This window comes from Suricata suricatta, chromosome 5 (assembly GCF_006229205.1).
Source record: "Suricata suricatta isolate VVHF042 chromosome 5, meerkat_22Aug2017_6uvM2_HiC, whole genome shotgun sequence".
NCBI classification, from domain to species: domain Eukaryota; kingdom Metazoa; phylum Chordata; class Mammalia; order Carnivora; family Herpestidae; genus Suricata; species Suricata suricatta.
Window position 1 is genome coordinate 120,890,477 of NC_043704.1, and position 72,089 is coordinate 120,962,565.

The 72,089-nt window shown below is 41.1% G+C and overlaps 1 long non-coding RNA gene across 1 annotated transcript; it reads left to right on the plus strand.

Annotated features, from left to right (window-relative positions):
- The first annotated feature begins 31,923 nt into the window (after positions 1–31,923).
- On the plus strand, positions 31,924–46,281 carry LOC115292818. Its single transcript, XR_003909155.1, has 3 exons — positions 31,924–32,107; positions 42,381–42,587; positions 46,108–46,281. It is a non-coding gene; the product is annotated as an uncharacterized LOC115292818 (long non-coding RNA).
- The last annotated feature ends 25,808 nt before the right edge of the window (positions 46,282–72,089 follow it).

Here is a 72,089-nt window from a genome sequence, read left to right on the forward strand (position 1 = left end):
TGTTCCCTGCCACAAAGACTGGGGAAAGAAAAAGTATGCTGAGGTAAGTCATGTGTGATTAGTTCCACTTTGTAGCTCACCTGTGAGGACTTGTAGAGGTGAAGAAGAGGACCCAATAAAGCTTAGTAGGAAGAGAATGACTTCCAGAATCAAATAAACCTAGAAACCAAACCCAGCTTTATTTTCTAACCATGTATGACTCCAGAAAGCTACTTACTCTGTTTAGACCTTAGTTCCCTCATCTACGAACTGTGACTAACATAATAAGATTGTGGGGTTTTTTTTAATGTTTTTTTAAAATTTATTTATCTATTTATGTATGTATGTATGTATGTATGTATGTATGTGTGTGTGTATTTATTTATTTATTTATTTTGAGAGACAGAGAAAAAGAGAGCATGAGCAGGGGAGGGTCAGAGAGAGAGGGAGAAACAGAATCTGAAGCAGGCTCCAGGCTATGAGCTAGCTTTCAGCACAGAGCCGGATGCAGGGATCACATCCAAGAACCATGAGATCATGACCTGAACCAAAGTCAGATGCTTAACTGACTAAGCCACCCAGGCACCCAATAAGGTCGTTTTTAAGATTAAATGAGTTGTAGAGAGCTGAATCTTTTCCCTGCCAGATGGTAGAGATACAGTAAATAGACCCATCAATAGTGACAGTGGGAACTCCTCCAGGGCCACAAGGATTGTTGGTGGCCTTTTTCCTGGTCCTTAGTCCAGGGTTTGGTGTTTCCTGTGCAGGCAAAATGTGGTTCCACACATGGTATCACACCGGCTCAAGCCCTACCAGCACCTTTGCCAACACTCCAAGGAAAACATCAGTTGACATGCACCGCCGGAGCAGTTCAGTACATGTATTTGTTCTGTCATTTCTGGGCTTTGTTCCACTAAAGGGGACAAGAAGGAACCTACCATTTATTGAGCATCTACTATGAGCCAGACAATATACATATTACCTCTGTCAGCCTACAGTTCTGGAAGGTGATTTATCACTCCCATCAGACACCCACGGAAACTAAGGCTCAAAGACATTAAGTTAGACTGTGTATTAGTCAGGGCTCACCAGAGAAATGGAACCAATGCGAGAGAAGGAGAGAGAGAGAGAGAGACAGATCTATACATCTGTATCTGATAGACAGATGATAGATAGATAAATAGATAATAAATATGGAGATAGAGAAGAGATTGACTTATATATAAGGAATTGGCTTATGCAATTGTGGAGGCTGATAAGTCCCAAGACACCCAGGAGAGTCAATGGTATAGTTCTAGTCCAAGTCTGAAGGCCTGAGGACCAAAAGAAACAAAGGTATAGTTTCAGTCCAAAGTCTGACAGCCTTGAGACTCAAGCAGAGCCAATATTTTAGTTCAAGTTCAAAAGCAGGAAAAAAAACCAATGACCCAGCTGAAAGGCAATCAGGCAAGAGGAATCCTCTCATTCTGGGAGGGTCAGCCTTTTGTTTTATTCCACTTTAAACTAACTGGACCAGGGCCACCCACATTAGGGAAGGCTATCAGCCTTACTCAGTTTAGGGATTCAAATGTTAATCACATCTAGAAACACCCTCACAGGACCACGCAGAATACCAAAGGGCCCAGTCAAGTTGATACATAAAATTAACCACCGCGTACTTCCACAAATGAAGGAGCTGGGATTTGAACTGAGGTCTGTCTGTCTCTGAAGTTGTATTTTTTCCAGCCAAATAAGATAATGTATCCACCTTCCATTATGACTTTAGGTGCTGGGTTTGGATAGAGGCCAGGTAGGCTGTCCTGAGTCATCCTGACCATAACACTGTGCAAGTTTTACACAGCCGACTTTGAGTAAGCTTTCACAGTTTCCCAGGATAAAGTCCTATCTCCCTGCTGTCTAAATCACCACTGGCAGGTCTTCCCTGGAATGTTCCTTCTTTCTTTCCTTTCTGTTTCTAAGGGTCTGACTTGAGTCCCACACCCCAAGCTTTCCCCAGTCCCCACCTGTCTACTACCCAGGGTTCAGACAACCAGCTTCACTATGGATACCTAGCCCTCCCGCACTGCTCAGGTATCCCCCAAGGTTCCGCCTGACCTGTAGCAGAAGGTCAAAGTCCCTTACCTCCATTCAAGACTCTTAACAGCCTGGCTTTCACTTCTATTGATAACCTGACTTCCACTATGTGTTAACTATATACACTTCGGGATGCTGTCTAAACTGTCAAAAAGCTCTATGCCAATCCCGCCTCTACACATTAGCTCACACTATATCCTCTACTGCTGTGGGTTGAATTGAACCCCACCCCTCAAATTCACATGTGGAAATTCTAACTCCCAGCACCTCAGAATGTGACTGTATTTGTAGAGAGGGTCTGTAAAGAAGTAATTAAGGTAAAATGAGGTCAGTAGGATGGGCCTTAGTCCAATATGACCAGTGCCCTTATAAGAAAAGGGAATCTGGACACACATACTTAACACAGTAAAAACCACGTAAAGACACAGGGAAAAGACCACCATCTACAAGCCAAGAAGAGAGGCCTCAAAGAAGCCGATCTTGATCTCAGATTCTAGCCTCTAGAATTCTAAGAAATAGGTTGTTGAAGCCATCCATCCAGTCAGTGACACTCTGTTGTGGCAGTCCCAGGAGAGGAATACACCTACAGCAGCCTCTCCCTCTTCCTCCTCACCTAGCCCACTCAGTCCCACCCCAATTGATGTCTCTCCTAACTCTCCAACACGTATTTATCTTAAAGTCCTTTAGAGCCTCTCCATCATATTTGAAGTAAAAAAAAACAAAAACAAAAACAAAAAAACATTTTAGGCTTACAAAGCCCTACTTGATATGCTCCTGCTTGCCTCTCAGATCCCTCTCTCCTTTTCCACTGGCCTTTGGTCCTTTGAACATGACAAGCTCTTCTCTGCCTTAAGGTTGAACGTCTTCCTGGGATTGTACGTCCCTCTACCCATCACATGGCATTCAGATCTCATCTTAACTATCACCTTTCCATGTATTTTCTTATGAATTTTCTGGTTCATGTTTTCTTGTCTCTTCCTAATATAATATAGATTTTAGGACACTCACATGCCTGGCACATGAGTGCTAGATAGTTATTGAATGAACAAATGGTTTACCTTCCCTGAACAGAGTATTTTTTTCTGCATCACTCTTTTCTGACTATTTCATCAAACACTATTACAAAACCACTTAAATGTATACTCTTTTTATAGAAAACATAGAGCTGATATTTTCATGAGGCATGAGCATTTTGCTGGAACCTTCAAAATACCCTTAATGGTGGGTGGTGGTAGAGAGTAAGAGAATACCTTGAGGGCTTTGTACTGTTTTCATTTTATATACAAAGAAATGGAAGTGAAGACCAGTTACGCCATTGGCTTAGGGTCACACAGCCTGGACTAGGTTTTAATTGTGTGGAATTCGGTCTGGAGCTCTTTCTCTACCCCATGTCCACTTACATAATGACGGTTAATATGTATACCATTGCCAGTGCTTAAAATGCCTGGAGCAGACTGAAAAGGAAGTCAGGAAATGCCTTCCACACAAAACATCTCAATGGAGAGGTCCCTGTGAAAGTGACAGGGTAGCATTTTGTTGCTCTCACAATTCAGAGAAAGAGGCTACCCATGAGGCTCCCCTTTCAGAGCCTTCTAGTCTGGGGGTAACCTCGGACTTCCTAGGCTGCTCCAAAGAAATCAGTCCACCTCAGTATTTTTAAAGTTTTATGCCTTTCAATTTCTCAATATTTAAGAAATTTTTTCCAAGTTGGCATGGTTATGTGTAGTGAATCATGTGTCCAAAGGGGACTGGATATATTATATCACCTTCACACGATGTTCTACAACACCAGTGTTGAGTGGATGACGCATGATAAACGGTATGTATTGGCCAGCGGAGGACTTGAAGGACATTAAAAACCCGAGCCCTGCCGGAATGGCAAATTGTGGCTCCGCTCCTGCTTTAGTCCATGAGTGACTGAATACTGGAAACTGACTTTATTGTAAAAAATATTAAGCTATTTTTTGGATTTAAAGTTTGAGGATGAATACTCTTAAATCAGACCACTAAAATCCAAACTAAATACATTTCCCTAAAATTGGTCTAAAGATTGATTTAATACTGCATCTACTTAAAAGAGAGGGAGAGGGGAACAAAGGGTTTTCAGAGAGCAGCTTCGCAAACAATGATGAAGGCTTCTGAGGATTTATATAACACGATTCATATACGTGAATATGAAATTTTGTACTTTACAAACAGAGATTGGGGCTTCTTTTAAACTCTTCATAGAAACTTATTAGATGCCTGTATCTCCAAAGTGCTTAAGACATGTCCATAATTAATAAATTCTTTAAATACCTGAGCTGTTATTCAGGGATGGGTATGAAATGAGGACATTTTCAGACATCCAGAGTTAGTTTAATAACAGACCCTCATGGAAGGAAACTCTAAGACAAAAGAAAGAGTAGAGAACAATAAAGAACATGTGAGTGATCTAAACAATATTCAAAGGAAATAAAAAACAGTTAAGATAATGAATAATTTGGCACTCCTGGGAGGCTCAGGCAGTAGAACTGTCAGCTCTCGGTTTCAGTTCGAGTTGTGATCTCACTGTTCATGAGTTTTGAGTCCCGCATTGGGATCTGTGCTGACAGCATGCAGCCTGCCCAGGATTCTCTCTCCTTCTCTCTCTGCCCCTCCCCCCGACTCTCTCTCAAAATAAATAAATAAACTTAAAAAATGAGTAATTTGAGGGGCATATAAATAAAATTGCAAGGAAATCCTGGGCAAAAGTAACATGGAAACTAGAGTGGAAAGATCAGAATTAATATTTCTCAGGCTACATATACTGTCCCAAAGTAGAATAGAGATAGGGATTATATTTAGACTGCTCACCAAAACAAATGTTTTTGTTCAAATTTTAAAGATTAGCTATAGAACAACTTACAAATTATTAGAGAAAAGGAGGATGGTAGAAAATCTGATCAATTCAGTAAATGACAGTAATGGAATAAAACATATGCATAGAAAATACATATTTATTAGAACAAAATAAATTGATATAATAAGCCCAAATATATCATTAATAAATCTGAAAGCTATAACCTACTAATAATAGAGATTCAAAATGAGATATTTTTTAAATGCTGCCATAAATTGTTTACAAATGAAACACCTAAAATATAAATACACAGAAAAGTTGAAAATTACACTGTGTTTTTACATTTATATGTAAGTATAAAAAGTATTACTAAAAACAATAAGGGTCACTACATTAAGATAAAATGTAAAATCTGCCAGGAAGATATAACAGTTTTAATCTTTTACGTACTTAATAACATAATCCCAAAATATATAGAACAAAAATTTACAGAATTACAGGAAGATTCATGAATTTACAATCATAATAAAACATGCTTAATTTTAATACAAATCAAAACCATGATGAGACACCACCTCACACCTGTCAGAATGGCTAAAATTAATGATACAAGAAACAACAAGTGTTGGTGAGGATGTGGACAAAGGGGAAATCTTCTGCACTGTTGGTGGGAATGCAAAATGGTACAGCCACTCTGGAAAACAGTATAAAGATTCCTCAAATAGTTAAAAATAGGGGTGTCTGAGTAGTTCAGTTGGTTGGGGGACCAACTTTGGCTCAGGTCATGGTCTCATGGTCTGTGAGTTTGAGCCCCACATCAGGCTCTGTGCTGACAGCTCAGAGCCTGGAGCCTGCCTTGGATTCTATCTCCCTCTCTCTGCCCCTCTCCTGCTTGTACTCTCTCTCTATTTCTCAAAAATAAACATTTAAAACATTTGTTTAAAAAGTTAAAAACAGAACAACCCTACTACCGAGCAATTGCACTACTGGGTATTTACCCAAAGGATATAAATAGATTCAAAAGGGTATGTGCACCCCAGTGTTCATAGCAACATTATCAACAATAGGCAAACTATGAAGAGTCCAAATGTCCACTGACTGATGAATGGATAAAAATGTGGTGTATATATATATATATATATACAATATATATAAATTGGATATTACTCAACCATCAAAAAGAATGAAGTCTTGCCATTTGCAATGATGTGAGTGGAACTAGAGTCTGTTAGGCTAAGCAAAACAAGTCCCAGAAAGAAAAATACCATATGATTTCACTAAGTGGAATTTAAGAAACAAAACAGATAAACATATGGTAGGGGGAAAAAGAGAGAGGGAAACAAACCATAGGAGACTCTTAGAGAACAAACTGAGGGGTGATGGAGGGTGGGAGTGGGGGATGGGCTAGATGGGGGATGGGCACTAAGAAGGGCACTTGTTAAGATGAGGACTGGGTGCTGTATGTAAGTGACGAATCACTGAATTCTCCCGAAACCAATACTGCACTATATGTTAACTAACTAGAACTTAAATAAAAATTTGAAAAAATAGAGGATTCATCTTGTAATTTGTAGATCAAACCTGTAAAATTCAGTAAGAATAAAGAACTTTGAACAATAAGCAATTCTGCTCTAATGGACCAACTTAAACCTAGCAATGAATAATTAAAGTATATAATTTAATTTTCAAACACAACTGTATATTCACAAAGCAAGTGGCAACAAATATTAAGGTATCTACATCACGTAGACATTTTTTATCATCATTATGCTAACATACAATTAATAACAAAAAATGTTTTAAAATGCTCATGCATTTGGAAATTGAGCAGAAAACTTCTAAATGGTTAATAGCTCAGAGAGAAAATAAAAACTTAAATTAAGAAGTATTTAGAACTAAACAATAGTGAAAATACTGTATAACAGTACTTATGGAATGTAGCTAACATGGCATTTTAAAATAATAGTATTTAATAGTGATCTTGGAAGAAAAATAATACTGAAGAGGCTAACGTGGAGCATGAGACACAAAAAGTTAGAAAATGACAATGATAATGATTAAGAATGTGGGATATTGCTGAAGCAACAGATAAAGAAATAGGACAGAATAGGAGCACGGAAGTAGATCGATACATGTATAAAAGCTGAATATGTGCTTAGAAGTCAATGAAGGAAAGGACAGATTACTCCGTCAATGGTAATAAAGGAGTTCCAGAAAGAACTAGGGCTCCATCTGAAAAAATGCAAGATTACAAATTTTGGAAGAAATTTTAGAATAATTTTACAACTTAAAAGAGAAAAATCTCTTATGTGCAAAACAAAAAGCACCGATCATAAAGTATTGATATATTTAGTACATTAAAATTAAGAATTTTTGTTCATTAAAAGATACCATAAATAAAGTGAAATGTGAAACCATGATGAGAAAATTGATATTCTCAATTCTATAACTGACAAAGAAATGGTACCAGAATATATGGAGAATTCCTACAAATCAATAAGAATAAACTAAGCAATTTAGAAACTAGGGAAAATCTGTAAACTGGGAATTCATAGAAAACTAAATCTGAAAGGCAAATAAACACACAAAAAGATGCTCAATATCACAGGTCATCAGGGAAACAAATTTAAAATCATAAGAAAATACTGCTCTGGTCTAAATGTTTGTGTCTCTTCAATGTTTGTATGTTGAAACATAACCTTTGAGGTGATGGCATTTGGAGGCAGGGACTTTGGGAGGAGACTGAATCCTAAAGGCTGGGATTAGCACCCTTATTTTTTTTTTAATAGTTTATTACCAAGTTGGTTTCCATATAACACCCAGTGCTCTTCCCCACCAGTGCCTCTCTCCATGAGCATCACCCCCCTTTCCCTTCCCCCCTCCCTCTTCAGCTGTCAGTTTGTTCTCAGTATTCAAAAGTCTCTCATGATTTGCATCCCTCCCTCTCCCCAACTCTTTTCCCCCCTTTCCTATTCCCATGGTCTCCTAATAGGTTTCTCCTGTTAGACCTATGAGTGCAAACATATGGCATCTGTCCTTCTCCGCCTGACTTATTTCACTTAGCATGACACCCCCGAGGTCCATCCACTTTGCTACAAATGGCCAGATTTCATTCTTTCTCATTGCCATGTAGTACTCCATTGTGTGTGTATATTATATATATATATATACACACACACACCACATCTTCTGATCCATTCATCAGTTGATGGACATTTAGGTTCTTTCCATGATTTGGCTATTGTAGAAAGTATCGCTATGAACATTGGGGTACATGTGCCCCTATAGCACCCTTATTAGAGAGCTCCCAAGCCCCTTCCACCAGGTGAAGATACAAGGAGGAGACAGCAGCCCAGAAGATGGTCATCTGAGGGCACTGGCACTCTGGTCTCAGACTGCCAGGCTTCAGAACTGTGGGAAATAAACTTCCCTTGTTTGTAAGCTGCCCTGTTTGTGATATTTTGTTATAGCGGCCTGAACAGATCAAAAAAAGGCACCATTTCACACGTATCAAAATTTAAAAAGTTTAAAAAGTCCAACAATACCATACACTCACGAGAATGGGGAACAATGGGAGTATTATTACTGAAAGTGGGAATATAATTGGTACAACTATTTTGGAAGCATTAGGTAGAAGCTATGAAACTAAATACATGCATATTTTCTACAGTCTATTGTAGTTTCCTGGGGCTGCCACAACAAAGTGCCACAAACTGAAATCTACCCTCTCACAATTCTGGAAGCTAGATGTCAGAAATCGAGGGGTTAGCATGGCCATGCTCTCTCTCTCTCTGAAGCCTCTAGGAGAAGATCCCCTTGCCCCTCCCATTTTCCCACAGTCCTAAGTGCTCCGTGGCTTGTGGCAGCAGTCTCTAATGTTGCTACTGTCTTCATATGGACTTCTCCCTGTGTTTCTGCATCTTCACATGGCCGTCTTCATGGCTCTTGGATTATGAGCCCGCTCGACTCCAGAATGACCTCTCATAACTGGGCTAATCATACCTGCAAGAGGTTACATTCTAAGTATGGAGAGTTAGGGGGACTTCTTGGGAAGGTATCTGTTAGTTATATATTTTAAAATATACACATGAAAAGATGCATTTAAGTGTTCACTGCAGCATCTTTCATAATTATGAAAATAGAAAAATGCAAACATCTTCAACAGAAAATGAGTTCATCAGTTATGATATATTCATGCATTTAACATAGCAGTTACATAAAATTTAGTAAAACTTACAGGAGCACCTGGGTGGCTCAGTTGGTTAAGCGTCTGACTCTTGGTGTCCACTCAGGTCATGATCTCACAGTTTGTGGGATTGAGTCCTGCGTTGGGTTCCGTGCTGACAGCATGGAGTCTGCTTGGGATTCTCTCTCCCTTTCTCTCTGTGCCTACTCTGCTCATCCTCTCTCTCTTTCTTTCTCTCTCTCAAAATAAATAAAAGAATGAAAAAGTAAATAAGATTCATATCAAGTGGGAAAACCAAAATACATGATGATAATCATAAAATAAAAATGAAAGTCTCCATCCTCAACAGTATAATAGATTAGATATTACAGTTACAGACAAAACAGAAGAGTTTCCAATACACAGTAGGACTCATGCAAAATAAGGATTCTATAAAATTCAAAATGAAGTGAAACCAGAACCCCTGGAAAATGTGTGAGCAACAGAGCTGGCTTGGCCCTAAGTGATTTAATTAATGTCTGTCTAGCATATGATGCTCAGAACCTAACATCTATGTTCCAGTCTAGGAACTCACACCTTTACTATGAGAGAGAATGGGGACTAAAACTGATCGCATGAAAAGGGACAGCAAGGACCCTTGTTATCTAAATCTAGCCCTGCATAGATGAGATATGTTAACAGTGCGTTCAACAACAACAACAACAACAACAACAACAAGCAAAAACTTGAAACGGAAGTCCTATGGTGGGAGCATCTGCAGGTGGCAGAAACAAACTTATACACTGAGGTGTTACACTTCACATAGGCCTCAAAGAATCACCACAGGGAAGTTCTGTTTTGTGCTTCTAGGTTTATTTATTTAATTTGAGAGAGACAGAAAGAGCATGAGTGGGGGAGGGCCAGAGAGAGATGGAGACAGAGAATCCCGATCAGGCTCTGCACAGTCAATACACAGAGTAGGGACATGGGCTTGAACACATGAAACCGTGAAATCACCACCTTAGCTGAAATCAAGAGTTGGTCGCTCAACCAACTGAGCCAACCAGGTGCCCCCACAGGTAAAGTCTGGAGTGAGACAAACACCACAAACTCAACTTTGTGCATATCTATGATTACAAACTGACAGAAACAAATGACAGACGGCAGATGGCAGATGACAGATAACAGACACATGCAAACATCAGACATCAGAATTCAGAAACAAAAAAAATCTAAATAAGTATGTATAATATACCTGAAGAAATAGAAGCTTGGTAATATCAACAGAATGGAAAATATAGAAATATATAAAATATATATATTTTTAAATATAAAAGACAGGAAAGTGGATGGACCTTGAGGGTGTCATGCTAAGCGAAGTAAGTCAGGCGGAGAAGAAGAGATACCATATGTTTGCACTCATAGGTCTAACAGGAGAACAGGAGAAACCTAATGGAGGACCAGGGGGAGGGAAAGAGAGTTGGGGAGAGAGAGGGATGCAAAACTTGAGAGACTATTGAATACTGAAAACGAACTGAGGGTTGAAGGGAGAGTGGGGAAAAGAGGTGGTGGTGATGGAGGAGGGCACTTGTGGAGAAGAGCACTGGGTGTTGTATGGAAACTGATTTGACAATAAACTACTTTAAAAAAATAATAATAAAATAAATAAGTAAATAAATAAATAAATAAATATAAAAGACAAAAGTGGACATATTAATGGACAAATTAATCAACAAATATAGGGGCGCCTGGGTGGCTCAGTCAGTTAAGCCTCCGACCTCAGCTGAGGTCAGACCTCATGTTTGTGGGTTTGAGCCCCGCATCAGGCTCTGTGCTTACAGCTAGCTCAGAGCCTGGAGCCTGCTTCCAGTTCTGTGTCTCCTTCTCTCTCTGCCCCTCCCCCTCTCATGCTCTGTCTCTCTCTGTATCAAAAATAAATAAAAACATTAAAAAATTTTTTAAATCAAAAAATATATGTAGCTGAAGAGAGATTTCAAACTGCAAATTGAATCCAACTGATTACTAAAACTTCAGGCCAGAGAAATGATGAGATTAAAAAATATAAAAGAAAAGTCAAAGTAAAGAAACATAGAGGGGAAAATCCAATATAATTAGAATTCCAGAAGACAAAAGAGGGGAAAAAGGAAGAAATAAGGTAAACATAGATAATTTCTGAAAATACTCCAGAGTTGTTGAGAGTTGCCAAGTCTCCAGCATAGAAATTCTAATAAATTCAAAAATAGGTAAATATATTTAGAAATCCACATCAAAATACATCAAAGTGAAATGTGAGAACACTGTAGAAAAGGAGGACTCCAAAGCAAGCAGACAAGGAACAGTTTGATGACTTTCTATAGCAACAGTGGGAACCAAATGCTGAAAGAAAAGAAATGCCAAGCTATAGTTTTATGCCCAGCAAAGTTGTCTTTCAAGAATGAGAATGAAACAAAACCATTTTCAGACCCCAAAAAGAAGAAAAAAGAAAAATATTATCACCAAAAATACTCTCATTAACAGAAATTATAAAGGAATAGGGAAATAATCTCAGATGGAAACTCATTGCAAGAAGAGATGGTGTGGTGGGCAGAATGATGTGCCTAAACATGTCCACATCCTGATCTTGGGTTCTGTGAATGTATTACCTAACATGGAAAAGGAGAATTAGGGTAGAGGATGGAATTCAGGTTGCTGTTCAGTTGACCTTAAAATAAGAAGAATATCCCAGAGTATTGAAGTGGACCCAGTGTCATCACAGTGATCCTTAAATGTGGAATAGGAGGTTGGAGAAATGGAAGCATTAGAAAGATGCTGACTGCGAAGACGGAGGAAGAGAGTCAGGACCTAAGGAATGTGGACACCTTTTAGAAGCTATAAATGGCAAAGAAATGGATTCTCCCTAGAGCTTCCAGAAAAAATGCAACTATGCTGACACCTTGATCTGGGGCCCAGTGAGACACATACAACCATTGAACAAAGTTATAACTTGGTGTTGTTTAAGCCACTAAGTTTGCAGCAAATTATTAGAGCAGCAATAGGAAATTAATACAAATAAGAAGCAAAGGTATTGATAAATATCTGTAGAAACAAATGTTCACAATGTAAAATAATAAGAGCATTGCCAATTTTGAAGGAAATGGGATAGAATTTTTTTTAATGTTTTTTATTTATTTTTGAGAGAGAGAAAGAGACGGCATGAGCAGGGGAGGGTCAGAGAGAGAGAGAGACACAGAATTGAAGCAGGCTCTGAGCTAGCTGTCAGCATAGAGCTCGACTCAGAACTCAAACCCACGAACCGTGAGATCATGACCTGAGCCGAAGCCAGACGCTCAACTACCGAGCCACCCATGCAACCCAAGGGATAGAATTTAAATATTGGACAATAATAGCATATATATTGTAGAGAATGTATTAGAGTCCTGACTGGAGATTAGAAACATCACAGTGATTTGAACACAGAAAATTTAACATAAAGAATTATTAATGGTGACTGGAGTAATATGGAATTAGCTCGTGAGAGTGAAGATTTATAAATAATACAGGAATGGTAGATATAAGAAACAACCACTGACTCTTGGGTGGGTTAGATTGCCAAGGAAGAGTCCTCCATGCTTCCCCCAGAACTGAGATCCAGACACCCCTGGAAAAGGCAAAGCTTGGCGCACTGGACAGGAGAGAACTCACTGAGGGGCGTTGCTGGTAGGACCTGCTAGCATCTGTCCTCAGGGGTGCCACTAGAGTGGGCATCAGCCTCATAATTTAGGAGGTGCTAGCGGAAGCTGCTGGCTGTTACTGAAAACAGGAACTGGAAAGGCCACAGTCAGTGGGAACCTAGACCCTTGTGTAGGCAGCTTCGCTCAGGGTTCCAGGCCACCTGTGTGGGACAAAGAGCAGGTAGAGGAGTCGCTAGCAACTGTTAGAATGTGTTAAGCATACATGCTGAAATAGCAGCGTAACCACCGAAAAAGTAAGCATAGAAGACATAACTGCCAAATAGGTTTACTGATAAAAGTAAAATCAGAAGAACAAACAATACTAGCAACAGCAATTCAGCCAATCCAAAGAAGACAAGAAAAGAGTAAGAAAGACTAGAAACAGAAAGAGTGGAACAAACAGAAAGTATATAATTAGCACTTAGATGTAAACACAAGTTTTTAAAAACATGAACTCTTCAGTTTCTAATTCTTCAGTTAAAAGAAAAGGATTGCCTGATTAGAAAATAAATCCTACTATATGGTGATTTCGAGAGATGTAATTAAATATATTGTCTAGAATGTAAGGACTTGGTGAGATGAAATACAAAAGATGTGTCAAGATACCTGAAGCAAATGTTAACCAAAAGAACATGAGTAGCTCTATTAACACCTGCCAAAGTAGGCTTTCAGACGAAAAGGTTCACTACATCAATATCAAACATTCAATTCACAAAGAAGAGAAAACATTCTACACTCTAGTTTCCTCATAACAGAGCCACGAAGTACACCAAGGTAAAGTGTTGAAGGAATTAAGGGGAAAAGATTAATATTTTCCATTCACAATAGGGAACTTTACCAGACTTCTTTTAGTAACTTCTTGTAGGTATTAAGTAGGTAAAAAATGAGCAAATATATAGACGATATAAATTGCAAACTACTAAGGTGAATGAAAAGGATGTTATAGTGCATCATGGCCAACAATCAAAGAATATGCATTCCTTTCAAACACAGGAGCCACGTGCATCAGTACTGCCGGTCTCAAGTCGATGAAAAGACTGACATAGGCACTGCTTTCTCTGTCTATAACACAATTAAGTTATAAAACAAAACCAAAATGTAAGAAGACAAATAGCTTTAAATTGTTTCTGTTTGGAAGCTGGAAGTCACAACGAAAACATTCATAAGTCAAAGAAGAAAACATACCAGAATTACAAGACTGAACACAAGTATTAAATAGCAAACATTGTGGGCACAGCCAAAGCAGCACTGAGAAGGAAGTTAATATCCTTAGTGGTTATATTCAAAAATAAAATTATTCACAGTTCATGAGCCAAGCAAAGAACATTAAAATAACTTCCAAATCAAGAAAAATAAAAGGAACAGTAAAGATAAAAAGAGAAAACAATTAAATAGAAAACAAACAATGATAAGAGGAACAATAAAGCCAAAATTGTGCTTTGAAAAATATTATTGAAATAGGCAAAACTCTGAAACAATTAATCCAGAAAAAAGAGAGAATACATAAGCAATATTAAACATAAACAATATTAAGAATGAAAAGGAGGACAAAATTACATGAGCTACAGACATTAAAAAGATGAGGGTATTATAAACAATTTATGCTGATGAATTTTTAAACTGATGAAATACATTCCGAAAAGGCTAAAAATCATCTTCAAAATGTCAATATTATGACAAATATTTTTAACAGGCTTGGGAATTACCCTAGTGAGAAAGAAACTAAGGCAAAATGAAAAGTGCAACATGTGATTATTTTCTTGGAGACTAGATTAGTTAAAAAATTTTTAAGTGGTGCCTGGGTGGCTTAGCCATTAAGCATCTGACTTTGGCTCAGGTCATGATCTCATGGTTTGTGGGATAGAGCCTCGTGTCGGGCTCTGTGCTAACAGCTTGGAGCCTGGAGCCTGCTTCGGATTTTGTGTCTCCCTTTCTCTCTGCCCCTCCCTCCTCTTTCTCTTTCTCTTTCTCTTTCTCTTTTTCTCTCTCTCTCTCAAAAATAAACAAACATTAAAAAGTTTTTTAATGTTGATTTATTTTAGAGAGAGAGAGACAGAGTGTGAGTGGGAGAGGGGTAGAGAGAAAGGGAGACACAGAATCTGAAGCAGGCTCCAGGCTCTGAGCCATCAGCACAGAGCCCGACATGGGGCTCGAACCCACAAACTGTGAGATCGTGACCTGAGCTGAAGTCAGACACTTCACTGACTGAGCCACCCAGGCACCCCAAAAAATATTTTAAACCTATAAATGCTATTACTAGAACATTAGGGGAAATGTGAATATTAGATAATAGAGCAATATCAATACCAAGTTACCTGTGACCTAATAAGTAACCACTACATAGAGAGAGAGTTATGGGTGATATAGTATATCTACAGCTAACTCTTAAGTGACTCACACACACATGCACACACAAATGTATGTGTATATAGTTATGCATGTGTCTGTGTGTGTGAGAGGAACAGAGGAAGGGGGGAGGAAGGAGTTCAGGACAGAGACACACAAGTGTGGCAAAATGTGAACAACCAGCGGATCTGGGTGGAGGGTATATGAATGTTCACTGAGATATTCTTGAGACTTCTACATAGTTTGAAATTTTTCATAATAACTTAAATATAAATTAACGATATAAACATTATATACAATAGAATTATAATAAAAACTCAATTAAGAATATGAACTCAAACAATATAGGAAGTCATCCAGTAATTTAAATCTTCTTATAAAAAACACTAGACTAACATTTTAACAAAGGTTTAAGGAATTGATAATTACAGTCTTACATAAAATTTTCTACATTATAAAAAAGCAAGCAAACGATTCCAAATTCATTTTGTTAATATACATAATCTTGATGACCAAACCCGACAAGAACAGGTACAGAACAAAGAAAAGTACAAGACAAACTCACTTGTATACTTAGATGCAAATATTCTCCTCCTCCAGAAAAAAAAAAATTATCAAGCTGACCTAACAGTATTAAAAATTGGTGCTTATTTCAGAAATGCAAGGTTCATTTAATTTTATAAAATAGAGTAATGTAATTTGCTACATTAACATATTTAAAGAAATAAGTGGAATGCTAATTTAATGGATGCAGAAAGGTGTTTTTAAAATTCAATATATATTCATGATTTTTTTTAAAGTCTCAAAAAACCTGTGAATATAAAACTATGGTGGAAACTTCCACATCCTTATCAAAAGAACATATCTATATATGTAATATAGATCATATATGATATTTTAATACATGCATTAATCTTGTGTTATGTCATATTTAATTATGAAGCTGAAAGCTTTCCCTTCTGTGACTGATAATAAGGCAAAGATGCTATTCTGACTTCTTTTGTTCAGTTTTGCACTGAAGGACTTAGCATGATTTAAAAAAAATAAAGAAAGAAGAAGAAGGTATAAAGATTGGGGATAAAATTATTTATTGTTTACAGATTATACGACTGAAGTAAAAAAATTTATAGAAAAATTATTAGAGTCAATAAAAGCCTTTAGCAAGATTATTGGATATAAAACATGCAAAAATCTCTTGTCTTTCTGTATACAAGCCACAATAATTAAAAATATTTTTTAAAAATCAGCCATCAAAAAATAACTAGGAATAATTACAACAAGAGACCTCTATAGAAAATGTTATAAAACATCAAGAGACATTACATTAAATAGACTGAAATAAATGCTTAGAGATACCAAGTTATGAGATTGAAAGTATTTTTTTATATTAAAGATGTGTTGGGGCGCCTGGGTGGCTCACTCGGTTAGGCGTCCAACTTCGGCTCAGGTCATGATCTCACAGTTTGTGGGTTCAAGCCCCGCATCGGGCTCTGTGCTGACAGCTAGCTCAGAGCCTGGAGCCTGCTTCGGATTCTGTATCTCCCTCTCTCTCTGACCCTCCCATGCTTGCACTGTCTCTCTCTCTCACAAAAATAAATAAAAAACATTAAAAAAAAAGATGTGTTTTCTCTCTAAAAAATGTCGTATCAATTCAATGTAATCCCAGTAAGAATCCAGAAAGGTTATTTATCTGTTTATCTGGTGGGACTTTATAACCTTATCTAAAATATATTTATGAAGTATAAAGAGCCAATGTGAAATCCAAGACACTTTTGCAGAACAAAGTGGTACATATTGTCTTACTTTATTTCAAGAATTACTATAAAGCAGGGTGCCTGGGGGGCTCAGTCAGTTAAGTGTCCCACTTCAGCTCAGGTAATGATCTCACGGTTCGTGAGTTCAAGCCCTGTGTCCAGCTCTGTGCTAACAGCTCAGAGCCTGGACCCTGGTTCGAATCCTGTGTCTCCTTCTCCTTCTGTGACTCTTCCACTTGCACTCTGTCCCTCGCTCAAAAATAAATAATAAACATTAAAAAAATTTTTTTAATTATTGTAATGCTGTAGTAATTAAGATAGAGTGCTATTTGCTCAAACAGCCCAGTGAACTAGAATAGAGTATGAGGAAACATACCCATGCGTATATGGATAAAGAGATATTGGAGGCCAGTGAGGACTTAACACCTTTTCAATAAATCATGTTGAGACAATTAGGTATGCATAAGGAAACCCCAATGAAATTCTATCCCTACCTCACACCAATTCCAAGTGCATGAAAAAACCTACATGAAAGGCAAAACTATGAAGTTTTTAGAAGATAATACAGGAGAATATCTTCATGATTAGGATAGAGGAGTTTTAAAAATACATATATATGTGAAATACTAATCATAAAATAAAAAATTAGTCAATGTGATTACATTAACTTAAACATATGTATCCATCCAGTATCATAAAAAAGATGAAAATAGGAGCCACAACTAGAGAAGATTTTTGTGATACATCTAACTGAACTAAAGTCTAGTATCCTAAATATATGTAGACTCTTCTTAATTTATAATGAGAATTATAACCACCAGTTGTCAAAAATTAAAAGTCTGCTCTTATCAAACATTAACAACAAGCTAAAACAATGGGAATATCTTATCTTACTGATGGGGGTGGAAGGCACTACAATTCTTTGATAAATAATTACGTAGTAAAATTGAAGACACATATCCAGTGACCCAAAAGCACTACTCTGTAGATATTCGCCCTGGAGAAACTCTTGCACACATGGACCAGGGGGCACATACAAGAGCACTTAGTGCCACACACTGTTGGTGACAGTTCCCAGCGGCACACAGCCCAAATGTCAACCCACAGCAAATGGCATAAGTAAATTGTGACATCTTCACTCAATGGAATACATAAAGCCACAAAAATGAACAAACTACAGCTACACACGCAAAATCAAAACCATGGATAAATCCCCAAAACATAATGTTGTGCCTGACAAAAAAGACTGGCAAGTTAGGGTATTATGCCATTTACATGAAATCTCAAACCCTGACAAAAGGAAATTATATTTCTTCTTGATGGATTCATATATGGTAAAACTATAAAGCAAAGCACAGAAATGATTATGACAAAAGTCTGCAGAGCTGCAAGCCCCTGGAGGGCAGGAACCAAATATCTTTCTCTTTATCTGCAGCTTCTAACACAGGCTACACACACAGTCGGCATTCAAGAAATTTTTATTAATTAGAGTCTATAATGTCTACAATATAAATTTAAAATGTAATTGTTAACACCTTGTGGCCTAACCTTGTCTTCATTCCAGGCCCCAGGTTCCAGTAGGACATCACAAAACATTGTTTACTGGTCATGACTTTTCATGTAGTGTCTGTAGAGGGCCCTTATAGGCAACACTTGTATTTTGGGCAAGGGATGAAAGAGGAGACAAGAGGAGAGAGAGAGGGAGGAAGGAGAGAAAGAGGGAGGAGGGAGGAAAGAAGAATGGAAGGAAGGAGGGATAGAAGAGAGAAAGGAAGGAAGGAAAGAAGGAAGGAGGAAAGGGAGAGGGGAAGGAAGGAAGGAAAGAAAGAGGAAGGGAGGAAGGGAGGAAGTAAAGAAGAAAGGAAGAAAGGAAAGGAAGGAAGGGGGGAGGAAGGAAGGAAGGGAGGGAGGGAGGAAGAAAGAGAGAAAAGAACAACAGAATCCCAGAACTTCCCCACAAGGATCTCTTATCACGAAGGGGAGGCAGGAAAAGAGACTATAACACAAGAGGATAGGGCATTGCTAAGGATTAACAATGTTATATCTCTTGTGAAAATGAGTTGCTTTTAACCGGGACCTTAGGTCTTCTACCAGCACACACCAAAGAAGGTCTGGGTGAGAAAGTCTGGTCAGCAAGGAGGGAAGGGAGGAGAAATTGAAGGTAATCCAAACCTTACCATTTCTACTTACCCTTATTAGTTGCCAGTTACTTCTAGAAGGAGCACATTGAACTCCCCTGCCCCTCATCCCCACTCCCACCACTGCTCCTCTGTGGACACAAGAGAGTCTGGGAAACTCATGTTGGATTTTAATAATGAGGGTGGGGGCCAGGAAACCTGAGAAAGGCAGTGCGGGGCATCACTCATGGAGGCAGAGAGTCATGGGACAAGATGTTGGAGGAGCCTGGAGTTGAGGGATTTGGATGCGTTAGCCAAAGTGGTAGGCGGAGATTGCCTCTGATGAAGGGAGGTGGTCTAGGAGGCCATCCCAGAAAATGGACTGAGCTGCCAGTTACCATGTGTCTATTTCCCTAGTGTTATCCAGGCACTTGTAGTGCGGTCTCACTTAAATTATTCCTGCCTGTTGTCAGCTGCTGCCCACGGGGAAATAAGCAAAGAGCTGAGAGTCACTGGATTCAGAAAGGCAGAGGCACTGCCTGAGGCCATGACGGTGATGCAGCCTTGACTTGCCAGGAGTCTCCAAGGAAAAGCTGAACACAGGAAGATGGGAATCAGGGCCACTGAGCCCAGTCTCATCTCCTCTTCTCCCCTCCCCTCCAGAGCATCTCTGCCCACTGCCCATGTGACCCCCCCCCCCACTGCCCACGTGACAGGCCCCTTGAGATTCATTAAGGGAAGCAGCAGGCCCTGCTTTGCCTGGGCAGCTGACTTCGGGCCAGCAGAAGAGGCAGAAGTGATCAGGGTGGCGGAGGGACCCTGTTTCTCACTAGGAGACTGCATTTCCTGAGGAAGCAGAAGGACGTTGGAGTAAGTTGCACAGTGGGTAATCACAAAGCAGGACGGATGGGGATTGTAAAATCTCTTTTCCAAATATATCTCAAAGGGTTTTGGAGACAACTGTCGATGCCTCCACAGGACACAGGATGCCTGGTGTAGACACCGGGTGAGAATGGCCTAAAAAGTCCATGTTTCTCTAAGGCCTAATTTGTCACTCTCAGGTCGGTAGGGGACAAGCACGGTCATGTTCTGGATTTAGTCTCCACTTGTCACTTTCTGAGGGAGATGCATCCCAAGTCCAGCAGAGCCCGCTGCTCTGTTTTCACAGCTGTGCACTGGTGTCTGTTACCAGCTCAAGGGAGAGAGTCTTCCAGCATAGACAGGACTCCCAGAAGAACAGAGAGGGAGCAGAGTCCCTGAATGAGGTTTTACAGACAACAACAATCAAATAGCTCAGATATGAAACCTGGGGCCAGGATCTTTTGTAGCAAAGACTGACTCAAAAGAGCAACTTCACTTCCAGACTCCAAGATTCCAGACTCCAGAGGCTAATTGTCCTGGAATCAGGTTCTGTGTGTAATCAAGGCTATGAAAAAGGAGATCATCATTGCTTGCCAGTTTTAATTACATTGTAGGGAAATAATGATTAACTAGAGCCCAAGACAGACAGCTTCTTAAAATACCAAGGAGAGCAGCCACATGCTATTGGAAGGTAGGTTGCTGCCATCACAGCAGAAACAAAGGCATGTCAGATGTGGCTCCCCGTCTACAGATCCTAGATCTCCAGTCAGGTTGCCAGTCCAAGAAATAACAGCGAGGCACTAGGATTCCAGCTCCAAATTATTTCTGTAAGCACTGTGCCTCCAACTACATCCCATCCAATTACAAAGTGCAGTTTTAGGAAAACATGTGGTCTTATGAGTCTGGTAATATCCAAAGTGGCACATTGTTTTGAGACATGTCATTGCAGTTCTCCTTAAATTTCTGTGTGGGACATTTGCACAGGCAAGATCAGGTGAGTCGGGGGAAGGTGGAAGCCTTTCCTCACTGTGCTGAGATGAGAGTGGAGTAGAATGGGGTGTATGTTGAGAACCACAAGGCAGCTTGATTTAATTTATGCCAAGACCTTTCCTTCCAGATCTCCCCTACTCTTGGTAGAGTGGAGATGGCCCCCGCTGGTGAGAACCCTTCAAATCTCACATTTACCCAAAGACTAGAGAGGAAAATATGCTTCTGTGGATTTGAAATGCACTAGAGAGAGCTGCAGAATTTTCCTATTTAATAAAAATAAAATTGGACTGCCATTGAAGGGAGATGAACACGGACTTCTGAAAAGAGATGAATTTGGTAGTTCTGACCCATGGAATGTGGTCTGGTAGCTCGAAAAGAAGAGAGCACATTTCCTGAAACACTGGTAACAAAAAAAGATAAGGGAGTTATGGACAAGCTGTGCTCCGGTGGGTTGGCCAGAGATTTCCAAATTAAACTGGTTAGATGTTGGCCATGCATGAGGAAGTGTCTGATTTGGCCATTTCCATGCAAGCCCTTGGTGGTAGGCAGTTTGAAATCTACTCCGTGCCTCTGTCCTCAGACTGTGATGTGCTTTGCAGGCCATCAATGCCTCGTGGCCTGGTCTGACAGAGTACTCTTCACCAAGCTCCAGGTTCTCTACCCTCCCAACTGTGGAGTCCCACCTGGCCTCATGACTAGTGCATTCTCTGTGCCATTTGGCAGCTTAGAAATAAAAGGAAGCAGACACATCAGCAGCGTGGGCAGCTGGCCTCTTCCTCTTCCTAACAAAGAGGTTATGGTGAATGCAGGTCACTCCAAATGAAGCTAAAGATGACATGTAAATCTTTCTCCTTGTTGGAAGGTTGTTGCTTTTCCAAAGGAATTTAAAATGAAGGATGCTGCATTACAAATGTCTGTTACAGGAAGTAGTAAGATGACCGTGGATTGGATAGCAAAGAAACAATCACATCTCAAATACTGGAGAGCCTTAGACTTATAGACACAAAACCCCCCAAAGAATTTTGAGCTCTCAGAAAAGTTAATCCCTTTAGCTTAAAAATACTCACCATGCACACATGCACACACACAAACTATTTTTTCTAGGATATGCAAACCTTATTAAAAAACTGAGATTTGATTCACTGATGTGGAAAAAACATGACTCAATCCTGCTTCTTAACAGAGTCCCACATGTGAAAGTGGCTTCAGTAGGAACAATAAAGGCATTATGATGATTTTCCTTATAGGTTAACCTTCTGGGTCTCACGGGGAGTTTCCCCTACCTAGATGCTGGGAGGCTGAGCCCGCGGGCATCTTACACAAAGCCCCTCCTGGGAATGGCTGGAACACCCGTCGGCAGGTCTCTGCTTGCAGGATAGTTCTCACTTGAATTCAGCAAGTGTTTATCGAGCTCCTTGCTGTGCCCAAAGCCTGAGCTAGGCTAAACAGTACAGAGGATAAAAGACAGAGATGGGATGGACTGAGAGGAAGATGAGGTAGGCTGCAGTGGATCCCAAGCCTGGCCTCAGTTGGGTTGGGATTTGGGAACATGTCAGGCTTTAGAGTGTGTTTCCAGCATGTTCGCCCAGAGCCTGCCTGTGATAGGTTACACCAGAGGCCCTTCAAAGGAGGTAGTGTGGCAGGAGAGGGCAATTCAAAACCCCCACCCAGAGGCAGAGGGAGGAGAAGAGGTGAGCCGTGGCTGGACGTGAACCGAGGTATATGGCAGGTGCCCCAGCACGAAGAGAGGGGGAGCCACAAATGCAATCAGTTGTGTGACGTTGAAGGCCAAGCAGGGGAGCCCCGAGCCTGTCCTCTCACCTGTGTTTTATTTCCAGAGGACTGTTGCTCTGCAATGATAATGACCCTGGAATCTCAGCCTTCCTCATTGTGGTAGTGGGGTCTTCATTTCTGACACAGAATGCAAGCTCCAGAGTGGATATGGTTGGGATTAAGTCCTGGCTCTGTTACTTAAATTTCTAAACTTCCATTTCCCATCTATAAAGGGGATAATAATAATATTATCTCCCTGACAGGGATGACAATGGGGGTTGATGAGATCACCTAAGCACAAGGCCAGGCACACAACAAGCATTCAGTATGTGTCGCCTGTCATTCCATTCATTTCTCCAATGAATATATATTAAGTGCCTTCTATAACTGTGTCAGGCCTGTCCTCTGGGCCTCATGGGAATAAACCCAACAGAATCACCATCCTGCAGGGACAGAGAAAGCAATGAGGGAAGAGAAGGCAGTTATAGCACAGGTGGCAGATGCTATGAGAAAGGGAGCCACGGGGCTGTTGGAACATGAAGAAAAGTCCCCTGACTAAGCCTGGGGATGAGCAGATGAGCAAGGCTTCTTGGAGAGTTTGATATCCGGCCTGCCTTAAAAGGGGAATAGCAACAACTTGGTGTCGAGAAATATGGAGAATCAGAAGGGCATCTCAGAAAGGGGATCCAGCATGAGCAAAAATAGGAAGATTGTAAGCAAACAAGGTGATGTTTGGAGAGAAAAGACAATTCGCCCTGAGCTATAGGAATATTCCACACAGAGCAATGGGTATAATAGCTGGGCAGGAGCTGGGGCTTCACAGGAGACACTAAATGGCTTGGATGGTCTCCGGAGGGGAAAGTGGAGAGTCAGGAGAAGGGTCCCTCTGGCATTATTGACTAGCTCCCAATATATATAGAGAGAGCCTAGGAAGGTCAAATAACTAGGAATCCTTGGCGGTAATCCAGGCCAGGGATAAGGGGGGCTAGACTGAGGGCAGTGGAGTCTAGAAATGTTTAGGAAGTAAAAATAGGCAGAATTTAGAGGTTTGTTGGATGTAAACCACGGAGGGGGAAATCCAGGCCAGGCTTCTAACTTGGGACGCTGAGTGATGGCCATGCCAGTATTGAAAATAGAGCACGCAGGAGAAGAGAAGATTGGGGCAAGATGGTAAGGAGCTTGGGTCTGAGGCGAGGGAGACTGGGCTGGCTCACAGGACCGGGGATGGGGCAGTCGGGAAGAAGCACTGGCAACCACGCTGATGTGGGCAGAAGAGGGGGGCTGAGAAGACAGTACCTGAAGGGCTGGCCGCAGGGGCTGAAGCCTGCTTCCAGCGCAGCAGCCTCACCCTCTGCCAGGCTGCACAGGCCCAGCTGCGGCTGTGTGTAGCAACCAGAAGGCATCATGACTCCCTGGCTACCTGCAGATGATCCTGGTGCCGTGAAAACCACTTCTCCACTGGTGCGCTCACCCTCTGCCTCTGCCCTCCAATACTCCCTCCTCCCCTCTGCTCTTTCTGAAGGACCACATAAACCACACTACTTCCTTACTTCATCTTCCAGGACTCTCCACTGCCTTCACAGTTCAAGCAAATCTCTTCAGTGTGATGGCTTGATAGCTTTCTGTTCATATAGTATCTACATGGTTTTCAAACAACTAAACGGGAAAAGTTAAAAGTGTAAACAGCTACCTGGATATTTTAGAACAGGTAGAGATGGTCTCAGACTCTTTCAGTATCTTCAGCCCATCGATTCTATCAGGCAGTACCTTGGCCCCAAATATCGCCAGGTACTAACTTGTTCTAGAGTTTCAGAAACTGGATAGCTCTTAATAGCAGAGAATTCCCTACCTCCCACAAGGTCTTCATGTGTGGCCCCCTAATGCCTTTATCCACCCTCCTCCCTTTCCACACCTGCCCCCTTTCCTCAGAAAACTGCATATTAATACAGGTCTCTGGGGCTATCCTTTCTCATATCAGACTTCTATACATGCTTTGCCTCTTTTCCTCTATCTTTAATGCCCTTTCATCACTTTCTCTTTTTTTGCCAGATTAATTACACAGAGATCCAGCATGGAGTAGGCTTCCAGAATAGACCAGTTAACTTCTCCGAAAGCCCATGACTAAGTTTGTTTCTCCATCGTGAGCTTCATCTAGATGCCAGACAACTGCTCAACCCTAGCCTCCTCCAAAGAGTTAGCAAGGCCTGCGGTAGCATTGGTTTCTAAGCATGAGGACTCATTAATACACCAAGGGGAAGCCACTGTAGGAAGGATCATTTGCTATCGTGTGGCAGGAACACGATTATAAACTGGAGCAAGTGGCCTTTGGGGAGTGGCACCATTTAATTGTTATACTTGTCTCCTCCATTATTCTATAAAGCTGAGGTAGAAAATGAATATGATACAGTAATATAATTCCCCAAAGTAAATAGTTTAATAACTTTTCTTTTAGACAGTGTCTAGATGAGTTCTAAACAACTGGATGGAAAAGTAGAAAGTATGTCCATTGCTCATCTATTTTAGACCAGGGAGGGAGGGTCTCAGAATCCCTAGCATCTCAACCCTTTTATTCTGGTGGGTGACACCCTGGCCCCATCACAAGGCCCAACTCACCAGCGAGTCCTTGCTGGCATTTTAGGACTAGAAGAGAATCTCAGAGACCTTATAATCTCACAGCCTGATTATAAATATCAAAAGAATGAATTCCCAGGCACACTTATCAGTCAATGCATAGTACATTCAATTAACTGCACATCTAAAATATCAAGAAACTGGAAAATCTTCTAAGAAGGTCAAAGGACTAAAAATATGTATTCTTCTAAGAGTTTTGAGCATGAGGTCTCTCCTAGGAGTTCAAGTTCTGATAAGGAAACAGATCATTTAAATGGCAATAAACAGATAATTAAATGGGAAATCATTAGGAAAGTGCTGGAATTCTGTGTAAGCACTGGTGGGAGGGGGCATTAACCCAGAACAGGGAAAGCAGAGCCAGCCTCTTATAAATGGAAATATCTGGACTGAGGCCTCAAATATGAGTTAGCCAGTTAAAGGTGAGAGGCAGTACACTGGCATAGACAAAGGAAACAGTAAATACAAAAGCTTTGAGGTGAGAACTCAGAGCAAATTTGGGGGATGGCAAGTGGTTCAGTAAAACTGAACCTTGCGTTTGGAGATTGAGTGGGGAGCGATGAGAAAGGAAGCTGGATTAGGAAGCCAAGGCCAAATTCTGACAAGTCTTGTGTTGTAATAGTAATGCATAGTAAGGTTGAGCAATTTAGATCTTCTCCTGAGGTCAATGGGAAGAAACTGAAGAGGAGGGACATGGGCAAATATGAATTTTAAAGTTTATTTATTTGTTTTGAGAGAGACAGAGAGACTGAATGGGGGCCGGGGGTGGGGGAGCAGAGAGAGAGGGAGAGAATCCCAAGCAAACTCCATGCTGTCAGCAGTGGAGCCCAATGCAGGGCTCAAACTCACGAACTGTGAGATCATGAGCTGAGCTGAAACCAAGAGTTGGACGCTTAACAGACTGAGACCGCCAGGTGCCCCAAGATACGCATTTTAAAGTGATGACTTCACTCTGGCCACAGGACGAGGGAAGGACTAGAGAACCAATAGGGAGGTACAGCCAGACAAGAGGCAAAATGCCGAATGAGCAACAAGTATGGAAAACAATTCTTGAGTATTGATTGATGCGGGAGGTTAGGGAGAAGGAAGGAATCAAGGGTGACAGCAGGTTCTGACTTGTGAGACTGGGTGATGGTATTCACTGTATGAAGAATACCTAAGAGGAGGCAACGGTGTGAGGCAGAAACATAAGAAAATCACCTTGCTTATCACTTATTGTTACTTATTTATTACTATATGCTGGCATTAAGATCAATGATTTTCATGTTATTACATCACTTAATCCTTGCTACAACATTATAAATTAGGTAATATTCTTATGCCTAATTTACAAATAATATACTGAGGAACAGAGCCATTGGCACTTTTTCCCAATGGGTCACACAACTTATGAGTGGCTGAGCCAAGATTCAGACATAAGATTGGGTAGAAATTAACAATACTGCTAAGCTTGGAATGCTAGTTAGACACAAGAATGGAGCTATTGAAAAGGTAGCCAGAGTCTAGATTTCAGGAGAGAAGTCCACCTGGTGTCTCCGAGGTGAAGTGAAGAAAGGGTCTCAAGAACGGAGTGATGGACAGTGCAGATGCTGCTGAGAGAGGAACCCAAAGACTGAGTCTAGTTTATTGGATTTGGCAACATGGAGGCGATTGATCTCAATACAAGTGGAGTCAGTAAAGTGGTGAGGACAAAAGCTATTTGGAGTGGGCTCAGAAAAGTGGGAGGTGAGGTATGGAGACAGTGAGTATACACTCTCTCAAAGAGCTTTGCTTTACAATGGAGAGCAGAGGACTCGGGCCGTAGAGAGGAATACAAGGTCAGGGAAGATTTTGTTGTTAAGACTACAGCAGGCTTGTATGACCATGGGAATGAGTCAATGGAGGAGGGCATTTTCATATTACAAAAAGGAGAGGGAGGAAAACCCTAGGAGAGAAATCTGCATGCAGGTAGAACGGCTGGCTTCCAACAGAAGCAGGAGGAGTGTGCCCACTGTCACAGAGGGAAAGGCAGAGCACTTGGCCGTGAAAGGTTACTGGGCATTCTGGTGGGAGAATAAAGCAGTTTTCTTCTCCTTCTATTTTCTTGGTGGAGGAAGTGCATGATTACAAGCTGAGAGTAAGGAGATGCTGGAAGCTGGAGAAAAGAGGGACCATGGCATACACTGTCTAGATCTGGGGACCCACCTGGAATCTGCAGTGATAAAGTTGAAGTGAGACCTGATGTGCCTCTCCAGCCATGTGTGTCTGCTTAGTTGCATGTGTAGAATGGATGGAAAGCTGGCTTCAACCAAGAGGATTTGGGTTTTTTTCCCCCAAGGAAAGTACAATGAACGGAAAGAAAAGCGAAGGTGTGTTCGAGAGTAAATAGCAATAAAACGTATGTTTGAAAATAAGCAAAGTAGGGCTGATGGGTAGGGAAAATGTGGCAGGGCTCAATGTTAGAATCCCAGGGAGCCCAAGACTTGCTGGACTGAAGTCAGTCAGGAAATAGATTGAAAATCCGGCAGTGGTCAGTTTGCTATGCTCTGAGTTAGACTTTGAGTGTGCAGTGATTACTAATGAGAAAGTCTTCAGTGTGCCCATGGGAGGAGGTGACTGAGGTGGAATGGATGAAAATAGCACTGGAGGTGAGGCAGTTAAGCTCCTAAGAGGCTGAAAAGTTGAGTGCCTCATTCCATGAATGTCCAAACCATCAAAAATGATGGTCATAATGATGGAAGAGATAAATGCAGTGAGCCAGGGACAAAAATCTTTGATGAGTGAAACCTGAAAATGACTGAGTAAGAGGATAGTATAATTGCAACAAACAAGGCTAGATGGCATATAATCTGAGGATATGCAAGTCACACAGGGTGGAGGCCTGTCTAGGAAGAAGGAAGAAATGATCATCAGGAAATGTAATAAGGACAAAGAGGACATCAAGCTTGAGTCTTGGCTCTGAAAGAAAAAAAGACAGCTTTCTCTTGAGAAGGCTGCCGAGGAAGACATGTCTTTGGAGGAAAATTAGGTGTTAATGAGAGCAAGAAAGTGGAAGAATCATTCAGAGAAGAGGTCTCTGCTTTCAAGAGAGCACAAGAGAGAGATAAAGGTGGTAAGCAATGGGAAACCTGGGCCACACAGAGCTCACAGAGCTGTGCAGATGAGGAAGGAGACCTAGTGACTACGGTCCACAGTTACGGAGGGTCTAATGAGGTTAATCCTGATCGCCCCTTAGGACTCCTGTGTCACAATTTCTCTTTGGTCGTACCTCAGGTGACCACAGGGCATCTGGGACATTGAAATCCAGTGGGTAGTGGGAGCTGCAGGGCTGAGACAGAAAAGAGAGGCCACTCTAGGGACCCAGACTTGGGAGCTGGAAGCTTGTAGATGGAACGTGAGACTTTCCATGGACAGTGATGCTGCAGGATGAGCAGGGGACCTAGCACAGACTTCCCAGCATTCAGAGGCAGCAGAAATGAGAAAAGTCACTCAGAGACAGAAAAAGATGGAGAAAACCAACGGCCTTAGGGCCATGGAGGCTGAGGGAAGATGCCCTTGGCAAATGCTGCAGAGAGGTCCACCAAGCTAAGGAACATTTCCATTGGATTTTCAATAGTCACTGGTGCCCACAGGAAGAACCATTGCAGTGGCTTCTCTTCCCATGGAGGAAGAAACAGGACTGCTGTGTGGGGAAACATGAGTGGGAAGCACTGGAGAAACTCCTCCCCCGCCTGGGGCAACTTCCTAGCTGTGGCACCTTGAACAACCTTGACCTCTGAACCTCCATTTTTAACCTAGAAATGAGGGTATTAACACTAATCTTATGGGATTGTTGTGATTAAGTGAAATTAGGTAAAACAATATGTTTGACAAATAGTAGGTGTGGAACAGATGATAGTCATGGTAAACAGGACACATATTATTGCTGCTACTTGGCCATAAAGGATTCAAAAAATAAGACTGAAGCAAGCATGGGCTGTGGGGTTAATGGAATTATTTTTGTTTTTGTTTTTTTTTTAACATAGAATAGATTCACTGGAGCATGTTTAGAGATGGAAAATATAGCTGCAGAAAGTGAAGAAAACTGTCCCTTGTTGAAATGAACCTGCGACCTTGCCTGGATCAGCTCTGGTTATAAGGAAACAGAGCTGACTTGAAAATCCTCAAATGTATTTGGAAAAGCCACTAGGGTTCCCAGAAAGCATAGTTGTTCAGAAACCTCAGGAAATGCCATCCGCAGCTTCAGTAGGCCTTATCACTCCAGCTATATATGCTTCCCGGAATGAAATGTTGTTGATTATACAGCCAGGCTATGATTTTCTGATTTGTGCAACAATATCTCTCTGGAAGGAAGATAGATTGTCATGCATTGAATTCCTAATCTAATGCCTAATTTTGTCCAAGGTACTGTAAATCTTGATGTGTTACCTGAAGGGAAACCTTCGATTTCCAAAAAATGAGTATTATAGAGTTTTCTGTGACCCACAGAGATGTGTGCTGCAGGCAGCAACGGCACGACATGGACTTTTGCCAGCCACACTGAGATGCTGAATATAGAAAACAGCAGATTCTGAGCCTGACCAACTGTCACCCTGTGTCCGGCGGTCCCTCACCTTCAGCAAACTCAATTTCTGAAAGTCTGAATTAGCACTGGAAATAAATGAGAAGACAATGCTGCTCTTTAGCAAATAAAGTGCAGAAAGGTTAAGTATGCGTGTACACGTCACTGAGGGCAATTTTGGTCTACCTAAGGGGTCTGCAGGAGAGCGACCCAAACTTCAGTCACCTCTCCAGGCCTGATCAGAGAGAGACAGTGGGGTCAGAAGACCACAAAGGCAGGTTTTTAAAATGGGTTGCCAGGAAACAAATTTGCCCGTAATTTTCAAACAATTCAGTTGGCTACTTCCAGGAAATCCTCCCTGGTATCCTTAGGTATGGTGTGTCATCTCTGTGTTGCCACAGTGTCAAGGGCTTAAATTCTTAAAGCTCTTATTTATTGAAGGCTCCAGAATGCCTCTACAGGAATGGGTTAGTGGGCTCCAATCTGGAGTGCAACGGCCACTGGAAGCTGTACTTTTCTATCCTTTTATGAAAGATTGAGGAAATACCACTTGTCCATATCAACCATCGTTTGGCAAGGGGCCACTGGAAGATTCAAGAAAACCTTAGCAAATCAACATAGTATGTGCATATGGTAAGTACACCAGGAGAGCTCACGGAATTATTTCACTGATGGAATGTTGGATGCCTGGTGTGGATCACTGCTTCCCTTCAGTGCTTTGAGGAGAGGGAGTTGGTTGACTTGTTAGCAATCAAAAAAGTCCTCATGAGGGCGCCTGGGTGGCTCAGTCGGTTAAGCCCCCGACTTCGGCTCAGGTCAGATCTCACATTCGTGGGTTTGAGCCCCGTGTTGAACTCTGTGCTGACAGCTATCTCAGAGCCTGGAGCCTGCTTCCAGTTCTGTGTCTACCTCACTCTCTGTCCCTCCCCCTCTCATGCTCTGTCTCTCTCTGTATCAAAAATAAATAAAACATTAAAAAAATTTAAAAAAAAGAAAAAGGCCTCATGAAAAGATGTGAGATAAAGATGAAGGGCATCACTGTAAGTAGTAAAGCTAGTCTGAGCAATATGGTAAGAGGGCTAGTGTGAGAGCCACTGGACCTGGAGGATGAGCAAGAGAGAGAATGGAAACATCCCAAACCATATTCGGGGGCGGGGGGGCTTGAATTCAACTCTGAATATAGTTTAGTAGTCACTAGGAGCCACTGAAGGTTCTGGAGCAGAGAATTCTGACAAAAATTGTTACTTATAAGACATAGTTTCCCAAGTTTGCATTAAAATAACTTTCTTAAGTATCCATTGTGTTAATACTAACCATTTTTTAACAAAATTTTTCATGTCTATTTATTCTGAGAGTGTGTGTGTGCACATATATGTGTGAGTGGGGGAGAGGGAGGGAGGGAGAGAGAGAGAGAGAGAGAGAAAGAATCCCAAGCAGGTTCTGTGCTGTCATCACAGAGCCCGATGCAGGGCTTGACCTCACAAAGTGTGAGATCATAATCTGAGCTGAAATTAAGAGCTGGATGCTTAAGTAACTGAGCCAGGCACCACAATACTAAGTGTTTTTAATACTAACCACTGTTTCTTGAAAAATGTTATTTATGTATGTGCTTCTCTGTAGTAGGCAATATAGATAAGGTCACCTGTACATATTTTCTAGTATGAAAAGTCCACTTATTTGACAAACTTGTAATTGAATCCCTACTCCCTGTACCACACTGTACGGGCATCCTGGGGATACAAGGGTGTATGGACTCAGCTTCCTGCCCTCCAGGACCTTAACCCGCAGAGGGATGATGAGGGAACTATAATACACACTCTGCGGAAATCCAAGTGAGTCAGAGGTGTGGGGTCAGCAGTAGCAGAAACCTATTCAAATTAATTTAGAAGTGGTTATAGATGTAAGCCATGGAAGTGTTCATGCTAAGGATTCAGATGTGACGGGGGCCCGGGAAAAGGCAGAGCAGCTGCCCACCACCCCCCCCAAGGGCTGGTTCAAGAGACTGGAAAGAGTTCCCCTTTGCCTTTCCTTCCCTCTCATTCTTCTCTCTGGGCAAACACTCCCTGCAGCACAGCTCACATGTGGCTGCTCCACGTGCTTGGCTCCAGCCACACCCCAAACCACTGCCTGAAATCACTGCCTTTCAGGCCCAAAGTAGAAGTCCCGTCTTGGGTCCACTGTCCAGTGTGCTCCAAACAGCAGTGGGGCAGAAACATGGAGAGGGGTCACATGGTATAACCCCTCCCCTGTGGCAATGGGGCAGCACTCTGTCCAAATAGGAGGCAACTGTGATGTAGACAGACACCCCAAAACATACTCCCTTGCCAGTGTGATTGCAAGTGCTTAGAAGGTAAGTAGTTTGGGGGTTCAGAGGAGGTAAGATCCCTAACAGTTGAGGAATATGTGGAACCTTCATGCTATCAACAATCAAGGACTTCCAGACACATGAGAGGGCACTGTAAGTAGCGCACGCACACACACACACACACACACACAACACACACACATACACATGTACACACACACACACGCACGCATGCACACTCATACAGAGTAAATAGACCAGTAAAGGTAAAGACAGATAAGGGCTGTAAAGGAAGCCATAGAGATGTCAGTTATAGAAGAAAGGTCTACTTTAGATGGCCTTACACTAGTGAGTTGTCTCTCCATTATCCCTGAAGAGGTGACACTTAAGGGAGAACTAAATGATACGAAGTTGGCCATAAGAAGTACCACTTCAGGCAGAGTCCTGCATGTGCAAAGGCCCTGAGATTAATGTAAACTTATGTGTTGAGGTGGAACCCAGGGACAGAGGGAGGACCACCTGAGGTAAGAAGAGAGGGGCAGGAGAATAGGTCATGTTAGCCTAGCAAGCCACAGTAGGAGCCGGGTTTTGTGCAAAGTGAAATGGGAAGCTGTTAAAGGATTGTAAGCAAGGGTATATTATCAGAAAATTTAAATGTTAAATCCAGGAGGGGAACAAGTGTGGATGGATCAGAGACATCACTAATGGGACAAAGTGCTGGTTGGCAGTAGGGACTGAGGGAAAGGGAAGAATCAAAGGTGGCTCCTAGGCATCTGGGAACACAGGAAGAGGTAAGGTGTTCTGGAGGGAACAATCAAGAGTTCTGATCTGGAAGGTTGGGTTTTCCATGTCTTTGAACTTTCTAGTACGGTCATGTTTGTGCAAAACTGGAGTGTGAAGGGGTGCCGTGGGCTAAACTGTACATTTAATGTGAGGGAGAAACTGCTCAGGTGAGCTTAAGTAAAGCAGGGTTTGTTGGGAGGATTCAGAGGAATCTCCCCAAACCTGAGGGCACAGGTAAGCCTGAGGAGCGCTGTGTGCCCCAGGAGCTCAGGCAGCCTTTCCGCCTCTGTACGTTTGACGAACTCCTACAGCACCACTGAGTCTGCGACTCCAATCTGCCCATCTCTCTTTCTCTGTGTCTGTTGTGTCTGTCTCTACATTTTTCTCCACGTCTATTCGTATTTGTGTCTGTGCGTCCCTTTCTCATCCTGAATGTGTGGCTATGTATGTGGGCATGTGCCTCTCCCGGTGTCTCCCGCTCCATGATTATTTCTCTGCTTTTCTCTCTTCATGGATTAGGAGTGTCTGTGTGCTTTTATCTGTCTCTGTCCATATGTCTGTTTGTCTCTCTCTGGATGCACTGTCTCTTGCACTGTTTCCTTTAACACATTTGTTTCTCTCTCTGCTTCTGTGTACAAATGATGAAATGTGGCTGCTCCTATCTAACTTTGACCACACCTTCTGACTCACCTGCCTAGTAGAGACTGACCACCAACTCAGAATTCCAATTCTAAATTCCTGGCGGAGAGGATCTGATTGGCCCAGCTTGGGTCAGGTGTTAATTTCTAGTTCAACTCAGATGTGGCCAGGAAGGCATAAAGCAGGGGCATAGAAATGTCAGGTGCCATAAAAATGATTGTATGCTACTAATCAACAGAGCACTAAGGTCCTGGCCAGTAGAAAAGAAAAGAAGATAAGAGACTTTGAAAAACAGATAAAATGTTCACTATCAGGAAATATCATAAGCACCTAACTAGAAACACCAGCAGAATCAAACAGTATAAGAAAACTTGGCAAAATTGCTCGATTAAAGGGCAACCTCAGAAAATCAGTATCATTTCTCTACACTCGTAATAACCAGTTAGCAGATATCATTTTTAAAAAAAGACATAATTCACAATAGCCACAAAACCTGTAAAATATATAAGAATAAGAAACCTATAGGAAGTAAAATTTTAAATTCTAATAAATACAAATACATGTATATATGACTTGAGTAAATGAATAAATCCCAAGGTCATGAATGGAACAACTTAATATTACAAGAATATCAATTTTTCCCACTTCAGCCTATAAATGTAAGACAATTACAATTAATTTTCCAAGTGGGGTTAAAAAAACTTAATACTTTCCATGGAAATGAAAAACTTGAAAGAATTCACTCTGAGGAACGCTGGGCCTTTACAAGCAGTGCCTGCCGTGGGCTGGGGACAAGGTAGAAGAGCTAAAACCTATTGAAGCACCTGGGCTCAGCAGGTACACCACAGCGGCCCCCTGAAAACTGGAGCAGGGAAGGAGGACAGAAAGAGGTCTCCCAAGACACACAGACAGGGTGAGGATGGGGACCAAGGCAAACTCCCACAGCAGAGTGTTCCTTCAGCACAGAAAGCTGGCAACTGAGCTGTAAAGTATAGAGATATTCAGGGCCCGGGGTTCCCAGATCCCCGTTCCTTCAGGAGGGGAAGTCCTGATCTGACCTTTACAGTATTTGAAGCCAGTGGTAACTGAATCAAATTACAGGTACAAGGAAGCCCCAGACTCAGTTCTATTAGATGTTAGATTGATTCAGCCTTCTGCACCCACTGGTAGCCTGAGAGAGGGTCCATGCCTCCCCTGGGAGATAGAAAGACTTACCCTAGACTCTCCTGCTTTTTTTCATACTACACCTGCCATATAATTATCTTTTAAAGAATTCATAATATGGTCTAACTCTATTTATGTGAATTTCTAAAACAGTCATGGTGGGAATGGGATTGGCACAAGGCACAAGAAATATTTCTGGGGTGGTACACTATTCTATATCTTAAGGTTGCCTTAGCTTAATTCTGGACTTTTATTCTTCCATATATATTTTTGAGATATAATTTTACACATATAAACATGAAAAGATCCTAAGTATTCAGCTAAATAAATGTTGAAAATTACATATAACTTTTGACTTATACCTCAGTAATTTCTATGGAAGGATAAAAATCTATAGTTAATTATGACAACCTTGAAAAAAGAAGAGTAATGAAGAGAAACTTGCTTTCTCAGATAATAAAATATACTATGAAGCCCTGGTAATAAAAACAGTCTGGTATTGTTCTATAAACAGATAATGGACCAACAAAACAGAATAGAGAGCCAAGGCAGACCTATTGTCATACCTCTTATATGGTAAAATAACACCCATAAATGAAAGAAAATATTGCCTAGTAACAGTATTGAAAGACTGGGACACAAGAAAACCAAAGCTGGATTCCTACCTAGTATCACTTTACTCCAAAGAGTTAAAAGATCTAAATGTGTAGGATTAAAATCTAAAATAAATAAGACATAGACTACTGTTGTGACATAGAGGAGGAAAGCAATTCCTACACAATACCTCAAAAGCACAAACCACATGGTGAAAGTCAGATGGATTTAATCATGTCAGAATTATGTATTTTCCGGTTCAATGGAAGAGATTTTGGAGTTAATAGATGGCAGAATGAAAGAACATATTTGTGCCATTTAATATCAATGGAAAATTCATTATTTAGAATATGCAATAAACTCCTGCAAATGGAAGGGAATATAGACAACAGACTCAAATTAAAAATGTTCAAAGGATATGATTTAGCAATTTATAGAAAGAGAAACTCAAAAGGCTAATAAGCATGTAAAGAGATGTTCAAACTTATTAGTAATCAGGAAAATTCTAATTAACAAAGTGTCATCTCTTTATACTTATTAGACTGGCGAATCTGGAAAAGTGGATAATGCCACGTGCTGGAGGGGTTGTGGGGTATGCAAATATCCATGTATGGCCGTTAGGAAAGGTTCCGTGAGTACTTAGTCAAATCAGATATGCAAATACCTATGACCCAGTCACCCTGCTCCTTGGGTCTATATCCCGAGAAATTCTCACACAGTCCAAGAGACACGAGTATGAGGCTGCTGAGTTGTTTCCAGTTGCAGAGGGTTGGAAGCATGGCTAGGTGAGCTGTGGTGCATGTGCACATCAAGGCATAGGTACCAGGCAGCAGTGAGTAGTAATGAACCAAATAGGTATATGGCAGCAAGGATGGATCTGGAAAAAACAGAGTTCAGTAAAACAAGAACGAACATGAAATATATGATACAACACTATGTAGGTTAATTTAAAACACATGTACACAGAACGCCTCTAGGTCTTTGCAAAAGGATACACATAGAACACTCGGATGATCAGTTGGGTGAAAGGAAAGGAGAGTGGGAGCAGGGAATGGAAAAGAAGTAAATAACACACTGGGAGGGGAGGACCTTGCATGGACCATGATGATTATGGGCCGCGCACACTGATGAGCAGCACGAACTCAACCCTGTGCACCTGAGGCTTAACCCTGGTTGTAGGGATTCCTCTCAAGGGGAGAAGGACAATATCCAGGAGCGGGGTTGGAGGCTGTCAAGTTACTAAGTTACTGAGGGCCTACAGTGCACCAAATGACTGTAAAAAGGAAATGTCTTCATCCTTGATTTTCTTAGAAGAAATTTAAGTTCAGAGAAGCTAGAGATCTTGCGCAAGGTCACAGTTGGTAAGAAGCAGTGCCAGAATTCAGACTCAGTATCAAAGTGAGTCATCATTCGCTCTCCACTGCCCTGGCCCAAGCACACATGGTCACTCATCTGCACTGCGGCCACTGCCTCCTCATTGGCCTCCCCACATACCCCCCATAAACACACACACACACACACACACACACACACACACACACACACAGCAGCCAGAGGTGTGCTGCGGAAATGGGAGTTGGATTGTGTCACTTCCCAGATCAAAACCCTTCAAAGCTGTCTCAGTCCCACATCATTCAGAATAGAATCCAAAACTCTTCCATACCCCCAGATGGCCCAGCCCTGGCCCAGCTCTCCAGTCTCATTGCTGATCGCTCTCCATCTGCTCTTCCAGCTCAGCCACACTGACCTTCTTGCTGTTTCTTCACCATTCCCAGCACATTCCAACCGCAGGACCTGGCACCAGCTTCCTCACATTCCCACTAGGCCTGTTCATCACTCCCCTCAGGTCTCTGCTCATGTGACCTGCCAAAGAAAGCTTTCATGACCATCTAATCTGTAATCCACCATTTTATACTTATCATTTTTTATTCTACCACTCACCCCTACCAGGCAGCATGTTACCCCTATTTTCGCTTGTTTATTTTTGTCTTCCACATTAGAATGAGGGCAGGATGCTGCTCTGAATCGTGTGCTCTGTGCAATGCCTGGCCCATGGCAAGCCCTCATGCAATGTATGTGGATGACTGGATGTCTGAGCCCTGAACCCATTCTGTCCACTGTAGCAGCACTCATGGATCCCAAACGCAACTTGGGGAAGGGAGTACGGTGCAAATGGAATCAACAACAAAGGTCAAAAGTGGCCCTTTACTAGGAAGCAGGTGTGCGGTCAGAGAGAAGAAATCCTAGAACCTAATGCGGCTGAACAAAGTGGGAGCAGGAAGAGGAAACAGCAAGCACTGAGATTTTAGGGTTTTTGTTTCTCCAATCTCTCTGTTTTTGCTTCTGGAGAAGATGCCGACCAAGCTGACAAACCAGTTCCTCCACCCTCAGATCAGCCAAAGCCCGACCCTGTTCTTATGAGCCTCATGGGGGAGAAACTTCACAACTGCCCTACAAAATCCCCTTCCCAAGTCTGATGATCATCACAATATGAAGTCAATTCTTATTAGTGGCATAAATATTTCTTGCTACAATTTTATCCCATTTCCTCCAAGAAATATGCTATGTAATTGAGAAGCAAATAGAAGGGTCAAGTGCCGTAGAAATCTAACATCATATACACAACTCAAATAAGAGATTTCTCCCCTGGATTGTAATTGTGTCTCTTATTAATCCCAGCTAGCTCTCAGAATCTAGCTCTTTAGGGCTGAACCTGGCAATCAGCTTTCCTAAAAATACCACTTACTGTAGGTCTCTCCTAAGAGACACCATTGACAGGACCATTAAGAGGAGAGATTCCTTGGTGTGAAGAGAGAAAAATATTTTCTCAATTTATTGCCCTTCTGCGAAAGCATATCCACTATTCATTTTTACCTCCCACTAAATGATATTCTTAGGATCCCTGGACGAACTCTGGCCTGGCCACAAAACTCACTTTGCCCTGCAAAAGGCCTCCGGCACCATCTGAAGTACCATGTTCATGGATTCATTCCTTGGAGTAAGCATTTCCCTCCTTCAGGTTCTGCATCCAAAATGTCAATAGCTGAGGATGAGCTGCAAGTCCTTAATGTATCAGCATCACGGGCATTCATTGCTCTTGCAACATGTGTTCAGCCATCCTTCTTCTGGTGCACCGCCCCCTGCCCAATACACACATCCCAGTTCGCTTGCAGCAGCCACCTTCAATAACAGTTTTTCCATGCTGTATAACAAACAAGCACAAAACCTTAGTATTCACAGAAATAGGCCTTCGTTGCTCACGTATCTGGAACCAGGTATGCTTTTATCATTCTGGACTTCCTTACACTTCTGGGGGCCACCTAGCCATTTGCTCACCCAGGCTGGGCTCTGCTAGACAACGGGAGTGATCTGATTCTCTTCCATGTGTCTGTCTTATGCCTGGGTATGTGCTCATATTGATGGCAGAGATACAAGAGAGCAACAAATACGCTGGCGCTCAGAAATGACAATCTCCCCAGCTGTGGAATAAATGCAAACTTAAACCAACGCAGGTCACTGGAAAGATAAATGTTGAGGTACAGGGCTGGTGAAATGATGTTGGATGATTTCATATTTGGTGGAGAGAGAACCAACTGGTAAATCTCCTCAAATGGTGATTTGACAAATGTGCAGTCCCACTGGCCTGGACATAATACTGCTGGGGATTTATCCTTAGCAAACAGAGAAGTGTTCAGAGATGGGTGTCTGCATACACCTAATGCAATAGTTTAAAATGGAGACAAAGTTGAATGTCCAGCATCAGGAGATCGGTGAAACAAAGCATAATATTTACATGTAATCGAGTATCATACATACATGGCAAGAAATATTTACAGTTAGGTATCACATGTTGTGTGAGTCTACTTTTCTTAAGAAGCCACACATAATTTATACAGATATACATTCATTGGGGGAAAAAAGGTTTAAATGAAAATACCAAAACATTAATTGCAATTACCTATCTCTTGTTGGAGGATTATAAGATATTTTATTTCTTTTGCTTCTCCATATTTTCAGATTTTTCCACAGTGGGCCTCTATTATCCACTCAATTTTAAACCTTATTAAAATGTGCCTGATTTTGCACTCTGATTACGGTCTAGCACATGTTTTTTAGGAATGTTTCACACACAGTGGACTCTAAACCCTCCATCCCTTTGGCCTAGTACTTCTCGCTAGGGCTGGTATCATAACCATAACCCTCTCCAGTTTCATTACTGTGTGAGCTTATAACCTGTAACCAGTTAATTAAGGGATGGGAACTTTGGAACACCAGTGCCCCCCCCCCCCCCCCCCCCCCGGCTCGCTAGCACCACCTAGAGCACACAGCCTGATGACAGAGGCCGCCCCAAGGCTGTGGTTCTATTCCCAGTGGCTGGAAACTAACTCAGCTTCTTTCTGCAAAAATCAAAGTGTACACAATTAAAGGTGCCTTCCCCTGGAGGATTCTGGGCCCCAGAGCTGCTGATGGCGGCACCTTGGGAACAGGAGCCCTGTGCAGAATGCACTAAGGAGCTCATTACTCAAAGGTGCCCTGTGGCAAACCATTTGCAAAGCAAGCAAGCTGTTTGTAGAGTGAGTAATCACTCTAGCGTTTGAGTTTCACTCACAAGGAATGTTAACAGCACATTGTAAACATCATTCATGTTAATACTATTTTTTTCAATCCTTCATTTGCAGAGTGAAACATGCCTTCATCTGTGCCTGATCCAAAACATATAGACTTGAAAGAATGAATCGGGTCGCAAATAATGTTTTTCAATTTGTATTCCAATATCTGGATTGGCTGGGATTCAGCCTTAAAAAGATTTGGCTGACCTTCCTAGACTACTGGGTGACAGATTCTTCCAGAAATTCAAGCAGAATGAGTACAGGGCAAACATAAAATGTGACACTCATATGACCTTCATTGAGGTGTCCCTGGGGTGACTGAAATTGGGTTTCGTGGACCCCAAATCTCTCTCTTCCCTACCCATTCCCATTTCTTTACGTCTTAGTCCCTTCAGGCTGCTATCACAAAAATACCTTGGATAGGGCAGCTCAAGCACCACACATTTATTTCGTACGTTTCCCAAGACTGAGAAGTGGAGCAGATTCCGTGCTCTCACATGACAGAGCTGTCTGGAGTCTCCTACAAAGGAGAGAGCTTTACCCTCAGGACCTAGTCACCTCCCAAAGGCCTCACCTCCGAAGATCATCACACTGGGCATTGGGATTCAATATATGAATTGGAGGGGGGCACACGCCTTCAGTCAACAGCAGTGTGCCTCTCCGCACAGGACTCAGGAGGCTGAGAGCCCCTGACGAATTTCTGTCTGCTTTATCCAGCAGTGTGTAAGAGTGCCTTATTAACACCTCCTACTAAGGGGAGTGGCCATTTCTCCTTGTAACCCTGCCTATTTTTAGGCCATGTTATTAGGAGTGTAAGGTCATAATTATATCTTGATGAATGACACCATTAATCATGCATCTAATGATTTTCACCTTAAAATCTATTTTGTCTCAAAGAGCAGCTTTCTTTAGGGTAGCAGCTGCCTGATACACCGTCTCCATCCTTCATTTTTTAATATTTTTTAATGTTTATTTATTTTAGAGAGAGATAGTGAGAGGAAAGAGGCTATGTGTGGGGGAGGAGCAGAGAGAGAGAGGGAGACACAGAACCTGAAGCAGGCTCCAGGTTCTGAGCTGTCAGCACAGAGCCCAACGTGGGGCTCGAACTCACAAGCTGTGAGATCATGACCTGAGCTGATGTCGGATGCTTAACTGATGGAGCCACCCAGTTAGCTCTCCATGTTTTATTTTTTAACTTTTCTATATTAATTTGTGACTCATACAAGCAGCAAACAAATGGATTTTAAGACTTTGATTTGATTTTTAGTCAATGTGATAGTCCCTGTATTTAATGGGTTAGTTGAAAAAGTTCACACCTGGATTAGTAATATTTTTTTTAATGTTTAGCATGGTTTTCCTGTCAGTGTTTTCTCTTTCTGAGCTTGTCTTTATCTACTGGTATGATTACATTTGACTTCTCTTCACCCCCTCCCCTTTTGTCCTTTGTTTGATGGTTGTAATATGTTTCTATTATTTAAGTGGTTGCTCAAAAAATTTTAATAATACCTATCTTTCATTGTGTATATTTTCTAACCAAGTCCAATGTATGGTTATACCATACTTTCTTCCTTTTAAACCACATTGGATCATCTTCAGTGTTGATACTGATGATCCTCCTCTGTTGAGGAGGTGGGAGAGAGGAAAGGAACAGGATGGAGGGTAAGCCGCTGACACTAGGAAGATTAAGAACGCTCATTTACATTTGATTTATTTTCCACAATATATGTGTAGTGTAAAACATTTTCAAACAATACATAAAAGTGTAAGAGAAATGAAAGTCACCCAAAATACCTCCTACACTAAGATACCTAGATTTAGGTGACCACCCATTCATGTATATCTGCATATTTTCATACATAAAATCTTTATGTGGACTTACGCATTTGCTTTTTAAATCCAATTACTGCTTCTATTGAACTCTTGAGTTTTGCCTACCTCTTCTCTACTCCAGTGCACACACCTTATATAACCAATATATTAATAGTTTACCTAAACATCCTATCTTAGCTTTTTCCACGTTCACTTAATTGTAGATAGGTAAATGAGAGAAAGAGAGAAGAAAAATCTGTAGAATTTTGGTCATTATTTTATAAAACTAGGATTATGTTATACTCCTTTGAAGTTTGCTTTTGCTACTTTATAATTTATCAGGTAAAATCCTCTGTAGTCACCTGTAATATACCTAACATATTCTTTGTACACCTTTATTAAGAAAGTTTTCCTACATACACAAAAGGGAGAAAAGTGTAATGAACTCTCACGTATCCATCACCCAGTTTCAACAGTTATCAATATTTACATTTTGCCATTCTTGTTTCATTAATCCTTCCTGTACTAGGCAACATAATAGTCCCCCAAAGATGTTCACATTGTATCTTGTAAGAATATGTAACTTTATGTGGCAAAAAATACGTTGCAGATGTGATTATGTTAAGTTCATTGAGATGAGGAGATTATTTTGGATTATCTAGGTGGGCCCAACCTCATCATGTGAATCCTTAAAATTGGAGAATCTTTCTTGATTGTAGAGGAGTTGTAACTGTGGAAGAATGACTGGAGAAATGCAACCTTGATAGCTTTCAAGATCAAGAGGGCAGTGAATCAGGGCCACTAGAAGCTGGAAACAAAGAAATAGATTCTTTCCTGGAGCCTTCCGAAGGGAGCACAGCCCTGACAACACTGTGAGGTTAGCCCCCGGAGAACCAGGTCACGCTGCTAACCTACAGGACTGCGAGGTGGTAAATGAATAGAATTTTTAGGCTACTAAGTTTATGTTAATTTATTATAGCAACAGTGAAAAATGAATATATGCAATTTAAAAAATGAATACACCTCTTTCCTCTTTCTTCCCTTCCTTCTCTTTCTCTCTCTCTTTCTCTCTTTCTTTCTTTCCTTTTCTCCCTGTCTTTCTCCCTCTCCTTCTTTCTATCCTTACATTCTGGTGGGTGCTGCAGTATTTTACAGCAAATTTCACATATCATGGTATTTTACCTGTAAAAATTTTATTTACCATAGCTTTTTATCATGAGGATTTTAAAAACAATCATAATACCTGTTACACTTTGCAAAATAAATAATTGTTTACTATCATCTAATAGTCTGTGTTCAGATTCTCCTTAGTGTCTAAAAAAGTCCATTTTGGGGTGCCTGGGTGGCTCAGTCGGTTGAGCCTCCGACTTCGGCTCAGGTCGGATCTCACGTTCATGGGTTTGAGCCCCGTCGGGCTCTGTGCTGACAGCTAGCTCAGAGCCTGGAGCTGCTTCCGGTTCTGTGTCTCCTTCTCTTTCTCTGTCCCTCCCCCTCTCATGCTCTGTCTCTCTCTGTATCAAGACTAAATAAAACATTAAAAAAAATTTTTTTTTAAAGTCCATTTTTATATTTGTTTTATTTAATCGGGTTCTAAAGAAAGTCTTCAAGTCACATTTTATTGATACTTGTCTTAAGTAACTTTTAATTCATAATAGTTTCCTCTTATCTCCTTTTAAACAAGCTAATTTTTTTTTTTTTGGTGAAAAAAACCTGGTCATTTGCTCAGTTGAATTTGCCACATTCTGAACTAAGATGACCACAGCCTCAAAGAAGCAATTAACATGTTTTTCTATCCTATTTCCTATAAAATGGAAGTTAGATCTACACACTTGATGAGATTTATATTCATTTCTTTTGGCTTCCCGTTGCATTACATGTGATTGTTTTGCTTTGAGGGATAATGAAATGGATTGGTGGTTCATGTGGTGTCTGCCTACCCATCCTTCATGGTTTCTCAAAAGTCTTTCACCCTGTGAAATGGGAGTCCACCGCCTAAACCTGCCACTTCATTAACATTGGTTTAGTATCATTAAAACTCATTTGCATATATTTGATGCATTTTTATCTTTTGCAATTTTTAAAAATCACTCAAGCTTTCCCAGCTTTAGCCAATGGGAGCCCCTATGATTGGCTCTTGTATTCTCTTGACATGCACCATTAATGCTTGAGAGCCGCCACTTAGTATGAAATGCCATTTGGAGATCACAACCTAAGTGATCAGGGTTCACTCACTCTTTGGAAGCCTGAACAATAGTTCATGCTATGAGCATCAGAAGTTGCAAGTGAGTGCACACAACTGTATTCTAATCCTCTCAGCGTGTCTTAGTGCATGCTAACGACTACATCTTCTCCCGCTTAAACATACAATTCCTCACGTGACTGAGTTTCTACCTAATAGGCACCTGAGAGAGAGTTGGGAGTCAAAAGTGTGGAAAAAACTTTGCTCTGGCCTCTTCTCTTAACACAGTTGTGGAGGCTGAGACATGGGAGCTGTCCTAGGAATCCCACTGACTGGTGCCTGGCTTCACCGATTGCAAGGGTCAGGGCACAGGGCAGGTACTTTGCTGTGTTAGACAACTGCTGCAGTGTATATTCAATCTAGCAATTGGAGCTGGAGCTTCCTGAGTGTCTAGCTTTATTAGATAGCTTTTACTAGATTATGATGCTTTAAAAACAATTCTTAGTAGCTAAAGACAAAGGGTGATTTCTCCCTGATATTGTGCACTGGCTGTGGGTTTGACTCTACCCATGTCTTCATTACTCTTGGGTCCAGGCTGACCAAGGAGCACCTATCTAGGATACGCCATTGTGACAGATTAAAAAGAGAGATGGTGGAACCATACGAAGGCACTCTAAGCTTTTATTTGGAACTGGCACGCATCCCTCCCACTGACACTCCATTGGTCAAAGCAAGTCGTGTGGCCAAACTTAATGCTAATGGAGTGGAGAAGTATAATCCTTTTACAAAGAAGGGGAGCAAATAATTGAGAATAATGCAATCCGCCACAGTTGCTATGTTTGTGCAGAGAGAACAACCACTCTGGTGGGCAAGTTATACACTGGTGTCCTAAGAGTCACTCCCGAAGACTCAACCTAGACCCCACTCCTCCACGCCTCCCGAGGACCGGCACCCACCCAGTCCTCCATATCAACTCCCTTTCTCCTCCAATCAACTGTAACTGAACTCTGCAGCCACAGAATGGAGCCTCGCAGTTTTTTTTTTTTTTATTGACAATCATTGTGTTTCTAGGTTTGGTTTGTTAATTTTGCTGCTAACTATAATGCTGCAACAAAACCCTTTAAAATATAGACTTAGACGCTGTATCTTTATGCTTATAATTTTCAGTTCTAAGTATAGGATTACAGAACCAGAGAATATAGATATTTTTCATTATAATCATTGTTTCCTTGTTTTTTAAAAAGCTAAAACAATTATTCTGATTTTCTTCCTGCATGTTTACCAGTGATATTTAACTTTTTAACTTTTTTCACCATCTGATAGATGACAAATGTTATTTCTTTGATCTTTAATTTGTAGGTCTCCACCCACTAGTGAAGCTAGACATCTATTACAGATTTGAGGTATAATGTACATACTATAAAACTATTGTTGTGCAACCATCACCATAATCTAATTCTATATCTCTTTCCTCACCCAAAATGTTTCACCAAGTTTGTTTGTAATCAATTCCTGTCCCAGCTCTAGGCAACCACTAATCTGCTTTGTGCTTTAGGTTTTCCTTTTTAGGACATTTTATGTAAATGGAATCATGCAACATGCAGCCTTTTGTGTCTGACTTCTTTCACTGAGACTGCCATCAATGTCCATCCATATCTATGTTGCGGAGTTTATCAGCCATTTGATCCTTTTCATTGCTAAATACTATTCCATTTATGGATATACCACATTTGTTTACCGAGTCACTAGTTGATGTATATTTAGAAGGTTTATATCTTGGGCTGTTATAAATAATGCTACTGTGAAAATTTGTGTTCAAGTCTTTGTGTGGACAGGTATTTTTATTTATTTTGGGTAAATATCTAGGAATAGAATTACAAAGTCATAAGGTATTTATGTTAAACTTTTTAAGTGCCAAACTTTTCCAAAGTGGCTATACCAGTCTATTTTCAACCAGCAATGTACAGAGTTTCTATTTCTCTCTATCATTGCTGGCACCTGACTTTGCCATTTTGATTAGAGTCATCCTAGTGGAGGTAATGATATCCCATTGTGGTTTGAAATTGCTTTTCTTAATCATTAATGAAATCTAGCACCTTTTCATACGCTTAGAATCCATTCATAGATCTCCTTTGGTAAAATGTCTACTCAGATCTTTTACCTGTTTTTAAATTGAGTTGATATTTTATTATTGAGTTGTAAAACTTTTTTATATTTTTTGCATCAAAACCTTTACATATATATGATTTACAAATATTTCCTCCAAGGCGTGACGGAGGTCCTGATGTTCAAGCCACACCCCGCCCTGTCTGAACCACCTGGACACCCAATTTTAACATGAGGGAAATGAGGAATACGAATCGTCCTGGCCACTGCAGCACAGACCCCGCCGTGCTTGCCTGCAGCTCAGGGATGTTTGCATGAAAAAACACTTCTCAATATGTTGTTTGCCTCTGGTCAATTTCCAGACTTCTGAAATGGTTGTTTTGACAATTTTTTCCATTTCTTAGTTGTGTTTTGAGGAAAAGATTTACAGATCTCTTTGCTCCTCTGTGCTGGAAATTGCAAGGCAATTTTCTGACATCACTTTTTACATTTATGATGGGCTGGAGCTGGGCTTCTCTCTCAATAGCTCTAGAAGCACCAGGTTGTGGTTTTTGTCTAGGATTGGGATTGGCTGGTGTGCCCATCCCTGAATCAGTCACAGTGGCCATGAGACACACAAGCCTGAATGCAGAGATGGCTGGGCCTCCAGAAGTGAATTGTACCCCAATTCCTGATGCTAGGATGATAATGCTAGGTAGCAAAAACAGTCAGTTTTCATATTCACCACAGCCTCCCCTCAGAGCTGTGATTCCCTGTGTGAACCCCTTACACCACGGGCCGGTGGCCAAAACCTACAATGTCCACCAGCTTCAGAGGGACCCTGCCTGAGTATGCAGCCCTGCTGAGTTCCTTATGATACTAGGCAAAGACTCCCAAGAACCTGTTTTGGAAGGAAGAAGATTTCAGCTCCTTGCCTCCCAACACGCACCCCGCAGTCTCTTCCAGCTGTAAGCCTAAGAACCTAGAATTTGAGTTTTCTCTTTTGTTTTTATTTTTTTTTTACATTTATTTTTGAGAGACAGAGAGTGAGTGAGTGCGAGCAGGGGAGGGTCAGAGAGAGAGGAAGATACAGAATCCGAAGCAGGCTCGAGGCTCTGAGCTAGCTGTCAGCACAGAGCCCAATGTGGGGCTCAAACCCACGAACTGTGAGATCATGACCTGAGCTGAAGCCGGATACTTAACCGACTGAGCCACCCATGTGCCCCTATATTTTATTTTTTTAATTTTATTCATTTGAGACCGTAAGCACATGAGAGAGAGAGAGTGCAAGCAGGGAGAGAGGGAGAGAGAAAATCCCAAGCAGGCTCCATGCTGTCAGCACAGATTTCGAAGCAGGGGTCAAATTCACAGACCATGAGATCATGACCTGAGCTGAAATCAAGAGCCCCAGGCTTAACCAACTGAGTCGCCCAGGCCCTCCTGTATTTTACTTTTTCTAATGTTTCCTTTTAGTCCCTTGTCCCTTCTTCTCAGCAATCTTCTATTTTAATATTCCTTTACTTTCCCATTTTAATGACTTCCCTGTTCTGTTTCAGTCATTCTCTGCTTGTGTCTTGTTCTCTTTCTTTCTCTCTATTATCAGCATCTATTTACTCAACACCCACAACAGTCAGGCACTGTGAACAGTTACAATGTTGCAAAAACAAAGATGTATTAACTACAATCCCTTCCCTCAAGTTTACAACTTGTTTGCCAGAAAGAGCCTGTCATTCACCATGAGCTTACAGCAAAAGTGCAACATGTAAGTGCAGAGTGATGCTGACGTGCAGGCAGTGCCTTCTCCCCAGGCTGGCCTTGTGCACAGACAGCTTAGCTGAAAGCTTCGGTAACATTAAGAGGGCCTCCAAGCCCCTAGAATATCTTACTCTTCCCGGGGCTTGAAATTCCTCACTTCACCTCTTCACACTCCTGAAAAATTCCTATAACTTGAGAACCAGTAGGGTGCTAGATGCCAGGCATTTGGCATAGATGAGTCCCAAAAGGTTGTTTTCTTCTTAAGATGAGTGGTATCAACTGAAATGCAAGGTGGCAGCTTTGATGTGGTAGAGGATGGATTCTCTAGTAGATTTCCATGTTAGGGAGGCAGGCCTGCATGGGGGCTCCCCCAAAATATCATCGTGTGCCTGTGATGCAAGATAACATGGGTACAGAAGAAGGATGAAGACCCAGAGGGGGAGACAAGCTCCAAATGCTGATTCCATATACTTCATTTCTGAACCAGGGACCACTCAGAATTCTGTCCATCCATTATTCCTTGTTTCATTTTCTTCTTTTGTTCTCTCACTTAACTGCCAGTTGATGGGCAGTAGTTTATATGTAATTTAGAGTTCAGTGACCTAGACAAAGCATTTGGACTTCTGTTGAAGTTTAAAAATTGTTGCAATTCATGTGATCGAGTGCTGGTAATGTCACAGGCTGGTGAATAACTATAAAGAAAGCAAAATCTTCCATTCTATCATGGGCTTCTTGCCCACATAGTGAGATATCACAAGGGCAAGCCAAGTGCAGAAACACCCCATTGGGGAGGGGACAATGGAAAGATTTATTCGTGCTATGGAAATTTTGAGAAACTGAAAAAAATAGCCCCTAGAGAAGGGGGGAATCACACCGTGAGAGAGAAAAAAAAAACTTCACCTTTGAGTGTGAGATTAGTTTACCTTTGTTAAAACACCCATACCATGAACACTATAAATATATCATCCTGATTATTTAAGAGAAAAACTCTAATTTTCAAGTTTGTGCTATTTCTAGCGATTCCAATCTGCTATGCAGGAAGCGTGAGAGTGCTGATAATTAAGGAACACTATGTTAGGCGATGATAACACACCGCCTCTGGATCCTTGCTCACAGTACCTTGTAAATGTGACAAAATCAGATTTGATACTGCTAAAATGTCAGGAATACACGTTAGCAGTCCTCTGATTCCAATACAATTCAGCGATGCTTAAGTTCGCACTGCAATCATTGTGTCAGTGTTTCTTGTCACAGATAATACAAACTGAAGATAATTATTACAAGGAAATATCAAAAAGCCAGAAGGAAAATAATTTACAAATCACTTCTCCCCCCCACAATCCACTTTTTGTCACTGACCTGCATAAATTGAATGACTGGCAGTCATGAAAATGAGGAGGTTTGACTGAACTCTCATAACCTTCAGGATTGTAAAGCATCAGAAAATGAATTCATGATTGTCTTCCCCCATCCACCCACCTACTGATGACCCCTAGCAATCACCCAAGCCCCAGGCTGGTTGCATTTCCAGATGCCTCCTCTCCTCATGTCAATCTCACTAAATCCTATCAAGTTTACCTACTTCTCCAACCAACCCCGGGTTCTGTTTCAGGTCCTCCCCAGCTCTCAAAGTCAGCCCCTGTTTCTGCTCCAAGCCCTCTGTCTGGCTGCCTGAATGAGATATCTAAACCGCAAGTCTGGCAGTGCCCCTGCCCTGCCTAAAAACCCTAAAGTAGCCCCTTTTACCCCTAGGTTCAAGGTCCAGTTCTTTGGAATGCCTCCATGGTCTTTGGTGATCTGCCCCTGCCCATCTCTCCGGCTAGATCCTCCAAATGCCGCTACCTGCACCTTGTACTTTATACCCAAAGCAGGAGAACCAAACCATGCAGGTACATTGTACCCATATACCCCATGCTCTCTGGGGCATGCTTGCATGCCAGCCTCATACCAACTTCACCTGGAGAGCTACACTTATCCTTTAAGGCTGCAGGAGGCATCTCCCCCAGAAAGCCTTCCCCAAGTTCACAGAGATGAATAGATGTGCTTTCTTGGACTCCTCCCTTCCTTCTCTGTCCTAACATCTTGCCTCCCTTTCCTTCAACTTCCATGGTTGGGAGGCCCTCGGAGCGGGGGCTGTATCTCATTCACCTTCCCTATGCCTAGCACAGAACAGCAGAGCAGGGATGTTGTAGGCATTCTGGAATTTGAATCAGAGTAGAGGTTTGTTAAGTTATTGATGAAAATTGTACACATTCAGATTTGGTGGTTGGGGGGGTGGGTACCATTTTATTCAAGCCCTGAAATTCCTGTACTAAAGGAGCAGTAACTGGATGCAAGCATTTATTCAAATATCTCATAAAATCATAAAGTCCTGTATCATATGTTTATTTATATATAGCATACATTATTTTATGTTCTAGAATTTACATAAAAGTATCATTCTTTATATTTTGAGATATATCTTGCTTTTTCACTCAATGCATTTTTTTATATTTATCAATGTGGGTACATTTTCGTTGCTATGGAATACATCAGGAGTTATATGTTCACGACTGTTGTTTTATTACTGGAATATGTGATCAATATGTAGGACTTTTTATTCCTAATAATATAGCCTCCATTAAATTCTGTTTCTATTATTGAAAATGCCACATAGATTTCTTTTTTTTTTGATTTGTACTAGTAGGTATATCTTGCCCATTTCTTTATTTGCAAATACTCTCTCTGACTTTGTGTCTTTAATAAACAACAAAAAGTTTGATTTTATTATTTGTAATACATCAATTATTTTTACTTTTGGTAGATGATTTTAAACTCTTGAATGTCGAGATATTTAGATTTATCTATCACCAGGTAATTTTTTATTGGCTTGATTCTCTGCTTTTAATTTCCTTTCTTGACGTTCTTATCTTCTGGTGAATTAATCAAGGTTTCTTTATTTCCTTTTTTCCTGTGGGTGATTTGGAAACTATGGGCTAATCTTTTTTTTTTTTTTTACTGTATTTACATTTACCTTTAAATTCTTATAATAAAAATATTTATTGATATAATTCTTACATAATTTACCCAGAGTGTACAATTCAATGATTTATAATATATTCACAGAATTGTGCACCCATCACTCCAACCAATTTTAGAACATTTCATCATCACAAAAACAAACCCCATACCCAGTAGCAATCACTCTCCATTTTCCCTGAACTCCTCCCTCTCAGCCCTGGGCAACCCTAATCTAGTCTCTATCTCTATGGATTTGTTCAACCTTGACATTTCTTATAAACGGAATCACACATTATGTGATCTTTTGTAACTGGCTTCTTCTTTCACTAAGTATAATGTTTTGAAGTTGCATTGATGCTATAGCATATATTAGCAGTTCTTCCTTTTTGTTGCTACACAATATTCCGTTGTAAGGATATACCCCATTTTATTTACCCAGTGATCAGTTGATGATCATGGAGATTGTTTCCACTTTGGGGCCATTATGAGTAATGTTTTTATAAACATCCAGTTCCAAGTTATTTGGGGAACATATACCTTTCTCTTGGATATTCTTAGGAAAAAATTTAACCTGTTGAGGAACTGCTAGACTGTTTTCCAAAGTGGCTGCACCACTTTACATTCCCTCTAACAGGGTGTGAGAGCACCAATTTCTCCATATCCTCACATCTGCTACCTGGCTTTCCGATTCTAGTGAGCCTAGGGGGTACGAAGCAGTATCTCAATGTGATTTTGATTCACATCTCCCTGATGGCTCATGTTGTTGACCATCTTTTTAGGTGGTTTTGGCCATTTATATATCCTCTTTGGACACACGTCTAATCAAATCCTTTGCCCATTTTGAATTGGGTTTTTAAAAAATCTTATTATTGAGTTATAGAAATTCTTTATAGGTTCTAGATACAGCCACTGACCTGATATATAACTGGCAAAAATTTTCCTCATTGTCTGTTATCTTTTTTCACCTTCTTGGTGTGTCCTTTGCAACATGGAGTTTTTTAATTTTCATAATTTTCAATTTATTTTTTCATTTGTTGCTTTGTGCTTTTGGTGCCATATAAGAAATTACTGCCTAATCTAAGGTCAGGCAGATTTACAGCCATGCTTCCTTCTGTTTTTTTTTTTTTTTTTTAAGATGCATGCTTAATTGTGCTATCATTTCCTTTATTCTCTTTTTTTGTGAAAAACCTAACACACTTCAAAGTCTCTCTATGTCTCAACTGATTTTTTATTTTATTCCTTTTAGGCTGAGTTTCAAAGTAATTCAAGTCTACTACCTACCAATTTCTTCAACTTTCAATCTTAAGTTCATTCCATTAATATTTTTATCTTAATGTTTCATTTGTTTGTATTAACAGGATTTTGAATTTTTTTTTTACATATCCACTGGCCCTGCTTCATTTTGCCTATTTAATTTCATAAGTTTCTATTTTATTAATAAATGTCATTTCTTTATCTCTTTGAGGATTCCAAATATACTTTTTTAAAAGTAATTTTCACAGTCATCTTTGTTTCATCTGTTGTGGATTTTTGCTCACAATCATCAATCTTTCTTAGCATTACATTTTCCCATGGATCTTAGAATTTTTACTTATAGATTCACCTTGAGTAGGAAGGTTTAGTTTTTTTAACCTCTGTCTCTGAACTCAACTCCTATCCAGAACAATAACACATACTGGTTGCTCACAGTCCTTGTCCAATAATGATATTTTAGATATTTCCAAATATCTCAGAAGCAGATGTCACCTTGGTCTAGGCCACCCCATGTCTGCATCCATGCACCTGCCTTCCACTGGAAATCAGCTTTACATCAGCCATTGCTCCAAGAAGCAGGACCTTATGTATTAGATTTCCTTATCTTTTTTTTTTAATTTGTTAATGATTCTTTATTTTTGAGAGAGAGACAGACAGACAGACAGAGCATGAGCAGGGGAAGGGCCAAAAGACGGAGACAAAGAATCTGAAGCAGGCTCCAGGCTCTGAGCTATCAGCACAGAGCCTGATGTGGGGCTCGAACTCACCAACCATGAGATCATGAGCTGAGCTGAAGTTGGAAGCTCAGCTGACTGAGCCACACAGGCACCCCTTAAAATTCCTTACTTCTAACTGAGAAAGCCAACATTCAGAGACATTAAGAAGCTAACTCAAGATCACACACTGACAAACTGGGAGATTAGGGTTTAAACTTAGTTCTGTGACTCCAAAGCCCAGGCTCTTCCCAGTGTGCTGGGCTGCTCTGAACGATGGCAGCAGGGAGTAATCTTCACATGGGCCCTATGTCCCCAAACAGAGACAACATCCACAGCCACAGGAAACAGAGGCCCACCCTGGGGGTGGCTTTAATTAAATCTCCCTCTGTTTGAGTGTATCAAACTGGTTACCACTCCCTGGAGCAGCTTGATGTGCCCAGGAAGAGCTTTTTAGTTAGAGTGACTTAGAATGACACAAGTTCTAGCCCAAATCTGCCACTTACTTTCAGGGTAAGCTGGAGATATGATATTGTCACAGACTATGAGTCTGGAGTTCTCTCCTGTCCAGCAAGAGAACAGAGGAAAAACTGAATATGAGAGAGGCTAATGCCCAGGAGAAGACAAAAGACCCAAACAGGGGTTTTGTCCCTGTATTTACCGAGCTCACAAGATAGTACTCATTTGGTGAACGTGAAGAAAACAAAATCTTACACAGGTGAATGTGGAGAAAACAATTGGACAGTAATTATTAACTTGTGTGTGTAAAAACCGAAGGGTCTGCGGGGCAAGTGGAGTTTGTGATCAAGGTACATTGGTGTCAGATGGAAAGTAATTTCCTGCAGGTGATATAACAAGTTTCCTGTGATCCCATTACAATATCTCGCTAGCTAACCTCAGGTGCTTTCCTCCATGGTGGCAGCTTTCTGCTCTAAGCTTTTTTCTAACCCATTTTTGTAAGTAGAGCCTGTTTCCCCACATTATATCACATCTCTGAGCCTATGTCCTAGTTGTAAAATAGGGACAGTAATGTTTATCTTCACAGGTCATAGCAAGGATTCTGTGAGCTGAGTCACAGAGTAGGTCTTCAGTGTTGGTGGTTCCTGTTTCCCTTTCTACGGACATGGTCAGCTTTGCTTAGGGGCCTGAGCAGTGCTGGGGGCATACTTTTTCCCTCCTCCTGTCCCTGAAATCTGAAGAAAGCACATGCCAGGAAATCCTGGGCACAGCACATCAGACTTTGACACTCCCCCTTCCATAAGATCTATTTCTCTACTGACTGGGGCTGTGGGCATGAGAATGAGTGGGTAGCAGAGGAAGGCAAGGATTAGTGCCCATGAAGGCTCCCATTCTAGTCCTCATGAGAAAACATTTTCTTTTGATAACCTGGAATAGAACAGAGCCTCTGGGAGGCAATAATTCTGGGTGACAGCTCCAAAGGCTGATCCAGACTATGAAGCAAGTCTCAAGAGAATGCAACTGTTTCAAAGAAAATAAGAGTAAATCAGAGACTTGGGGTTTTTCCTGAATAATGTATTTGAGTTCTAATTTTGGACAGACTTGCACACCAAAATTCCTTAAAATAATACCCATGCCTTGGGTTAGGCAAATATTTCTTAAAAATGACATCAAAACCACAGACCATTCAAGAAAAAAGTTAGCAATTTGGGGGGCCATCAAGATTAAAATCTTCTGATGACACAGTTAAGAGGATCAAAAGAGAAGCCAAATATTGGGAGAAAATATTTGCAAACCACATATTTGGTTTTTTTAAAAACCATGTATCTATAATATATAAAGAACTTTCAAAATTCAATAAGAAAATAAAAACACAATTTTAACAGTGGACAAAAGATTTCAGCAGGCACTTCACCAAAGAAGATATATAAATGGCTGCCAAACACATAAAGAACAACTCAGGATCATTTTTTTTGAAGAGATGCACATTAAAAACACAATGGGGGCACCAACGTGGCTCAGTTGGTTGAATGTCTGACTTAGGCTCAGGTCATGATCTTGCAGTTTGTGAGTCTGAGCTCTGCGTCTCCCTCTCTCTCTGTCCCTCCCTTGCTCACACTCTATATGTCAAAAATAAACAAACATTAAAGTATATTTTTAAAAAACCACAGTAAAATACTGCTGCACACCCATTAACATGGCTAAAATGAAAAATATTCACTATATCAAGAGTTGGCAAGGAAACAATTTTCACACCCCACTGATCGTAATGTAAAATAGAAGAATCACTTAGAAAACAGTTTGGCAATTTCTTAAAAAGTTAAACTTAACACTTATCATGTGATCCCATTGTACTCCTAGGTATTTACTCAGGAGAGAAGAAAGTATGTGGTCATACAAAGACTTGTACTTGAATATTCATTGTACCTTTACTTGTAATAGCCCCAAACTAGAAATGAGCCAAATGCCCCTACACAGGTGAGTGGATAACAAATTGTGGTATATCCATACAATGGAGTCCTACTCAACAATAAAATAGAATTACTATTGATACATGCAACATAGAAGAATCTCAGAAAGAATCTCATCACACATACTGTGTGACGACACTCATATAAAATTCTAGTAAAAGTAAACTAATACATTAAGAGAGAAAAAAGACCAGTGTTTGCCTGGAGATTGGTGGGAAGGATGGAGGGATTACAAAAGAGCATGATGAAAATTTTGAGGTTGGTTGTGGTGCTGCTTTCATGGGTGTGTACACATGGTAGGACTCATCAAATATACCCAGTTTATTGTATGCAAATTATATTTCAGTAAAGCCATTAGGAAGAGAAGGAAGGAGAGGAAGAGAAGACCTTTGTTGATAAGGGCCTCCAGGACACTAGCAAAAATCCCAAAAGGGGAGAATATTTCCTCAAATTTGAAAATTGTTACTGGAATCAAGAACATATAGGGTCTTTCAGGCAGTTTTTATAAGCCGAAGGGAGTTTTTTTTAACTGACCCTTGAGAAGTGTTTATTACATGGGACTCATTCCATACTTGGGAGTCATGGATGGAACTACCATTCAACTCAAGCCTCTCATTTTGTTTGTGGTCCCAGTCATTTTCCTATCACCTTACTGCATACATTATGAGTGTGGCTTAGCACTATCATGACAGTCACCACTGCAAACACTCCTGTCACTTCTCCAACCTGTTCCCCCTCAAGTCCTTGGCCCTGAAATCGTGTCTCTGCCTGACATTCTTGGCCTGCCCCTGCCCTCTTAGCTGCTGGGTGCACTCAGCTTTTTATGCTCTATTCTTTGTCCTCCGGCTCACCACTCCTGCTCACCTGTGTAGATGCATGGCCTCAGCCGTGGACTTCTAGGACTCACACACTGACCAAACCTACCTGGTGCCTCTGCATAGGGGCTGAGAGTAAAACTATAGGGAGGTAGTTCAGATTCTCTTGAGCTGGATTAATTTCTTACCTGTGCATAATACCACAGGTTTCTTCAGCCTAAAGGTGCACCGTTGGCTTCACTATTGGCTGTAAGTATGTCCATGGAAATCTTCCTGATTCCCATTGAGTTGGGACTCCTCTCCTCTAAGATCCCAAGCTTCCCCTTTATTATCCCACTTAGTTTTTGTTTGTTTGTTTGTTTGGTATTTTCTTGCTTTTCCCCATCCATATCCTGTTCCCAATGTGGGAAGTTCTGGAGACAGGAATCTCTTCTTAGACATCTCATTACCCTCAGCATGAAGCACACATCCAGCCACACAGGAGACAGACAGACAAACAGCTGATTTCGTTTGGACAGTGCTATCAGCAGGGCCTGAGTTTGTAGGTCTTGGGGATCATCTGTATTTGCTTCAGCTTCTGTTACAAATGCGGTTCCTTGACTTCCCATTTTATCAGTGTGGTTTGGAAAGAAGCATTAACCTTCTTCTCTGATAACTGTATAGATTGCCTAAGCTTTAAAGACATATAAACACTAAAGAAGAATCAATTTATTCTTCCCAGATGAACTCTAACCTGCTTTCCAAATATATTACATTTCTCAGTCCTATTCAGCAATCAGAAAGCTTTGTTGCATTTCTTAAAAAGATAGATGGCCAAGATTTGCATCCCAAATCTCTGGCCAATCTACTTCCCACTTGTATCTGCTAAGTCCTCCAAACAGAATAACATGACCACTACTCTCCTGCCTGGGGAGTGGGCTAGAAAGTGAGAAACATCTAGCATCCCTCCTATCCCTCTGGTTTCAGTCCTGTATCAGAGGCCCAAGCAACTGTCCTGTTCTTGCCCCAGTTTGCCTCCCTGGTTGCTGCTGGGGTAATGCCCACTGAGCAGGAGGTCTCACACCCTTCTGACCACAGCACACCTACGAGGAAGACAATAGATGTTGACCATCTTTCCTCCTTCCATTTCTGCCCCTAACCCCTTTATCCCAGCCACATCCCTGTGGAACAAGGTGATGGTTCATTACCAGCTTGTTATTGACTGGTTCTTGTCCCAGACCTGAAGGCAATGGAGTTAGGAGCATAATTACAAGTACACAGTGGACAGGGACCAAGAGGGAAATCTAAATGGCAGCCTGGCCCCACATTTCTGTCCTATATTTGCCCTCTAGACCAAATTCCCTGCAGCAGTAACACAACAAGAAAGCAATGCTGACCATGAAGATGGGGTAGCCCTGATACTGAATCCCAAAGAGCAGTGACACATGTCTGGGATGTCAGGGTCCGGGGACTGGACAGGTGTAGACCATGGAATGTGCTTCTATCACCTGAAGGATGCTGACCCCAGTGATAAGAGAGGAGGGACCCTTTCCAGCAAAGTCTGAGGTGAAGACATCTGACCACCCAGCAGCACCAGCAGGCCGACCTCAGCTTCCTGAGGCACAGAGAGACCTGAGATGCTGGCCCACTCATTGCTGGCAGACTGAGAGAAAAACACAGCCCTTCATTTCTTCCTGCTTCTTGCCCTCCAGTCCTCCAACCCCCTGTTGTCTGAGACCCTCAGCCTGATCTGAACATGTGCTAGAGGAAGCCATACCCACTGGCATAGCATGGAATGAATGATTTCAAGTCAAGTGGTGGAACGTGAAGAGAGACCAGAGAGCTAGACCTCTTCCTAATGCGGAATCTTGACTGAAAGAAATAGAAGAAAAAGAAAAACCTCATAGAATTGTACAAAACTCTGGATTTAGAGAATATTAAAAAGCTTGACAAATTTTTTGAAATTCAACATTGAACAATGCAGTTGTAAGGGCTCCTCGATGGCTCAGTCGGTTAAATGTCTGACTTCGACCCAGGTCATGATCTGACCGTTCGTGGGTTTGAGCCCGGGTTGGGCTCTGTGCTGACAGCTCGGAGCCTGGAGCCTGGATTCTGTGTCTCTTTCTGTCTCTCTGGCCCTCCCCCTCTCACACTCTGTTTCTCTCTTTCTCAAAAATAAACATTAAAAAAAAAAAATAAGGGGCGCCTGGGTGGCTCAGTCGGTTAAGCCTCCGGCTTCGGCTCAGGTCAGATCTCACGTTTGTGGGTTCGAGCCCCGCGTCAGGCTCTGTGCTGACAGCTAGCTCAGAGCCTGGAGCCTGCTTCCGGTTCTGTGTCTCCTTCTCTCTCTGCCCCTCCCCCTCTCATGCTTTGTCTCTCTCTGTATCAAAAATAAATAAAACATTAAAAAAAATTTTTTTAAATAAGAAAAATGCAGTTGCAGAACTAAAAAATAGAATTCAATTGAACATGGAATTCATAATCAAGTCAAAGACCTATCTTACTATGGAAGGGCAAAAAAAAAAATAATAATGAAAAGAACAGAAGACATGGAGAGTAGATCCAGAACAAAGATGCAAAATGCAGAGGTGCAGGAGGTGGCAATGAACAGACCTACGAAAAGCATGCATGTAAAAAAAAAAAAAAAAAAAAAAAAAAAAGATGGGAGGACTGTTTTGTGTTGAAAAAGATATACATTTTTACATTGAAAAAACCACATATAGTGTCAGGCAGAAATAGTAAAGAATCAGGCACACACCTGATAGAATTCCTGAACTCAGGACAAAGAGATTTGCTTAAACGCTCCCAAACACAGTGAGAAGGGGAGTTTCAGAGGCAGGAGAATCAGAGCAGCAACAGATTTCTCATCTGCAACTTTGGACGCCAGAAGATAGTGGCATAATATATATTTAGTTTTTCAAGAAAATTATGTGATCCAAGAATCTTAGACAATCCAATAAAACATTCACATGGGCAAAGAAAGGTTTTTTTTTTTTTTTCAATTTAGGGAGACTTAAAAGGTATGCTACCCAAGCATATTTCTAAGTAAGATACTTTACGGAGAACTCTAATTTTAAATTATTGGAATAAAAAATCTCAAGGTAGGATGAAATATTCAAAGAGTAGGAGTCAGTCAAAACAATTTTATTGTCTATTTTGTTCTAGGGTAGAGTGGTAACAAGACAGAACCTTCCAGAAGCTCCTATTCAGAAATTCAGTGTTGTCAAGATTTAGTGGGGTACCGAGGAAGAGAGGGACAGGGACCTTAGTGCTGTTTTGGCAGAGCTGGAGACAACTTTTGATTTGAGAAAAGACTATAAGGACGAGGCAACTTCGCCTACTTAGAGAAGAGCTCTCTGAGGAGAAGATACAGTCTCTGAGAAGCAAAGAAGCATGTTGGGTCCCTTCATGCAGAAAGAAAACCACTGCGGCTGGGTGTGGGGAAGATGGGTGGGAGGAGGCACTCTGGCAGAGACTGCCCTCAGCTCACTAAAATCTGGTTCTTGCTCTTAGACTACCTTTGCAGCCTGCCAGGAAATGGGGAGTGGCCATCAGAGTTCCAGCCAGAGCAATGTGTACAGAAGTGATATTCAATTCTGCCCCCTAAAAACCACCAAAATGTACTCCTCTATCCTTGTTTTTCCTTTCTAGCTGTTAGAATGGAAATGGGCCAAAGGGTAACTTTGAAAGAGAGCCACGTGTTGAAGATGAGGACAACCTAGATCTCTGAAAGGTTGTATGTAGAACTTCACCAACCTCAGTGCTGGTGTGTGAGCGAGAAACCACAAACTGCACCGTTTGAGCCATTGTTGAGTATTAGGTAAATGAATGTTAGAGCAGGCGGCAAACCCTGACCACCACAGGTAGGCAGGATCTTAAGGGACCATAGTACAGAGTTTGAATTTCTTTCCCATTGTAATGGAAAGGGCTGGGGTGTGATGGGAATGCGAAGTGTGGGGGTGGGTGGGAGGTCAGGAAGGAAATGACCTAATCAGATTTATATTCTAGAATCTAGGGACAGGGCTCCTGATCTTTCAGGGGGCCACTGCCATAGTCTTAGAAAACGTCACTGTGAGGGGCACCTGGGTGGCTCAGTTGGTTAAGCGTCCAACTTCAGCTCACATCATGATCTCACAGTTTGTGAGTTTGGGCCCTATGTTGGGCTCTGCGCAGACAGTTCAGAGCCTGGATCCTGCTTCAGATTCTGTGTCCCCCCCCTCTGTCTGCCCCTCCCCTACCAGTGCTCAGTCTCTCTCTCTCAAACATTAAGAAAAACTAAAAAAAAAAAAAAAAAAAAAAGAAAGAAAGAAAGAAAGAAAACATCATGTGGCTCAGAGCAGAGCTCTAGAAAATGACAGGCCATGAAGCAACTGCATTTGGAGACATTTTGGAAATAGAGCTGATGTTTTAGATATAGGATATGTGAAAAAGGGGAAGAAAGGATGATTCACGAATTTGAGGTAATTTACTGAAGTATAGACAACCGCAATAGGAAAATTAAGATTTGTTTGTTCTTGTTAAATCTGAGATGTTTATTAGGCATCCAAGGGAGATGAAAGAGTGCCACTGAGGTTGGAGAAAAGCCTGACTAGTACAGGTTCCCAGGAGCTTGGCAGGATTTTTCCAGTAATGTTTGGTTGCTGGGGTGTAAGTGGGGAATAAGCAAGTAGCTGATTTTAAATAGTTCAGGGCTTTTCTAGTCAGATGATTAAGCAGGTATGAATTATTTTCCTAGGGCTGCTGTAACACATTGGTGGCTTACAACCACAGAGATTTTGGAGCGCCTGTGTGTGCTCATCGGTTAAGCACCTGACCTCGGCTCAGGTCATGATCTCATGGTTCAGGAGTTAAAGCCCTGCATTGGGCTCTGTTCTGACAGCTCAGATCCTGGAGTCCACTTTGGATTCTGTGGCTCCCTCTCTCTCTGCCCTTCCCCTACTCACACACACACACTCTCTCAAAAATATATAAAACATAGAAAATGTAAAAAATTTAAAAAAAGACAACAGAGATTTATTCTCTTACAGTTCCAGGGGCCAGAAGTCTAAAATCAATGTGTCAGCAGAGTTGTACATTTTTGGAGACTAGAGTAGAATTCACGCTATGCCCCTCTACTAGTTGCAGGTGGCTGTCAGCAATCTTTGGCAATCCTTGGTTTATAAACACACCACTCCAATCTCTGCCTCCGTCTTCTCCTCTTTGGGTCTCTGGGTCTGTTTCCCCTTCCTTGTCTTTTCTTCTAAGTGCTTGTCCTTGGATTTAGGGCTCATCCTCAAACAGAATGATCTCATCTCAAGATCTTCAACTTAACATCTGCAGATTCATTTTTCCAAAAAACTTCCAAATAAGTTCCAGACTCCACGTGGGCATACCTTTGGGGAGGGGTCACTCTTCACCTCATTACAAGGAGCAGGAGTTAGGGGTGCAGGGGAGCAAGTGAGTTAAAAGGATTTGCAAGGAAGCTATAGCTTCCAAGCTGGATGAGGAGGGAGAAGAGAACATGAGAAGGTCATGAAGAGGAAAGAGTGGTGAGATCAGATTGAAGAGTGACTGAGCAGGAGAACCAGAGCAAGGGCTGAAGGGAAAGATGACGTCACAATTGCTGACGGAGCTTACTTATGGATGGTGACACATCTGAGTCAGTGACTGAAGGGACATCTAGAAAACTCTACTGGAGGAGAAGAGGGCAAGAACTCAGAGAGTGTTGGCTCTGTCACTAGCATGGGTGAGGAAGCCCTCAGAATGTTGACCACAATGCGGAAGACGGAATGGTGAGTCCAGTGCCAAAAGCATCAACAAACAAGGATATAGGACAAAGGCATGAAGACAGCACTTGGGAGGACTGAGTAAGTGACAGTAATGACTGAATCAGAATAGATGAATCTAAGCTGCAATAGAAGGAGCTAAAAGATACCAAAAGTTGGAGGGAGAAGGACAGAGGGACTGGAGAAGTAACCTAACAGCTCATTCTCATGTGGGGTATGTGGCTGGAACTGAATTGAACAAAAACTATACTAAAAAGTCTCCTCTTGAAAAATTGAGACACTTAACATATTGATAGAGAAATGCAGACTTAAATATACTCTTCAAAACATACATACCCATTAAAAAATAAAAATACCTAGAAAAGCTTCCAAATCACCAGAGTCCAAAATAGTAAGTAAAAATAAAAACACTATCAATGCAGTAAAAATTGGTTAAGGAAAAAAAGAAACAAATAATATGTAATAGTGCTAAAAACACAATAAAATAAGGCCATACATGTCCTTTATTTTAATTATGCCTACTGTATTTAACTGTCTCTATTAAAAATTTAAAAATCACTAGGTAGTCATTAAAAATAGTCTTTGTTGTGATTATTTCATGGTGTACAATTGGGTAAATATGTACAATTTATTATACATTGGCTATTCTTCAATAATGCTGTTTTTAAAAAACAGCAAAGACTCTAAGATTAGGTGAAAAAGCACAGTCCAATTTTATGCTCTATGTATATACATAAAAATGATGGAGAAAGGTTGAAAAGTGATGGTTATAGCAAACAAATAGAAAGCTGGATGGCAGTATTTACATAAAGTGGATTTTGAAGCTAAAAGTATTGTAAAACAAAATATTCTGTAATGATAAAAGGTAAAATCCATAACAATATTCTGATAGCCAAAAAGCTTTAATGAGGAAAAAAAAAGCTTTAAAGAACTAATAATATAACTTTAAAACATATAAAGTCATACATTTGTGGGTCCAATTCTGGGTTCTCCATTCTATTCCATTGGTCTAGGTGTCTGTTTTTGTGCCAATACCATACTGTCTTGATGATGACAGCTTTGTAGTAGAGGCTAAAGTCTGGGATTGTGATGCCTCCCGTTTTGGTTTTCTTCTTCAATATTACTTTGCCTATTTGGGGTCTTTTGTGGTTCTATACAAATTTTAGCATAGTTCTAGCTTTGAGAAGAATGCTAGTGCAATTTTGATTGGGATTGCATTGATCGTGTAGATTGCTTTGGGTAATGACATTTTAACAATGTTTATTCTTTCGATCCATGAGCATGGAATGTTTTTCCATTTGTCTTCAATTTCCTTCATAAGTTTTATATGGTTTTCATCATACAGGTCTTTTACATCTTTGGTTAGGTTTTATTCCTAGGTATTTTACAGTTTTTTGTGAATTGTGAATGGGATCAGTTTCTTGATTTCTCTTTCTGTTGCCTCATTATTGGTGTATAAAAATGCAACTGATTTCTCTAGGTTGATTTTGCACCCAGAGACTGCTGAATTCATGGATCAGTTCTAGTGGGCATCTGGTGGAGTCTGTCGGGTTTTCCATGTAGAGTATCATGTCATCTGCGAAAAGTTAAGTTTGACTTCATCTTTGCCAGTTCTGATGCCTTTTATTTCCTTCTGTTTGATTGCTGATGCTAGGACTTCCAGCACTATGTTAAAAACAACAATGGTGAGAGTGGACATCCCTGTCGTGTTCCTAATCTCAGGGGGAAAGTTGTCAGTTTTTCCCCATTGAGGACAAAGCAGGAAAGAGAATCCAGTGGAAAAAAGACAGCCTTTTTAACAGATGGTGCTGGGAGAACTGGACAGCACATGCAAAAGAATGAAACTAGACCACTTTCTTACACCATACACAAAAATAAACTCAAAATGGAGGAAGGACCTGAATGTAAGGAAACCATCAAAACCCTAGAGGAGAAAGCAGGAAACAACCTTCTTGACCTCAACCACAGCAATTTCCTACTTGACACATCCCCAAAGGCAAGGGAATCAAGAACCAAAAGGAACTATTGGGACCTCATCAAGATAAAAAGCTTCTGCCCAGCAAAGGAAACAATCAGTAAAACTAATAAGCAAGTGATGGAATGGGAAAAGATAGTTGCAAATGACATATCAGATAAAGGGCTAGTATCCAAAATCAATAAGGAACTCACCAAACTCCATACCCCAAAAAATGTATAATCCAGTGAAGAAATGGGCAGAAGACATGAATAGACACTTCTCCAAAGAGGTCATCCTGATGGCCACCAGACACATGAAATGATGCTCAGAGTCACTCATCATCAGGGAAATACAAATCATGCTGGTCAGAGTGGCTAAAATGAACAAATTAGGAGAATATAGATGCTGGTGAGGATGTGGAGAAACAGGCACCCTCCTACACTCTTGGTGGGAATGTAAACTGGTGCAGCCACTCTGGAAAACAATATGGAGGTTCCTAAAAAACTATCAATAGAACTCCCCTATGACCCAGCAATAGTACTGCTAGGGATTTACCCAAAGGATACAGAAGTGCTGATGCATAGGAGCACATGTACTCCAATGTTCATAGCAGCACTGTCAACAATAGCTAAATCAAGCAAAGAGCCAAATGTCCATCAACTGACAAATGGATCAAGAAGATGTGGTTTATATATACAATGGAGTACTACATGGCAATGAGAAAGAATGACATATGGCCACTCATAGCAACATGGATGGAACTCGAGGGTGTCATGCTAAGTGAAATAAGTCAGGCAGAGAAGGACAGATACCATATGTTTTCACTCATAAGTGTACAGGAGAAACTTAACAAACGACCATGGGGGAGGGGAAGGGGGAAAAATAGTTGAGGAGAGGAAGGGAGGTAAACTAGGAGAGACTCTTGAATACTGAAAACAAACTGAGGGCTGATGGGGGAGGGGGTGATGAGCACGGAGGAGGCCCTTGTCTGGATGAGCACTGGGTGTGACATGGAAACCAACTTGACAATAAACTATAAAAGAAAAAAAAAACAAATAAAGCAATAACTTCCAAAAATACAAACAGGCAAATCCACAATCCTATTAAACTCTAGTACACCTTAAAACACTCATCTCAGAACTTACAAAACTTAGTAATTGAAATTATAGAGGGCTTGAATCATAATTAACAGACTTGACTTAATACATACACACAACACTTCATATTCAAATAGAAAATATACATTCTTTTCACACATCCTTAGAACTATGATTATACATTCAGGCATAAGGAAAAAACTCAGCTATTTTTTCAAATAAATAGCAATCATACAATAAAACTAGAAAATAACAAGAAAAATTTAGTCTATAAAAAGTAAACCAAAAAAAAAAAAACAGTAGGAAATTTTGAAACCTCTTTTCTAAATCACCTGTGAATTTAAAAAATCAAAACTAGAATTCTGATTAGAAAAATATAAGATGATTGCATATTAAAACCTTATGAGAATTAGCCAAATAGTGAAATCTAGTAGAAAATGTGTAACCTTCACATTATGTGTTAAGAAATAGAAAAATTTTAAAATAATGAACTAAACTTCTAATCCCAGAAAATGGAAGGAGTATAAAACAAAATGAAATGAGATTGAAGTAATTTTTTAAAAAAAGAGAAATTATTGAAGCACAGAACAAAAACAAAATCATGGTCATAAGTAATGGGAAAAAAGTTTAAAACAATGGAAAGGCTATGCCTTTTCCAGAAGAAAAGACAGTAAAATGCCTTGATAACAACAACAAGAGATAAAATTACAGACACTAAGTTTTTTAAATTAAGGCAACGTACTATGATAACTACTTTGAAATTTTAAATGTAATGGAGGATTTTCTAAGAAAACATAAATTACCAAAATTGACTCAAAAAGTAGAAAACCTAAACAGACCACAAAACAGGGAAAGTTAAGCTGTCAAAGATGTTTTCCCAAAAAAAAAGCCACTTGGCACATTTAAAATTCTGTGTGATGGCTGATTTTAAATCTTTTTCTGCCACTTACTGATTGCTGCACTTGACTGTGGTGGCCGGATTTAGCAAATAAAAATACAGGACACCCAGTGAAATTGGAAGTTTAGATAAACAAATCTCTTTTAGTATAAATATTCTCATGCAATATTTAAGACACAACTTACTAAAAAAAAATTGCTCACTCTTTGTGTGAAATTCCAACTGGACATCCTATATTTTACTGACAATCCCAGAGTTCAGACACAGAGCTCAACTTTCCTGCATTTGTTTGCTCATTTTAAAAATGGGGATGATTGGGGCGCCTGGGGGGCTCAGTTGGTTAAGCATCTGACTTCAGCCCAGGTCAGGGACTTGTGGTTCAAGAACTTCTGGTACTGTGCCGACAGGTCAGAGCCTGGAGCCTGTTTGGGATTCTGTGTCTCCCTCTCTCTCTGCCCCTCCCCCTGCTCATGCTCTGCATGTCTCTCTCTCTCTCTCTCAAAAAAAATTTTTTTTTACATTTAAAAAACTTAAAAAATAAAATTAAATGGGGATGATAATCATTGTCCTACCTCATAAAAATGATGGGAGAGTTAAACTAGAGTTACTATCTGGAAATCTCTTGCGGCACCCAGTAAGCACTGTGTGAATGTTATTTTAGTGATGGCTCCGCATTCCTGCCCCTCCACAGCCCACCATCCTCATTCTCCAACAAGCAAGTACTGGACACTTAAGTAAGGGCCTGGCCCTAGGCTAGATACTGCGGCAGGCACACAAATAGTAACAGTAAAAGCCTTCTCCCCACTCCGCCTTCACTCACCACCCCCACAAGCACGCGCTAGAAGTGGTTCCGGCCAATCCCAGCACGAGGTCGCCTCCTGGGTTCAACAGCAAGGCAGGAACCACACACCGACACCCGTCCCTGGAATCCCACACCAGCCCATGGAGGCCCGCAGTCGGGAGTTTTACATTCATAGCCTGTGGTTGTTTCACTTGAAACTCAACCTGTGGCTTTATTCAGGTGACTTTATCCCTTAAAGAAGACACTTAGGGAAGATAATAAACGCACGTAAGCACCTAAGAGTCTCTCATTCCACAGGTACTGTTCGTTTTCTCTTACACTGAAAACATTGTGACAGTCAAGCCTTGGGTGATTTTAGCAACATAGGTTTTTCCTGCAAGTTAATTTTTATGGTCGCTGTTCCCTGATAAGAAGCACTAATTAAGACCGAGACTTTGTCTAGTCTCCGTCCCAGGCTTCCTTAGAGAGCTTTTTTTTTTATTTTGTTTTTTAAATTTTTTTATGTTTTTTATTTATTTTTGAGAGACAGAGAGAGAGAGAGACAGTGTGAGCAGGAGAGGGGCAGAGAGAGAGGGAGACACAGAATCTGAAGCAGGCTCCAGGCTCTGAGCTGTCAGCACAGAGCCCACCGTAGGGCTTGAACCCACGAACTGTGAGATCGTGACCTGAACCGAAGCTGGATGCTTAACTGACTGAGCCACCCGGGGCCCCTTCCTTAGAGAGCTTCTGACTCCTTAGGTTGGAACATTTTGCTTGGAGGTCAGGTATCAGAAACGTCGCGAAGACCCCTGCCTGCTCTCCCAGATCGTGCCCCTCTCCTGCCAAACCCTTTCCAGCTTGAGCCCAGCTCAGCTCCGCAACCAGGCCTTTCTCCTTCAGCTGCCCAGGTGCTGACACCTGGCTCACCCCAGCTCACCCCACTCACTTCCAGGGACACTCACCCTGTGGCATTGCTGCAGGAGTATAAGAGGGTCTCCTTTTACGACCGTTCCAGGCTGTTCTGATGAAGTCCACCTTCCTGGTGTCCCTTCTCTTCCCTCCTCAGTCCTCACCTGCTTGCTGTGCCCACCCACCTCTGCTTGCACGCAGTCAGGTATTCTGTCCTGACGCACCACAGCTTTGCTGGGGGATCTTTTATTTGCCCTTTAATGGGTGCAGGAGAGGTAGAACTCTTCCTCTCCCCTTCAGGGTCCTCCACCTGGACTTAAAATTAAATTCACATGAGTCAGGTTAACAAGCGAAAAAACACCAGTCTTATGACACCTGCATGGAGGCCCGAGAAGGAAACTGAGACCCAAAGAAATGACCGAGGCAGGCTGTTTTTATACATTTTAGACAAACGATAAATTTGTAAGGAATTGGCAGCAAAAGAAAAACAGATATTTGGAAGCTTTGGTAAGGAATTCTAAGTGGAATTTAGGCTAAGGTGGTAGGTTAGTAGAACAGTAACGAGGTTTGTTTCTGTAGTTTTCCCAACTTTAATGTTCTTCCCTGGGGATAAGGGCATCTTTCCCCTCCTTAGCACAGAGAGGTTATTTTTCACATGGGAGATTGTTTTTACGTTTTCAGGGGGACACAGGAGGGTCTGAACTGGCTGCTTCCCAAACAGCTTCAATTCAAAATAATCAGTATGCCACTGTGGGACACTGTGGGTGCCGGCCGGCCCGGGGCCCCGCAGGGGCTGCCACTCTGCCTCTTGAGAGTGGAAGGGAAGGCTTTGTTTCTGGACTAAGAAGGGAAGGCTTTGTTTCTGCTGAGTTCCTACTATGTGCTGGATACTGGACTAAGCCCCTTTCCACATGTTTTTCTCATTTCTCTAGGAATGTGTGAAACATGTCAGTACCTCCAGGTTACAGATTCAGAAACACCTGTTGAGAGAGGTTCGGCACTCACTCATGGTTTACACGAGTCCGTCGCAGTGCTGGAATTTAAACTGAAGTCTTCTTGACTCTAAGACCAATGTTTTCCTCACTACCCCCACTCATGGCCACCTTATGGGAAATTTACTTATATGTATGTGTGTTATGATTTTTAAAAATGTGTTTTTGAACAATCAAAGTATCACCTCACACCTGTCAGAATGGGTTGTATTTAGAAAATGTGAAATCACCAGAGTTGGTGAGGTTGTGGAGAAAAAGGAATCCATGTGCACTGCTGGTAGGAATGTTAATTGGTGCAGCCACTGTGGAAAACAGCATAAAGCTCCCTCAAAAAAGTAAAAAAGAAATGGCATATGACCTACTGATTCCAATACTATTTACCCAAAGAAAAAGAAAACACCATTATGAATAGATATGTGCACTCCTTTGTTTATTGCACCATTTTTTCACAATAGCCAAATTATATATAGAAGCAGCCCACTGATAGATGCATGGACAAACCGGCGTGGTATGGAAGCAGAAGATTACTCAGCCATAAAAAAAGAATGAAGTCTTGCCATTTGCAGCAACATGGATAGACAGAAGTTAGAAAAAGACAAATAACATGATTTCACTTATATGTGAAATCTAGAAAACAAAAACAGATTCTTACAGACAGAGAACAAACTGGTGGTTGTCTGGAAGGATAGGTGAAACAGAAAAAAAAAGATTTTAAAAATAGCACGTAGATCTGGGTCAAGTCCATTTCCTCTAGCTTCTTGGTCTCTCCCTGCTCCTTCCTGTTCTTGGTCAGGAGTTTGTGCCTTTTCCCTCCTGTCTGTTCAATCCCATGGTCAGGCAGGTCCGGAAAGGAGACCATGGGCCAAGGTACAGCAAGACTGCCCATGACTTCCTGCTGCTGCTGTATAACAGATTCTAGAATAAAAGCCTGAATCTCCAGGTAGTGTCTTGTCTTCTCAGAAAGCACACGACCTTACTGAGTGGGGAGCAGCCAGACTGGAATGTACCCTCAGCCTTGAGCTCTGTCTGCTGTACCCATCAGCCACCACGACCATGTCCTTTTTAATTGTACTTCCCATTCTCTCTCCGCTTCCTCATCTTTCTCTTCATTGCTGGGGCTGCTATCACAAAGTACACTGACTGAGTGGCTTAAACAACAGAAATTAATTTTCTCACAGTTCTGGAGGCCAGAAACCCAAGATCAAGGTATTACAGCAGTTGTCTCTTTGGAGACCTCTCTCCTTGGCTTGTAGATGGCTGTCCCCTCCTGTGTCTTTACAGTCTTCCCTCTGTGTGTGTCTATGTCCTAATCTCTTCTTATAAGGTCATAAATGCTCTAAACTCTTCAGCTAGTTGTACTGGGGTAGGTCCCACTCAAATGACCTCATTTTAACTTAATTACCTCTTTAAAGGCTCCATCTCCAAATACAGTCATAGCCTGAGCTACTGAGGATTGAGGGCTTCAACATGTGAATTTGGAAGAACAAAATTCAGCCCATCACACTCTTTCTCTCCTTCTCTCACATGCAAAACACACCTATTTGTGCTGAATACAAACACACACCTATTGAAAGAAGTCAAATAATAGCTTGAGACAGAGGCTACCCCGGTCTCACTGGGGATTTCTGTCTCCAAGGCTCTCAGGAAGAGAAACTCAGTGCTTTGGCCACCTGCTCCTTATTAATGAGGAAGAGCAAATGGCCAAGGACTGGGTATGTGGAAGGTTTTCTTGGGTATAGATGGCTTCAAGGGATCCTGGGATCTCAAGGAGGGGTTCTTGGGCTGGGGGCACTCCTCATCTGCCGGTTTGAAGGCTGAGATCAGGGTAGGAGACCTGGGGCCCACGTTGAATGGTTTCAATAAATGGATCCACTGTTGTATTCATAGAGTCTTTAAAGCCTCAATAAGGGTAATTTTTAAAATGTGTGTTCATTTCAGTGATCACCTAAGAACATTAACATGAGTACATCTTGAAATATCAAGATGACCACCAAAATGTGAGGACTGACATGCCATTTCAGAGCCTATGTTTGTGTTCATTTCTATAATTGTTGCCAACAAACAAACCCCACTACTATTGTCAATTCTCAGAGCCAGAAAGGAACATATTTGAATCTTTGCATAAATGTAATGTTTATGCAAAGTGAAGGCCAAATAATGTCACAGCACATGGTATAAATTGGAGATTAAGTTATTTAGTTGCTGGAATAGAGCAAAAAGATAGGAGAATTTAATTATCACAAAGCACAATTAAAAATCTGATATATTGGGAGGTAGTCACATATCATAATCCATCATTTGTCATATTAAATCAACAATAAGTTTAACAAATGATTTTTAAATTGATTAAATTTGTTAACCAAATTTGTTAAATTGGCTTAAATGTATTTGTTTTGGTTTTTGTTTGTATAGCCTATCATTATAATAACCTTGATCTAGTTTGTGATTAAACACATTTAAGAAATATATTAAACTTGAGTCCAGACTTACACTCCAGATAAGATGGAGTAGAGTATATAAAACTAACGTTATGCTAAGAAAACCAGAAGAGATGGATCACAATCCAAAAACATCAGAGAATAACCAAAGTATCCAAGTCTTGGATACTTTCAAAATCTCTGGAAAAAGAAAATATATAAAAATATAGATCATTTTGCCAGAGAATGATAATCTAAAATAATCTCTTAAAAGAGGAAATACTTTGTGGTAAGTGCTACACTCATCATAGTCTGTTTCCCCTTGAGTCAATGATCAATTCCTGGCATAGAACATAGAGTTGAAGGTGGAGGCAGGGAAGGAAGCAGTGGTCTAGAGCTTTTCGCAGCCTCACTGGGCAAATATGGAGTTCAGGTTACAAAGAAACCAAGACTTGAGGTGCAAGATCATAAAGAAAAAGGAACCACAGAGAGGTGGAGTTGACATTAGGCCTGAATTTGCGCGAGTCATTTTATGATTTCCAAGCTACCTGTTGGATAAGACAGAAGCCAAGTGGAAGGAGCTGTCAAGACAGCAAAAACCTAAACATGTCATGTTATAGCCTCCCAGGGCTAGAAAGCCAAGAACTGGAGCTTGGTGCTTGCCATGAGGAAGGCCCTGGTAAACACCCAAGGGTTCACTTGAGACCTCAGGAAAACTATTTCCTAGGAGTAAGGGCAAATCAGAAATAGAAGAGTCTCTACCAAATCAAGGGGATTTTGCCATAGCCCATCTGCTTGCAGGAATACTTGTTCCCTTTCCAGTTTCAGCCTAGAGAGGGCAAGTTGCTACAATCTGCTGAGCTCCCATGTGTGGGAGGTGAAACTATGGTTTCCCCCTGCACCTCCAGGCCACCAAGGTCTGCATCAACCCTGGAGAATTCAACTCTAACCTTATGGTATGTGTGATACCCAAGGTGGAGTGGGAGGCACTTCAGGACATGTCCAAATAGTCCACAGGAATGAGCATGATGAGAAATTTCTGAGGAAGATGCACCACACATTGTAGGAGGTATATGTGTTGGAGGGAATTCTACAATGATGTCTAGAGCCTGCTCCCCATCACCTGTGAAATTCCTAACATGCTGCTGAGCAATGAGGAGACTAAAACTTAACCATGCTAGGCACCAGCTTTTCATTCTGTGACTGTTTTGCTGGCTCTATCATATGCAGACTCGACCCATGACCCAATGACATGTCAAACACTCATTTTCTTGAACTTGACATAGATACATGTGTTGTTCTCATTAAAGTTTCAGAACAAAACAAAACAAAAGAAGAAGAAAAAAAGGCATTTCTCTCTGGAGAAAGAAAACATCATCCAAAGCCTCAAAAACCATTTAAAC